This window comes from Juglans regia, chromosome 3 (assembly GCF_001411555.2).
Source record: "Juglans regia cultivar Chandler chromosome 3, Walnut 2.0, whole genome shotgun sequence".
NCBI lineage: Eukaryota > Viridiplantae > Streptophyta > Magnoliopsida > Fagales > Juglandaceae > Juglans > Juglans regia.
Window position 1 is genome coordinate 6253206 of NC_049903.1, and position 69257 is coordinate 6322462.

Here is a 69257-nt window from a genome sequence, read left to right on the forward strand (position 1 = left end):
ATGTTGCGGCTATAGGCTTAAGTAAATAATTTTACTGTATATATATATCTCTGAATTCTTAAATTTTATTGTGATTCTTAAATTGCTTTGGTCGGAATTTCTGATCAAAACAAATTGGTCATTCATTTGAGCTTTGACTTGTATCAAATAGCTAGCTAGGCACGTGTTCGCTCATGAAGCTTGTAGCTAAGGCAAAACAGTTATAACTAAGCCGACCGTTGTAAACTGACCGTTTTTAATATACCGAGTGGTCGGGAAGATCGAGCTAGTATCTGTTGATCTACTTACTCCCAAGCGTCTAGTGTTTGTTTCAATTGCGTAACTCTCCCCTAATGAGATCGTAACTGTGTTTAATTTCTTCTTTGTTTAAGAACTTGCATTGTTCAAACCGGATCCGAGAAAAGAAGACCGTTCCTCGTTATCAGTGCATTTTGCCTTTTTGCCTTTTTTTTTTTTTTTTTCCCCCTCTCTTGCATTATAAAAGTTCTAAAAAAACCCTGATAATATATATTCTCTCTCTCTATCTCACGAGCTTCAATTTCAAACTCTTATCCCCTGTGGACAGACACTCAGCTCAGACAACGATGTCTCTGTACGTAGGCTTCACTCTATTCCAGTGAATCGAAAACAAGAGAGGACTGAAAAAAAAAACAGAGCCCCAAAAACTTACCTACTCGGAAAGATTTAAAGCATCTGCTTTTATAGAGACAGAGAGAGAGGTAGAGTTGCGGTAGCAATGGTGGCCGGGAAGGTGAGAGTGGCCATGGGGCTGCAGAAGTCGCCAGCGCGTTCGAAGCAAGAAATGCCTCCGAAACCGCCATTGCCGTCACCGAGCTCGGGGAAGGTGCCTCAGAAGGCGTCAATCTCGCGCTCCTTTGGGGTGTACTTCCCACGCTCCTCGGCTCAGGTCCAGCCTCGACCACCTGACGTCACGGAGCTTCTTCGCCTGGTTGAGGAACTCCGGGAGAGAGAGTCTCTGTTGAAGACTGAGCTCCTCGAGCACAAGCTTTTGAAGGAGTCCGTCGCCATTGTTCCTGTCCTCGAGAACGAGATCTCCGTCAAGGATGCAGAGCTCCACAGAGCTTCGAAGCGAGTCGAGTGCTTGGAGATTGAGAACCAGACGTTGAGAATGGAACTGGAGGGTCTGAAGACGAAGATGGATACTGAGAGAAAAGAAGGCGAGGAAAAAGTCAAGGCAATGGAGGCCGAGATTTCGGAACTGAAGAGAACAGCTTCGGATCGCTACAGAGCGGAGCTCATCTTAGACAGTGACGAGCTTTCATCTTCCCAAAGGTTTCAAGGCCTAATGGAGGTCTCCATTAAATCAAATCTCATCAAGAACTTGAAGAAGGGGACAAAATGTACTGAAAGCAGTTCGATTTTTGAGAACCAGAAGCTTGAAGGACCGGGTTCGAAAAAAGAGGATACGGAAAATGAGAGACCGAGGCACTCGAGGTGTAACTCGGAGGACCTTACCGAGTCGTCCGATCCCACCCTATCCAATCTCCGATCTCGCCCCCCTAGGGTTCCAAAACCACCTCCAAGACCATCATCCTCGACCTTATCAGCTCCCATCTCATCCAATGGTCCCTGTACTTCCTCGGAGAGCAAAGCTCCAACAGAGCAAACGGTCCCTCCGCCGCCTCCCCCACCGAAGAAAATGGCTCCTCCACCGCCTCCGCCTCCGCCAAAGGGGTTGAAGGGGTTGCCTGCGAAGGTGCGGAGAGTGCCAGAGGTGGTGGAGTTCTACCACTCCTTAATGCGGAGGGACTCGCGGAAGGACTCAAGCGCAACAGCTACGGCCTCCGACGCGGCACCGGCCACGGCCAACGCCCGTGACATGATCGGCGAGATCGAGAACCGGTCTACTCACCTAATCGCGGTTAGTTTCGGTAACCGGTGGTGGTTTCTTATTGTGGCCGTATTTACGGATTTAACACTTGAGCTTTTATGTCAGTGACAACTGACAGGTGCTTTTGTGTCTTTACCGGTGTGCCGTTACACGCTTTCTTTATTGGATTTTATCGTTGCTTGGCAGATAAGACAGCGTTTATATTCGTCATCCTCTTTCAAAATCAATAGAATATTTAAAAACAAAAAATCAGAAGGAAAAAGCTGTAATTTTGATGAAGCTTAGTGGCAAATCCAATAAACCCTCGACTAAAAGGCTTATATTTTGCACAGATAAAATCGGACGTAGAAACTCAGGGAGACTTCATAAGATTTCTGATAAAAGAAGTTGAGAATGCAGCTTTCACGGACATTGAGGATGTTGTGCCTTTTGTGAAATGGCTGGACGACGAGCTCTCTTACTTGGTACATTTCCTTCTCTTTATTTATATATATGTTCTTATTGAGAATCTGTTCCTTTTTGCGCAAAATCTCGTACAGATCGAGGTCCTGACTCTTCAATTATTTTTAGGTGGATGAAAGAGCGGTGCTGAAGCACTTTAATTGGCCGGAGCAGAAGGCGGATGCACTGCGCGAGGCTGCATTCGGGTATGCTGATCTCAAGAAGCTTGAATCCGAGGCTTCCTCCTTTCGTGATAATGCTCGCCAGCCAAGCGGGCCTGCCCTCAAGAAAATGCAGGCTTTGCTCGAAAAGTACTTGCAAAATTGTCTTCAACTCTTTCTGTGCAAGATTTTCAAATTATGGTTGTTCTTTTTTCAAATGTTCTCTAACTCGTGTCGTTTGAAATAACTATAACAGGTTAGAGCACGGTGTCTATAATGTCTCCCGAATGCGAGAATCTGCAACAAGGAGATACAAAGTTTTTAATATTCCAACGGATTGGATGCTGGATTCTGGTTATGTGAGTCAGGTAATTTCATTTTCTCTGAAATGTCTGAATTTTCTCTAGAAACAACCACTAGGCCCTTTTGTTAGATTAAGTTATAGATTTCAGGTGGTCAACTTTAGAGCGTCATGCGTATGGATCTTGGGGAGACAACACAAGGGTTTTGACAGAAAGAATCTGCTATATATTGACTCTAACTAGGAGTAGTAGTGGTTGCTAGATTGACAAAATAATGCCTCATGTTGTCTTTGAATGCCTGTATGCGCACATGTGAAGTCCCAGATTCTTAATGTAATATGCTTGTCTACTTCCTCTCCCATTGCAGATTTCTTAGTAAAGGAGAGAATCAAATGCTCTGTGTTAACCGTTTATCCATTCCCAAATTTTTTTAGACCCATTGGGGTTTACTGAGTGTACATACTTATATAGTTTTTAGATAAATGATAATTGCAATCGTGTGAGTGCGTAAATACCGTGTAATCACTTTAAAAAAAGTGCATAAAATACGGGACTTATATGAAAACATAATAATTTTTTAATAGTAAACCCCACTTTTTTTTTTTAAATTGACTGCATGACGCTTGTACACTCCACGACTGTATGTAGCATTACTCGTCACATGATTTTCTTCTTCATGTCCGATCTGGGATGATGAATTTTTGTTTCTTTCTTTTAATGTCCTGGTTGGATGATGAATGCTTGTATTTTGGCTTTCCAAATATTAGCTCGTTTATTATGCCAATAATGATGGAAAATGCTACAGAGCAAGCTGGCATCTGTGAAACTGGCCATGAAGTACATGAAGAGAGTGTCTGCAGAGCTTGAAACAGTTGGCAGTGGTCCCGAAGAAGAAGAGCTGATAGTTCAATGTGTTAGATTTGCATTCCGAGTGCATCAGGTAAATTAGGAGCAATCATCTTATTTAGTAAATTTAGTGCTTTGCTTGATGGGGGGGAATCGTATGTAAGTAACGCTACGTGATTGTTGTTGGTTTTGCCAGTTTGCCGGTGGCTTTGATGTGGAAACAATGAGGGCATTCCAAGAGCTGAGAGATAAAGCCAAATCATGCCATGTACAATGCCAAAACCGGCAACAACAAAAGCTTGTATGCAGCAAGTCCACTACACCTTGCTAATCTGTAGCAAACTCAGCTTCAGAATTATTGCTACCAGTTTTTTGTTGTAAAGATAGGCATATCTTGTTTGTGAATACCATAGCATGGCACTGGCCATCTTTGACATAAGATTTATTTGTTAGTTAATCTATTATTATTATTATTATTATTATTCATATAATTCAAGGAGAAACCAAGATTATTATTCAATATTTCTTCATGTTCATTATTCTTTATAATGAACTAATTACTACACTTGCCATTGGGCTTTGTATACCAGCAGCTCTTTCCCCTTTCTAGTACTCCATTAGAACAATAGCAATCTCCGACTGTATTTTGCCCATTTTTGTGCTTTAGACACACTCTTTCCTACTATCTTTTGGCCGTCAAAAATTTATGGAGACTTCTACTTGAAGTGTAAGAAAAATAAATGCTTTTTTCAGCACTTTATTGGGCTACCTGACTTGTGGTCTGTTCGGTTTAGTTGGAAAAAAAATATAATATAAGAAAGAAGAATGAATGAGAAAGCATAAACGATAAACGAAAGATGTGTGCGTGGTTCATGGGTCCACATTTTTTTAGGTCAGAGTAATAAAATTTCATGATATCATAATATGATAAAGTTAAAGTAAATTCTGGACTGCAAAACTTGATATCACACGAAATGAATTATGGGTGTATATATCCTTTCTATTTTAAAAGAGTAATGATATACACAGAATACATTTTCATAACATATTTTACAATAATGACGGAAGATGAGAATATTTTTATAATATATTTTATAAAAATACCACTCGTTTAAAATATAGTATTGTTTTAATATTGTGAAAAATATAATGTAAATCATTTTCCAAAAAGTTATTCTTGGTTAATATCATGGAATTGGGATTTTTGTAATCTTTTTATCGGTTTTAAATTTCTTAATTTGGCAAATAAAAAACTCCTAGGCCGGGCTTATTGTACTATTATTAATGGTGGGCTAGTTGATGACCGGTCTGATTGATGGCCCGATAATTCTATTATCTACCTGTTAGCCATCATAACATTCAGGACGTTGGTATTGGTCTTTGCATACGTAGATGTAAAGTCATATTTTTATAATATAATTTTAAAATTCTTTATATTAGTTTATATATATCTAAATATTTAGTTACTTATAAAAAATATTTATCTAAATTTAGATAATTACTATTCATCTTATAAGACATATTTTAATTATTATTTCTCTCTCCTCTCACTTTCTCTCTTACAATCTTTTCCGCATTTGTATTATTAATGTTAAATGTATGTAATGAATGCTAATTGTAAAATATATATAAAAAAATTAATTTTAACAAAAAATTAATAATAATAAAATAATTATTATTTTGTCAAAAATATACATAAGTCAATATAAAAATTTTACTTGAATAACAAAGTAAATATATAAAAAAAAGTTATTTTATATATGTATAGACCAATACTAATACTTCCTCCATGTTATTTGGTAAATGTACTTTTTGCTTCCATATTTACTTACTTCTATTGTGTAAATTCCCGGTCCAATTTAAAGCCCTTGATTGTTTTGAACAACCGAACAAAAATTTTAGCAAAACCAGCAGCCAAAATCATGCCCTTTGTTAAGAGTTGTTATATTTTCACGTCGGTATGTAGAGGAAATTATCTATATTATTTAAATTAATAAAATTTAAAATTTAAAATTTATTTTCTAAATTAAAAAAAAAACTTACTTAATGTTTTAACTACACCGACTTATACATATAATTTTTCCTTTGTTAATAGAATTTTACATCCTCTGTCAATTTAATTTTTAAAAAATAAATAAAATATGTGGATTTGATCATATTTACCGTCGAATGATTTTTCATGAATTTAATTAACCTTTGGAGTTGATAAATTAAGACAGTTATTAGGATGTAATTGCTAATTGGGCTGTCCTTACGGCGAAGTAATCAATCGATTTCACCTATTCAGCCGCCGGCAATTGCCAGTTTTGGCAAAAGGAGATGACTCTCTGCTTACTCTTGAATCTCCCGTTTCGTTCCTATACCTCCGAGATTCGGTCTCTCTGCAATAATTGCGTTAGCAACAATTCCCCTCTTCTCTGTCTCACTAATCCGTCTTCTCTCCAACTCCAACCTTCGCGAGTCTCACCTCAAACCAAAGCGACTTCGGCAGCAATGGAGGCTCAGCAAAGTACCACAACAAGCGGCTCATCCCCACCGATGAAGCTTCTGTTTGTGGAGATGGGCGTTGGTTACGATCAACATGGGTGCCTACTCCGTGCCACCTAACTCTCTTTTCCTTACTATGCTACACGCGCGCGCGCACACACGCACGAATACCCACCTGAGAAATTTTCATATTCGATTGCCAGATTGTTGCATTTTAGGAAGAAAAGAGGTAATAAGATTATTTTTGTATGCAACAGGCAAGACATTACGGCTGCGGCTATGCGGGCATGCAGGGATGCCATCTCTTCCAACTCGATTCCGGCCTTCCGAAGAGGTATTCCTTCTTGGGGTTGTGTGCGCGTATTTTATCGATGTGGCGTGGGATTGGGCAGATTTGAGGTTCTCATGTGATGGGAACTAAGCTATTTCTTGATAGATTTGGGTGTTGAATTACCATTAAATGTAGTGGGCATAATGCGCAATTGGGATTCTAATTCTTATGCTCACAATTCTATTGCTGTCAGCCCTTGTTCCATTATTAACTAATTGCTTCTTTATGTATATTGTATCTTGGTGATAACCATTTGTGGGATGGTCTGGCATACTTGGGTGGCTTGAAATGGGAGAGGATTTAGAGTTATGCAAGTAAAAATCATACGGGGAGCGTGCGAATGTGAGAATACATGGGTGGCTGGGTTCCATTCTAGAAGTTGATATATGCCATGCTAATATATTTCTGATTTATATCCCTTAAAAGAAGACCAAGAAAGAACAATTGTTTGGTATTTGTGAGAAAATGGTGTTTTCTGGTTCTGTTGAATATGGGAACTTTTTTTTTAAGTCTTTGTTTATTTAGGTTTAAAATTTTCATTGCGGAAATTGTCTCCTTTTGCTGAGATGAAATTGTTGCAGGGTCCATACCAGGTGTTACATTCGATCAGATGAAACTACAGATCAAGCTGGGAGTCCCTCATTCTCTCCAGGAATCCTTGGATATTGAGAGGGTCAAGTCCGTTTTTCCTTAGTGAGTATCTGCTCCTCTTTCTTTGTGCTTGTATCTCGGGAGAATGTATAGAACTAGGGGTGTCAAATCGTGTTAATGAGTCGGATTCATGTTGTGTCAAGACATATATATTATACTATATGGGTCAACCCGAACACGACCCGTTAAGCTTATCATGTCAAAATCTCAAACCCTAACATGACTCGTTAACATAACTGGTTAACACGACACAATCCTTTTTGACCCATTAGTGAATACTATGAAATAGGTTAATCCGACCCAACCCGATTTTACATGTTTATGTAAATGGATTGAACAAACTCGAAATTAACCCGTTTGACCTGATTAAGTTTAGCATAATTTTATATAATGTTAAAATCACAATATCTATTAAAAATATAAATCTAACTACAAGTTCAAAATTACAATCCAAACAATAAAAATATTGAAATTAAAATCCCAACAATTTTACTTTTAGGTATAAGGGTATAATTATAACTTTAACTTTCTTAATGGGTCATAATGGGTTGACCTGTTATTAACATGTTAAGCAATCGTGTCTTAACGGGTCAGCCCGTTTTGACCTGAACCCTTTAAGACTAAACTCAAACCCACTATTATCGTGTCGTGTTCGTACTGGGTTAACGGGTCATCACATATTGCCACCCCTATAATAGAACTCTTCCTCTCTTTGAAAGTAGGGCCTTTTTGCTTGATTTCTAAGGATGCTTGGAGTATTAGAATGCGAAAGAAAAGCCTGTCTACCATCAATATATTACTTTCAGACGCTGCAAATTTTCTGTTGTTTCCCTTCCTTTTATGCCTACCATCGGTTTATGCCACCTCTCCTTGAAAAATGCTCGTCCTAATCTCAGTTTTAGTATTTACACCTTTTTAGGGTTTTCTTTGTAATTCGTACAAAAGAAATATAATGAAATGCTTCAGTTAAGAGGAACCCAATGGTTTTTACAAAATAGAAGTCCAAACAGTGATGTGTGTGTATATATATATATATATATATATGCGACAGAGTATATGCCAGCAGAAAGATGCTGTCCCGCTCTCGAGCTGAAGTCAATGACTTGTTGTACCACTAATCTGGGTCTCAAAGTCCCACCTCAGTCCAAATCTTTTTGCACACTTTATAATATTTAGCCATTAATGATCACTAGCAAGAGGTAGACAAATTGCATAGGTAGCAATTGTTTGCCTAATATCCACATTCTATAGCAAATGCGAAAGTAGGGTACTAGAGACATTATCATTTCTGCAGCACAATTCCTAGTCTTTGATAAATAACACAGTTTTCTTGTTTACCGTCCAATGACATTGGCATATTATACAAAAGAGCATTTTGAATAAATATTCTCTTTTCCAATTTCTTATTGTATGTATATAAATATTGCAGTGGGAAAATTGTCAAGTTTGAAGTTGTGGATGGTGGACTTATATGCTCAAGTGGCGTTCATGTGGAAGAAATGGGAGACAAGAATGATGACTGCTACATAGTGAATGCTGCAGTATATGTTGGCTACTAGTTTCTTGTTTCCTCTGTTCTGTCCTCCAATTGTTCGAAGGTCAGCTCTCACTTTTCATTACCCACTGTATTGTGCAATATCTTTTTGTTAATCCCAATGAATGGACTTTGTGTCTTTGCGTAATGCACAACAAACAAACGTTCAAATAAAATAAATTGCCATTTTGTCAGTGTCATGAATCCAACAAAATTTATCCTTCTATGTCATAATTATATCCCTCTTTATGTACTCTGATCTTGTTTATTTATCTTTCATATCAAGTATTCCTTTTGTTATTATAATTTATCTCCCAACCTTCTATGCTTGAATGCTTCTATGAGTCTTTGGTGTGGGTATGAGTGCAATGAAGACTACAAATTTGAATTCTAGAAAGATTCAGCGTAGTAGTATCCTCCTATCTAGTTCTGCAATTATGCAGAAAAATTATGCTCCATCCTTTAATCAAATTCAAATGGGATGAAATTCCTAAAAATGGAAGTTATTTCGCCTGTCACTAGATAGGTGCTGACCAAGTAAGAATCTGTGAATAGTAAAATTCGCATGTGATAAATCAACTGCTGCATGTGGAAGTGCCCAGCTCCCCTGCCAACCTGGTTTATGCATGGTTTTTCAGATCGAAGTATTCAAATTCCATGTCACAATAACATTATTGGCCCCGGTGAAGTAATTTGTAACTCTAATTACTTAAGGGTCTTTGCTTGTGAATTCCAATGTTCCATCCTTGTTAGGCTTGGCATCTTGGGGACCGTGAAAAATTACAAGGTTGCTAGAGATTGAATGCTGGAGTAATATGAACTTTGGAGGAGTAGCATGCTAGCTATGTCAGCAAATTCAAAACTTTACAATTCGGATAGCTCTAAACCTGCGTGGATAAAGATTTAAAATACATATGAGGTTACTAAAGTAGAAAATAGAGATATACGTGGTTAAGACAATCAATTACTTTACAATTGATCTTTCCATCTTATTCTGATCCCCCCCCAAACATTTACCAAACAATGATTCGAAAATAACTAAAATTTTTTTGGTATGTTAGCCTTCACATGAGTAGAGCTGTGTATAGGAGCTGGTTCCAAGTATCAGGCAGTCCGGGAAGGCACCAATGGCTGCAGTCCGTGCCTGAATGCCCACCACCATAGGAGGAAGGGTGTGCATCTTTTCTCAGCTGCGACAGCGTTGTTATGTCAAGCAAGTAAACTGGTTTCTTAATCGTACTTAACACGTTGTTGACCACAGCGGTAGCTGGAGGTGTACCTGCCGGATAGGTTGACCCAGATAGAGGTTGACCTTCTCCTCCGCAATTCTTTTTAGGACTATTCCACTCCTTGCCCCTGGTTTAACAACACAACCAAAATCTTAGTTCTTATTGATATGTCTTGCATTGAAATTTGAAGCAAGATAGATTTGTTGCTTTAATGAATTCATTTACACTTCCTTTTTACCCCCTTGGTGATAAGAACCTCACTGATTACAAGAATCCTTGGTTCTTTTGAACCTATTAGCATATCCTAGGCTTTGGAGGAGTTTCACTTACTGATAATGGGTGGGAGAGATGCCCTGAAAGAAGACCTTTGTTTTGGCAGGATCAACATTGAGGTTGACCCAGTTGGCCCATGTGTTGAGCCCCTTATAAAATGCTGTCAGACGGTCCATATCTTTGTACAGCTTTGTCCCCTCACGTATGTAATCCCAACTGTATGTAATGTAAATTGCCAAAACATTAGCAGCAGATGCATTACAAAAATGTGTAATATGAGAGATTAAAATGTGCATACGGTTGTGATTTTCCAGTGTGGGTCCACCAGTGCCACGAGTTGAAGATCAGCATGTCCATCCCTTTCCAGGCATTTCCACCCTGGATCGAGTCTAGCTTCAGCACGCGGCCAACGTTTTCCTTCGCCAAATCTACAAGGTATGGTGTACGGTAGAGAAGCAAAGTAACACCGTAGTCCTGCACGCATATAATATCGCCCTTCATTCATTTTCCACCCTTCATTTTACATACTTTGGGAACATACCTTTTATATATATATATATATATATATATATATATATATACATTGAACATACAAAAAGCAGAAAAATAAAAAGAATATTGATACACAGAACACATTTTCACAATATATTTCGTAATAATATTATAAGATAAAAGTATTTTTATAAAATAATGTTATTTTTATAAAATATTTTATAAAATTACCTCTCATTTAAGTGAAAAATATTGTATTAATTTCCAAATGAAATGAGTGTAATTTTAAGTAGCTATTATGAGTGGTTACGTCTATAATTAATAGATGATGTAACATAGCATTGCCAACCGAGAGAGATCGCGAGCTCACTACGATAAAGACCGATGAAGAGGGCCGCCGGCATACACTCACAGGTTGTCTGGTCCCTCGCCACAGCCTGTCGAGTCGAGTTGTTAATGCCTCGATTCAACATCCTATGACTTCACTAAATAAGACAAAAATTCCCTCCGTGTCTAGATTCGTTGTAATTAATTAATTTATAAAATAACTTATAAAAATAATATTATTTTACATTTTAAAATATAATTTTAAAAATAATTATACTGCTCGAAATGACTACTTTGTAAGATTCTCAACCCTTTATTTCGGAAAATCAAAATAAAATACACTTCTCATGTCACAATTGGAAGAAAAACAACCTCAAAGCAAAACTTTATTCTCTTACTATGTATAAAAACATGCTGAATGAAACCTCATGATACCTGATTTTATCTGATAGTTGTAATTATAATATTGGCTAGCCATTTTGATTTAACAAGCATGCAAAAAACGGCACAAGTTATTGCCGTTTTAATAATATTTTACGAAATTTCAGCTGTAATAATCAGTAGTCTTTTTTAAATTACCCATTATTATCTATATAAACACTTGGGACTTTTACAGCTCTTTTTCTCCCTCTCACTCATATGAATCATCTTCAATTGAATAAGGATGAGGCATCCGATTGGTTCCTTGTGTTTCAATTCATGACATGATCTTCAATTGTCTACACTCTACAAAACAAAAAGAATATTCGACTACCCCTATTAACCTATCCAAATATAGTGCATCCTAGCTATAGTTTAGCCTGGGTTCCCTAATTACACTCCCTGCATCTACTTTTTTTCTTTCTTTTTTCTTTTTTTAAACGGAATGAAGAAGCTAGATTTTTTAAGTTTCTTTAACGAAAATTTAAATATTACTGTCAAATAAAAAATGAAAAAGGATTTTAATTAAATGGGGGGTAAAATATAAAAAAAAAAAATTATTCTCATCAACTACTATTTATTATCCCATATCTCATACCTTATAATAATAAAAAAAAAAATATAGGTGTAGGGTGTAAGTATGAATAGTAGTTGATGATTAAAATTCTCCAAAGTTCAAAATATCATATTTCCAGAAGCAGATAGACACCACAAACTCTTTAGGACTAATTTAGATTTAGAGATGAGATGAGATAATTTTAAATAAAAAATAAAAGTTGAATAAAATATTATTAAAATATTATTATTATTTTAGGATTTGAAAATGCTAAATTGAGATATGAAAAGATTGAATTATTTAATATATTTTGTGTGAGAATTTAGAAAAGTTGTAACAATGAGGTGAGATAAGAGACTTTTTTAATCCAAACGGGACAAAATATCGTTTGAATACGCAGTTCAGATAAGATGAGATGAGATGTTTTATTGAGAATTGAATAAAATATTATTAGAATATAATTTTTTAATATAATTTTTATTTTAATATTAAAAAAAATATAATAATAGAACGAAATGAAATGATTTTATACCCAAACTGTGCCTGTCCGATTAAAAAAGAATTTTGAGTCCCGAAACAAGCCATTTTGTAAAGGAAAAGGGCAAGGAGAACGGAAGAAATAAATAAATATAGTAAAAAAGCAGACAAACATGCAATCATTCAACGACCAAGAATTGTTTTTGTTTTTTTAAAGCAATGAACAGCAGTGACTTGATTTTGAAACAATCAAACAAATAAAACAAAACATAACAAAACAAGCTGAAATTGATCTTACCTGAAAGCTCGCAGAAGACACTGTGCCTTCCCTCACAAAGCTGGTTTTGGTGTTAGGCACCGACGCGTGAATCATACATGACAACGATTCCCACATGTTCAGACTCAGCGAGTCGCCCACAAACATTATCTTCTTCCCTCTCCACGTCCTTAGAAATTCCATTCCATCAAACCTACAGACAAAATAAGAATACAGAATCAAAATGCTTTGGAAATAGAGGGAAAGAACCTGCTCGTATGTCCAGGAAAAGCTCCCAAAACAAATACACACTAAAAATAATAGTACAATATGATTTGAAGGCTGGGCGTCAAGCATAAACATGGCAATGGAATTAAGATTCGCAGGCAGAAATTTCCAGAATATGTTCCCAACAACTTTTCTGCAAGTAAATGGATTTGTGGTATTTGCAGCGCTCAAAAAATTTGAATTTTGAAAACAAAAGGCTGCTTTTTGGAGCACTAAAATAAACAGTCTTTGAACCTGAAATGGGCAGACTAGGTAGCGAGTTGGGAGATCACCTGGGAAGGTTACAGGAGTCAGGCTTCCAAGCGTACTTGAGGTACTGCTTATCAGGTCTGCCATGCTTTTGGCAATCGAACTCTTCGTCTATGAAGGGGCAGCTCGAAGAATCATAAAGAGGATAAGAAGCATCGAACACCCATTTTCCCTGGAACAGATTGCACCCACTCACTTGCTTTAGCCCCCTAAAACTGCTCACATTGTAGAATTGCCCTGCTGCTCTTGCCTGCTCCAGGAGCAGGAGTAGAACTTTAAGAAGAAACACAAAGCACAAGGCCCGGAAACGAAATCCCATCTTTGGTGATGGGTTTTCAAAGTAGATGTCAAAAGGCAAGCTCTGAACAAAAAGTGATTCGCGGCATGTGGTTTATATAGGGAAAGAAGCCATGGGTTTGAACTGAGGACAAAGCTCTGATGGAGTTCTGCTCAACTTGCCATCTGTGGGCTCTTTTTCGGTTTTACAAAATCATTGCAATTATCTAAAGACAGACCATTCACAGACATGAAATTTTTTGCAAACGAGCCTATATTCACCGCCCTGAAAAATATCTCTATATCTTATAAAAAATATCTTTATATTCTATAAAAAAATTATAAGTATAAAATATAAAAATAAATAATAACTAATACATAACATTAATTTTTCAAATATTTTACTTAGTTAAAAGATCTATTTTTTTACTCTCTTTTAGAATTTTTAACCTTGCTTACTCAATATATACACACAACTCTTTTTTAATGACGATATTTTTCACTAATCATATTTCATTTTCTACAAATGAGAGATAAAACCAATCTTTTGCATGCTTAGAAGAAAAGTCTCAAGTACTGTATAAAGTGACTCTTCGTCAGTCCAATCTGTGAAAGTAGTTAACTGGCAGATAAAACCAACGGATTCGTAGACAGGGAGGGAAGGAGGGAGGGAAGGAGAGGGTTCACATGATCCGTGGTAGGGGCAGTACTGCCATTGATTTTTTATGTGTCACATGAGCCTGTGAATCTTGGATGGATTCGTCATGTTCAAACCTATGTTCCGTGGGACAAAGTTTGTTTTATCGGTAACATCAAATTAATGTATTGATAATAGATGGGGGGCCTTCGGAAATTCTTTAGATGCATTCAATTGGTGTGCATGTCACACGGTCTATTAAAATTGTATTATGATGTTTTACGTGGGCGGTACGTATATATATATATATATATATTTAATAAATCTTTACAATTTCTTCACACTCCACATTCTATATTTTTTTTAATTTTTAATTTTTTTATCAAATATTTATTATATAAATAATGAATAGAAAATTTGAAATAATTTTAAAAAAATAAACTCAAATAAAATTAAAAAAATTAACAAATTTAAAAAAGTATGGAGTGTGATGGAGTGTGTGTAGCAAAATTCTATATATTTATATATAATTTGTACTGTGGCTAAGTTTATACTAGGAAGTTTGTTTTGCATGTCATGCACGATACATTTAAAAAAGTGAGGCGATGCTATGCTATTGATCATAGTAGCTTTGCGGCTCTTCTTTAATTGACTTGGTCTTAGTCTTGCATGCAGCATTTAATATTCGTTCCCTTTCTTATTACTTCAAGTCCATGGATTTCATGGTACGTTTTGATCTCGGGATTAATAAAACTCTCCATCTGACATATATAATATGATGAGGCATGTCACATGATTAAAAGATTATTAAAAACTTAAAAATCATATAATCTTAAAAACTTAAAGATTATTCTTCTTCTTTTTTATCTTCTTATTTTAACATTTTACTTTTTTTTTTTTTTTTTAATTTGTAAGAATTTGCATCATGTTATATGCATGATTTTTTAAACACGTGACATCATATGTCAAATTTTCAAAAGAAAATCTAAGAAAATTATGATGGGATTTTTATTGAAAATACTACGAACGATTATCATCAAAATGATAGTTTAAAAAAAAAACAGAAAAAATAATGGTATAAATATATATTCACGAATTGATTATATGAAGATTAGAGAATCAGAGTGTATATCTTTTTCTATTTCAACTAATTTTTCAGAAATTAGAATGAACATGAAGAATTCAATGCACCGAATGTGATTTTCATGCAATGAATACGTTCAACATGACAAGTTGTTTTCAGTTATACACGTCCCATTTGGAATTTGGATTAATCTAATTTTAAACTGAATTTAACAATCAGACACCAAACTCTCAAATCATTAAATTCATCTCAACTCAAAGTCTATTTACATGTCAGGCTCACAATTTTTTTTAACTCAACACATTTTTTAATAATGCTAGGGAGTCCGTTTTGAGCTCCCTTTTTTTTCCCGATTGTATTTTTTATTTTTGACTTATTGATTAAGAAAATATCGTTTAATAATATTGTGATTTTTTTTTCTTTTTTAAAAAATATTTAAAAGTATTAAAAAAAATGATGTAAAAAAAAATCTTTAAACATTTTTTTAACATCATTTTTATTTTTTTAACACTTTTAAATATTTTTAAAAAAAGATAAAAATTCACAATATTATTAAATAATATTTTCTTAATCACTAAGTCAAAAAAAAATAAAAAAATAAAAAATGCAATCGGGGAAAAAAAAGAGAGCAAAAAACAGGCTCCCTAGCATTTTTCCACATTTTTATACACGAGACTCACAATTTTTTTCAAATACATATAAACTCATTTTAATATTTAAACATATTTAAACTCATCTTAGGTAGACTCTACAAAATAAATGGCTAAAGTGCTATGGGATGATGTGTTTGGAAGGGTTGGGCTGTGCTGGGTTATGCCAGAAGCAGTGGTCGATTTCCTAACATGCTGGACCAACTTTCAAATGCATACTTGTTCCCAAGTGGCAGCTGCATGGAAAATGATACTTTTGTGTATTGTGTGGTGTATTTGGTTGGAGAGAAATGAGAGATGCTTTAATGATAGGAAACGCAATAGAGATGCATTTTGGAAGCTTTTTATAAGCAATCTACTTAGCTGGTTCTCTGTTATTGTACTCAAAGATGGGGTTGTAAACGAGTTCTTATCTTCGTTTTTCTAAGTTTAAAATGTAACTAGGTGTGTTTTGTGTATACTTTCTATGTAGTCGAGCTTTGCCTATTACATTGTGCTTAATAAAGTTTTAACTCATCAAAAAAAAAAAAAGACTATAAAATTCACTTATTTCACTATCTCAATTCATTATTATTTATAAAAAATTCATATCAATTCATCTCAATATTCAAATGGAATCTAAAATAAACGATCCACGTTTTTTTGGTAAAAAAATTATTTCTAAATGCAGAGTTCCGGAACAAGTAGGTAAAGGCAAAACATCGGCGATGGATATAAAACAGGAGTGCATGGGTCCGAAGAGAGGCTTTGGCAGCAGCCACCAGACAACTTAGGTTGGGTACAACAGTACTACAGCTGAGTGCTAAATGACATTCTGTTAAACCTCATCAATAACTGCAGGTTGAGTGCGCCACCTTACATTACATTATAATTGGTCCCATCTCTTTGGCCGGTAGGTGAACCGTCTATTATTCTTATAAGTCATGTCCATTTTCTGAAGGGCTATATAATTAATTAATTAAATAAATAAATATTAATAATGCAACTTTTGTGGCATGCATGCATGGGGCCGTCCGGGGTGCTAATTGCAAGTTCCAACCACACGCATTTTGCGTAGTGTTCACCCTATGTTTTGAAAATGGCCAATTGTGAATCGTAGCTAGCTAGCTATCTTCATTAATGGGGAAACCTTTCCTCAAGCAAACAATCTCAGTTGTTGTTGAGCATCATTGACATTACTCAAATAACTTCCATTTTTAAGCTTGGCCCACGAAAATTGAGTTTCCTTTTTACCGAACATGCATGCAAGATCATTTGTTCAGCTAACTTATCCAAGACTTGCTGTACGCCCGTCCTGAAAATAACTTTTCAAGACCCAAGAAGTTCTTCTTCAAAAGAAAAAAATTCAAGATTTATATGTTAGTTTATTTACTTGACAAGAAAAAAATTTCGAGAAACCTACGACCAAGTACATGTTTTCAGTCTTTGTTTGTCTCTCATTGCTCTCTAGTTATTTGCGTCTTTTTATTCTTGTGTACTTGATTTTTTGCAGGTTTCCCTCTTTAGCTTGCTCGAATGTAGGTTATGTTTCTTTCCTATGGCCATGTACTCTATATCGTTATACTGGTTTTGATATCTGGGTTTTTCTTTTCTAAATTTAGCTTTTTGTAACTCCCAGGTATCGTGTTTGTAACCACGATTTTCCTCCGTCACAATTGAGGACAATCAATAAAATTGAGGTTCCGTCCTCTTAAAAAAAAAAAACATGTTTTCAATCAAAGTAATGTTACATGTACTTACAATTTTACTTATAATATTCATTTTGTTAGTTTTTTTTTTTTAAAATTCAGATTTTAAATTTTATAATTTTTAATGTATCATGTGGAAGAAGATGAATGAATACAAGCAATCATTTCATTAATATTCTGATAATTTTTATTACAGAACTGCTACGTACAGTCGTTAGTGGGAGTCGCCGTGCAATCGGCATCTGACGTGGCATGTTAGTGAAAAAAAAAAGGGCAGCGTTTTATTACTATTTTGTTTCGCTGAATCATTGCAGAAAAGATTTCAATATCTGAGCAACTCTCCCAAAACAATCTGCAGTGAAACCAAGTATATCTCCTCTCTCCTCCCGCAGTTTGCAAACCAATCTGCAGTGAACCAAGGATATCTCCTCTCTCTTTCCCTCAGTTTGCAAACCCATATGCAGTGACTCAAGTTTATTTTCATTTCCATCAAATTTACTTGTTCAAAACTCTTGGAAGTTGTTCCAAAAACAGAGATCGGGAATGGGAAGGGGAGCAAATTAAGTGCGTTGTTAATGTGATTATCTCATTTTGATTTCTTTTGCTGCCACATCGTCATTTCCCTAGTTCCTTATTCCTCTTTAGATGTGTAGTCACTGAAGAACCCAGCTGCCGCATAGCGAGCACAGCTCTGTTTTCCTCGGCTGCCGTCGCACCTCAGCTCGTCTTCATCCCCAACGCCCTGGAATACTCTATTTTCCTGCACCCAAAACAGAGCACGACTCTTCTCTTCGCAAGCTGCCCAGTCTTGAACCATCGCCACCCCCAAAGCACCCGTAGCCAACCACCATCGTGCATGACCCGCGCCACTGCCCCTCCACCCCACCCGACAAAGAACCACATCATCGAAATATCTCTGTTTTGACTCCCGAAAGCAGAGCCCAGCTCTTCCGTTTGGCACGACTCCTCCACAAACAACCAGCTCCTCCAGGCCACTACCACCTGCATAGAGATCATCGCCGAACAGCCCAAGCCACCCCAGCCCGTCGCTACTCCTCTCGGTGAGTCTCTCTCTCGACTTACTCCGCTCACTCTCTCGCTCATCACCCTCTCTTCCTCTCTCAATCAGTGTCCAACCGCATGCCCTCAGCCAATTTCAGCCGCACCACTAGGGTTTCATCCAGCCCAGCCTCGTCGCGCCTTGCCCCCACCATGGGAAGGGTCTTGTCGTCTTGTAGCGTGGGTCTGAAGAGAGAGAGAGGGAAAGTCTTGCAGAGTGATTTGGGATGGAGGAGAGGGAGGGTCTTGTAGCGGGACAAACAAAAAGTTGGCAAAAATAAAACGCAGCGTTTTATTTTTTTGCCAACTCAGCACCGTTTACATGGCGCTTGAGGCAGGCGACTGTCTTAAGCAATTTTCTTTTTATTAATGTGATGACGTAGTGTCTCACATCATCTTTAAGGTGTTCTTCTCAGCCACAACAAGAGGTAGGGTATCTCTGCTTGGTTGCATCACTTTCTTTCCATTTTAAAAGAGGGGAAAAAAAAAAAAGGGATTCCTTTGCAGGAGGATCAGTACAATTTGCTCCCGTGACGTTTTATGAGTAGAGGCACTGTGCGATTCTCTCTCTGGTGGAAGTCTGAATGAGACTTTGAAAAAAATAAAATGATTGACAGACATGGATTTTCCAGCACTTGCTGCACCCTTCGATCTCACAGTGACAGTACCGCTAGCTATACAGCCCTCCACTACATGTCAAAACAATAGTGCAATGTAGTGCTGTTTTCCTTTACTAGTCTTAATTTGTTTTGTTCACTACTATATATTTGATTTGATACCATAATCATCCTGTACGTGCAGATTTGCAGTCGGCTTCCACAACCATAACAGCATTCTTTGAGGACTAATCAACCCGTTTGCAAATTGCAAATTAAGAGCAGGCTTTTAGAAATCATATATATTTACACCTTTCCCCTGTCCAAAACCCTAACTAGCTAGTAGCTAGTGCCAGTCACGAGAATGCATGCTCCTTTCAAAATTGTCGTGCCGACACATGGGACACCCGATCGAATAAATTAGTAAAAGTCTTAGATAACAAGGGGGTACATAACTACTACTACTACTACTACATGGTCTGCTCAGTTCAAAATTGCTACACCAAAGAGTATGTATGCCTTTCTCTGGCTAAATAAACTTTATTTTATTATGATGGCCTTTCCTGTTAGCTTTAAAATTAGTTCGAGCTTCGAGCTAGGGATAAGGTTATGATTGTCATATTATCTTCTGTGGCAAACTCACTCCAAAAATAATTGTCCAGTGAGATTCAAAAACCAGCTGCAGGCCAGCCGCCGGGGTTGATTTTTGAGAATTGCAGGTTTTGGAAATGAGTACTGTAGAAAAAGGGGTTTCTGAAGAGTCAAAGCATATCCAATATAGCAATGATTGGGGGTGCAATACAGTGTGGCATACAATGGCCTACATGCATGGCTTTCTCAGTCACCAAACTGGTTATTGCTAGGTTTACGTACTAATCCTTTTATCCCTTCTTTTACGCGCAGAATTCTGGCGTGTAATCGATCGTCCAAACTCAATATTTATAATAACAAACTTCGATTCCTTTTTGGACAAAAGAAATAAGGACAAGCACACACATTTATTGGCTGCATTTGCTTGACTTCAACTTCACGAGAATGCGAAATTATACCGACCCCAGATGTATCTGTCATGGATTAATTAGAGCTAAAAAGCAAATTGTGTAACGTATGGCATTGATTCAACGATATCCTAATGGACTTGGAGTTTCAATTCCCATTGGTTGTGCTGAGATTTCATGCCGACAACAATCTAATTAAACCAGTGAACTAGAATCTGTAGCTAAACTAAAAACTATACTACTGCTGCTATTCTTGGATAAAAATATCAGTTTTCAGGTAGCTCGATCGGCTCATGGGACCCAAAGAAAAAGAAAAAGGGTTGTGTTACAAATTGTTCAGCCTGGTTATGGTCAACTGGAACCCATCTTAGATGGCTTAAATCTAACTAAAACAATCTTTCAAGTTTTTAACAGAAGAATCAATTCAGGGAAGATTAAAAGCAAGGACGGAGTGAGCTGACCGAACTTAAGTGCTTGCAAAAGAAAATGGAGATGCAGGGGATCGAACCCTGTACCTCTCGCATGCAAAGCGAGCGCTCTACCATTTGAGCTACATCCCCAGCTCCCTCAGTTGGATCAGTTTGAAATATTTCTACTTTAATAAGAGCTTTTTCGTGGCCATTTATAGGGTTAATAGCGGGCTTTCTGCGCCCAAATATTAGAGTTAGGTAATGGTTTGTGGGCTGAGGCCCGGTTTATAAAATAAAGCCCGCAGGGAAAGCTAAAACGGGTTTACGGATACGCGATAAGGCAATCAAATAGCAACCTCATCTCCAAAGTCCGAACGCTGAGATTGATAATTTGATAGATTCAGAGACTGAGAGCCAATTGTGAAAGAATGGCTTCGCTGACAGTGTTATCATCGTCGTCACCTTGGCTTTCGTGCGGAGGAGGTAGACAGGCTTGCATTCCTTCAGCTTCCCTCACATTCCTTGCGGGTTCAACAAGGAGAAGCTCGGTGTCGTTGAATGCTGGGAGCAACCCCATCCCTCGTTCCGGGCTGCTTCATTGCTCCTTCATTCCCTCCTCTTCCTCTTCTTTTTCGTCCTCTTTCTCTTTCCCTTCTTCCTTTTCAGGTAATTTCACCCCCGCTTTTGAGTAAGTAAGTATCAAAATTTGTGCTTTATTTCATGGTATTTGGTCATTCTAGCATATGGGCGAGGGTTATTTAAATCTAAAATGATAAAAGATTCATAAGATTTTAATTGCAATAATAATTTAGTTGTCTGATTCCCTTGTCCTCGCTGCTTTTAGTCATAATTGACAGCGAGGAATGTTGAAATGGGAATTTGAATGAATTATGCGCAAAATTAATGTTTTTTTCCTTTAATTTTTAGGTTTATCTTTGGGTTTGAATTTGAGTTATGGTATTGGGGTCGGAAGAGAAAAAGGCCGCAGCTTAGTTGTGAGGGCTGGGAAGTTCGCTCTTTGTCAGACAAAGAGAAACAGGTCGCGAAAGTCTCTGGCTCGAACTCATGGCTTCCGCAGACGGATGAGAACCACCAGTGGCAGAGCAATATTGAAGCGCCGACGTGCGAAGGGACGGAAGGTCCTCTGCACAAAGTCCAACCCCAACAGCGGGAAGCGTGCTTAATTGTCACTCTGCACGATTCAGTCTCAGCGGGTAAGTGCATTGATATGCAATGTTGTCCAGTAGTTCACAGAGGTGGACTTAGTTGGGTTTCCATCTTATGTGCAATGATAACGATTGTAATCCATCATTAGCAGGTATTTTGTCTATTGCAATTCACTTTTTCTGTCATTGTCTTCTCTTGTTCTTGATATATGATTGATATTTGAGAATTCCTGTGCCCCATTGCTTAGCCTGTTAGTCCCGAGCTCTCCAACTATTCGTGGTAATGATATTGTTAATTGTTAAAGTACTGGTGGTTTTATTTCTGCTATATATCCGTTCTTCCCTAAAAGATACGTGACGGTATATGGTTGTTTATTTTTTGCGGTATTCCAATTGGTGGATTGAACTATTAGAATGCCTTCTATATGAAAGCTGGCATTTTGCTTTCCCTTTGATTTGCAATTGATTTGTTCATGAATTCTAGTAGTTAAGAAAAACTCGTGCTAGAACAAACTGTTACATTGTCAGGCAATAGACCTAAGACTTCAATGCAATCAACATACTTGATGCAGCAAAAGAGTCACACTTATGGATGAAGATAAATAAGACGCATGTACACAAGGCAGTAGTGCCACTAAGTCCTTTGGTGATATTACCTTGTTCTATCAATTTCCATGTAATTTTCTAAAAATGTTTAATAGTGAGGGCTTAGGGTGTAGCTTTGCTCCATTCTGATAGACTGCAATTTTGCTTTAACACTCGAGACAAATAAAACACCATACAGAAAATAATGCAAAGAAAAAAAGAAGAAGAAGAAGAAAGAAAGAGAGAGGCTTCCAGAATGTGCCGGGATTTTTGTACAATTAGTTTCGTTGTTATCTAGGTACATACTTTCATAGATATGCTTGATTATGTTTACTGGATACATAAATAGACTAGCGCATTGAATTTCAGGTCAATTCTCAAGAACTGTACTGTTCTTCTTTGCCACAAATTTTCTCTAGAATCTAATTAGTCTAGGTTTGTGACTATGCTGGAAAAGATAGTTAGCAGCTTCACCATTGGAAAAAGAAGAAAACAAAGCAAATGTTATTGATGCCCCTAAAATGTTTTGTTCATTAGGTTGTTTGGAATCTCACTCGTCTCATTCCCATCTCAAGTTGGGCAATCTTGTCAATAGTACTTTAGTCTCGAGTGTAGGCGCACGGCTACTGTACAGTGCTAAATTCTATGGGTTTTGTCAGATTTCATTACGTTACTTCATACTAGGTATCGTTGGAAATGTAGACTTTGTTACTGCGTTCAGATTTTGAGATACAAACAGCAATACGGGCATTTTCACAGCCAGAACATTTAAAACACATGGGAAAACTGAGAACAATGCATATAAATTTATAATAGGTGATTGAATCTGTCAACCTTTGGGCTGCGTAAGCAACTGGATAGGAAGCTTCCGTGGCAATGCCACAGAGACCTTGGGGATAGGATCATAGGTATCTCTTTGAATCCTCATGCAGCCACTCCCACCCAAACTCTCACCCCCATTAAATTCTTGACTAACCAGTACTTAGTACCATCTTCTTCTGTTCCATACCCAATTAGAGTAACATCATGGTTTGTTTTCGTGTCACATTCTCAAGAGGAAACCCCGCTTGAATAGAACTTTAAAGTCATATCGAGCACGAGCGGCGGAACTAGGATTTGGTGGGGGGCATTGTATGGTATGTGTCAATATAATTAATATGTATTTATTGCATCATACGTCATAAGATTGTTTAAAAAAATGTCTATAAATTATCTTATAAGGTAATTTTCCTTTTTTTTTTTAAAAAAAAAAAAAAAAAGGAAATCCTTACAAAAAGAAAAGAAAATGAAATATCAACTTAAAATTTTCCTTTCAAATTAAGCTGATGATCTTTCATAGAATAAAATTTGCCTATTATCATTTAGAAGTGTAATTCTTGACAATTTCTTTCTAAATATAAATTAGCAAATGATTTGTAAGAAACTTGTCTTCTATTTGAATACAAAATCAATTTTTATAACTTAGAAAATGATCGCTCAGTAGAACTGGAAGAGTTAAAACGAATTATGTTGGTGACTGCTTTAACTTTGCGAGGGAGACGGAGAAAACCAACTTTGCTTTTTGATGGGTTATGTTCCAAACAGAGACATCAGAGAGAGATTGTTCTGGAAGTCAGAAGCCAATTCAGATTGTTCTGGATTCGCAAGTCATCTCAGTTCATCTCAACTTATCTCAACTCATCTCACTACTATTTATTACTATTCAGCAACTTTAACTCACAAATCTTACTACTATTTACAATTCATCACATTACTATTCACAATTTATCTCAACTCATCTCAGCTCATTTCAAGTCATTTTAAGTCATCTTTAAATTCAAACGTCTCCAAGTCAAACAGATGAGGAACAAATACAGGCTTTGGGAAAAAAACAAGTAAAGTTGGTTTGGGAAAAAGCACAACTCTATTGAAGTTTCTAGCTAGTTAATCGACTTAATATATGGTTACAAACATCTCAAAAGCTGTAAAAGGAAGATTACGTATAGGTTATAGGCTATTATAAAATAAACTTAAAAAAAAGTTTATTTTTTCCGAATATTGGATATTGCTTTCTGTCAAAAGAAAAATGATAGACATTTTGTACAGAATTCATTTTTAATTTTTAATTTTTATTTAATAATTAAAGAAGTATTTTTAATGAGTTTCTAATTTTTTTTTATTTTTAAACAAATTTAAATAGGTTTTAAAAATGTTTGAAATAAATAGAAACAAAAATTTAAAAAAAAAAAATGTGAAGAAGTTTCTTGTCCCTAGCACCACTCTTGTAAAAAATGCTTGCTTTACGTAAATGATAGTGAAGGAGAAAAATTTTCAGATAGGCAACGCAGTAAAGCTATAAACTTGATCACCGAGTCACCACCGACTATACGGAAGAATGAAGATGCAAATGCAAATTGAAACTCAAGTATGTCGAGAATGACCCAGATGAGAAAAAAGAAAAAATCATGTTAAGTCCAGAAAGGAATCGAAAGAAAAACTTGTATGATAAGAAACGAAACAAACCGTACACCAAAAACAAATAAAGAGAGAGAGAGATCAAATATTTTACCTTTTCTCCTTTCGTGTCTATGGCGTTGGGGGTAGACTTCCATGGATTTCTTTACTTGCTTTTACTTTTCTCTCTCTCTCTCTGTCTCTCTCGTCCATACTTGTTGGGATGTCGGGCAGGTTTTCATACCTAAACGTTGTTGTTGTGGGTGACCTTGACTTGGTTGACATCTTGTATCCCCATATGAGAGGCAAGGAATTCTTCATGTGCCAGGTCTTCAAATTTGTTGACACATAACTTATATATGCGTGATTCCCTTGATTGTTGACTCTGTTTACTTCTCTGCATTGTCCTTATAAGTGTGTCCATGCAGAGCTACCCATTGCTCGTGCTATCGGTGGCCATAGAAACTTCAGAGAATGTAAGAGACATGGCGTGAGATGTCCAAGTCCCCAAAATTACCAACTTGACAATGAGAATTTTTTTTGGGATTGTTAAGTGCATTTTTTACAAATAGAAGATGGTTCTTTCACAAAAATGTCCATTTAAAAGATAGTTATATAAAAGATTGTAAAAAGAGTTGTATCTCCATAATTTTTATTTTTCCTGTATAAATTTACAACCGGTTGACAACTTTTCTACAATTTATTAATAAAATATTAATTCTTTTTTGTTTTTCTAACTTTTTTTTTTATTAAATTTCCTGTGTTTATGTTTTGAAAAAAATATTATTTTATTATAAAATATTAAAATAGTTGTAATGTGGTTGTCATTATATTATTGCTCTTGTTGGCACATTTCACTCAATTTGTGCTTTGCAAGCGCACAAAAAATGGTGATCTAATTGCACAAGTTATATTGAATCATTTACAAAGAACTCCAAACATAATTAAAAGACAAGAACGAATTAGAAAAATAAAGAAAAGAGCAAGCAAGCATGCAATTCTATTTCTAAATTTTAAAGTGTTCTCCATACAACCTGATAACGATGAAAGCATTTGTATTGTCTAAAATTAGTAGGACGTCACGCTTTTAAGAATTGGAGAAATAGCTAACACCATATGAAAATGTTAGGATAACTCTTACGATAATTACTACAGACACGAATAGATTATACAAAAGTAAACTTACAAACTGATTTGGTTTTATGTGATGCGTTAGATCTATTTTACATAAAAAATAACTTTACAATCTGATGTACTGCATCAAGCTACGTCAGTTTGTGGATTTCTTTTTGTATAATTCTTCTGTGGCTAAAGTATTTCTCAAGACTTATTCACCCCTGGCTATAATTCAAATATTGGGATAGGAAGCCTCCATGGCTATGCCGCATAGACCTTCCCTATCATCAATACCCCTCTCCATCCTTATGTATCCATCTTCACCCCAATCAGTGCCCCATGAATTCTTTACTAACCAATATTTAGTCCTATCTTTTGCAGTTCCATAACCAACTGCGGTAACACCATGGTCTAATTCTATTCCGCATTCTCCTTTGAAGACCCCGCTCGAGTAAAATTGAATGTCAAAACTGCTAGCGTCAATGGCAACAGAAACTGGTTGATTGGCCACTGCCTTGAGCAATGCCTTCTCGTTGTTGGCAGGAACATGTTCATACCCTGTGATCTTGGCTGCATGTGATGCTATTTTGTTCTTGTTGCAAATTCCATCATCTGCCTTGTAGGGATATTTTCCTTCAGTTGTAAGGCCTCTGTTGTGGATGATAAATTTAAAGGCATCATCCATTAGACCACCTTCACAACCTTCGTTATCACCTTTAGTGTCACAATCAACTAGTTCTTGCTCTGAAAGAGAGACTGACTTTCCAGTTTTGATGTAGGTGATCCCCTCCATGGCTGCAACCGCAGAAAATGCCCAGCAACATCCTAGAATCATGTTATGGCACAAGAAACTAGTTACATGATTTATACATTATGCATACAATAAATGAAGACCAAGTATATTTTCCTTACCACATATTCCTTGGTCCTTTACAGGGGTAACAGCTCCTTTCTTTCTCCAATCAATTCTAGATGGCACAATAGTCACATTGTTATACCTAAATGGTGCCCCATGAGATGATCTAGGCCGATTATTGGAGAGCCTTTTATATCCGTTGTAAGAAGCTTGGAATTCTTCATTACTTTGATCAGCAAATTGATTGACACTTAGCTTATAAGGCCGATTCCCATCACTGTTGGAAGACTCAATTAACTCTACATTGCGCTTGAAAAGCTTGAAACGCATTTTTTTCTCTGCATTGTCCTTATAAGTGCGTCCATGGTGAGCCATCCATCTCTCATGCCTCTCCAACATGGATACTTCATCCAACATGCGGCAAGTGGCTTGGCAAGCCCATATCCCAAGCAATGCCACAAAGATGAATGCCCTTCCACTTCCAGTGTTCAAACTCATTCTTTACTTACCTAAATATGATAGCTAGTGTGTGTTGATAAAAAGTATACGATTTATAAGCTGAAAAGTGATAAATAAGTAGGCATGCACACTCACAATGGTTGAGAAGAATGGGTATAACGTATATATATATAGAAAGATTCCTCATAGTTTATGTTCTTTTGATGTGTCGGGACAAGACACTTCCCGAGTATACCGACCATAAAGGTTGTATTGACTTGGACAACCACCAAGTGTAGCTCTTGAGCTCCGTATTTTAAGTCCATATATTTCATTACGATTGTATTAATTTATATTGTTTGGAACTCATCATATGCCGATTTGGATGTTTATTTAGATTTTTGATGTGTCTGATCCATTTTGAGATTCAAATTATAGCTTAATATGATGAAACCTACAATCATTGAACATATATTTTGGCTGTGAGGTGGTCATGAGCAATCCACGTATCTTTTTCTTCCTATTAACACTTGATTGAAAGGGATCTCATAGTCCGTAAAAAGTTGCAATGTTATTTAGGTTTGTTTTAGCAAATCTTTGACATTGTCTGAAGAGAGATCAGTGACAGTTTGAGGCCAAGCAGAAGAGGGAAATAGTGACCAGACCGAAGCCTACTACGTGGTAAAATGTGTTCCCTAGTCTTAAGGTTGCATTGTTACCGACAAACAAGAAACCCGGTGATATTGGTTCTTAATTTGTCAAATCTACATACGAGTCATTGACAAATATTTCAGTCGACCACGCAAGAGATGGATCATTTAAGAATGTTCATATTATTTATGTTTAATATTACTAAGGCCAACGTGGGTCTGCCACTGCGTTTAATACTTATGTTTTATACATTTTATACGTATAATATTTATGTTTAATACATTTTATATGTATAATACTTATGTTTAATATTTATGTTTAGTACGTTTAATAATTATAATTAAGACTTATGTTTTACACTTATTTTTAATACTTATGATTAATACATTTAAGTATAATACATATAATACTTATGTTTTATAATTATGCTTTATACTTTTATTTAATACATTTTGGGATAATTACACTTTGCCCTTTCGAACTTTCACTCAATTCATAATGTGTCCCCAAAATTAATAATTACATCAAAGTGGACCCGCTTACTTTCAAAACTTACCAATATGCCCATTATGTCTGCCACTTGTGTTAAATCTAATGGAAACTGCCTCCACATGTTACACATATGCATAACATTTACTGTAAAGATATAATTTTCATCTAATTTATTTATTATTGACAATATAAAATATAAAATAATATATGCTATCAATTAATGATAATAAATTAGATGAAAGTTACATTTTTGTTATGAATGTTATGCACATGAGCAAAACGTGGAGGCAGTTTCCATTAGATTTAACATTGTTGGTAGACGGAAGGGGCACATTGGTCAGTTTTGAAAGTAAGTATGTCCACTTTGATGCAATTATTAGTTTGAGAGCACATTGTGAATTGAGTGAAAGTTTGAATAGGTAAAATGTAATTAACCCATACATTATATATATATATATATAATACTTATCTTTTATACTTATTTTTAATACATTTTATACATATAATACTTATATTTAATACATTTAATACATATAATAACTTATCAAAAAACATTTAATACATTTAATACTTATGATTAAGATTTATGTTTAATATTTATGTTTAATACGTTTAATATGTTTAATACTCATGTTTAATATGTTTTATAACTATGTTTAATACATTTAATACATACAATACTTATGTTTAATATGTTTTGTATTTATGTTTAATACTTATAATAAGTATAATAGTTATGTTCAATATATTTTATACATACAATAAACGTTTTATACTTATGTTTTATACGTTTAATACTTATATTTAATACATTTAATACTTAGATTTAATATTAATATTTTATACTTATGTGTAATACGTTTAATACTTAGGTTTAATAGTTATTTTTTATATTTATATTTAATACATATAATACTTATGTTTAATAGATTTTATACGTATAATACACATAATACTTATATTTTATACTTATGTTTAATACGTTTAATGCTTATGTTTAATACATATAATACTTATGTTTAATACGTTTAATACTTAAGTTTTATACATATAATACTTATGTTTAATAGATTTTATAATATGCGTATAATAATTATGTAATACTTTAATACTTATGTTTGATATATTTTATACGTTTAATACTCATGTTTAATACTTATGTTTAATACATTTTAAGAAAATTTCTTCTTTGGAGGCCTTCTAATACTATTTCCTAAATAATTGTAATATCAATATTATTTCTTAGAGGATTTAAGTCTCGTTTGGTTACACAAATCATCTCATATCATCTTATCTAATCACTACAATTTTTTCCACATTAAATATAATAAACAATTCAACTTTTTCAAATTTTACAATAAAAATTATATTAAAAAATTATATTCTAACAATATTTTATTCAATTTTTAACTTTTATCTGATCTCATATGTATAGCTAAACGAGGCCTTAAGGATTTTTATTTCTTAATAAAGGTCATTAATAGTCTTTTTTTTTTTTTTTTTTTTATAAGTAATAGTCTTCTTTTTAAGAGACCTTGAGTGGTGTAGGGAACCCTAGGCACTTGCCTGAGTATTGAGGCGCCCTTGTGCGGTCGACTTCCCAATTCAGCGCAGTTAATAAATACCCAACAACATCTTGCATTTGTGTTGCTCGCATACTATAATCGGTATACATTTCTTGTCATCGACTCCACCTCTCCTTCAAATATATATAAAAAAGAAGAAGAAGAAAATCCACATCTCCTTGCATTCTGTGTAGTTTACATAAGCCCTCCCGCCCGCCCATCCATGACAAAGTCATGCATGACAATCCTCTTAGCGGCTAAATTTAAACTGTATTGACTACTTTCCTTGAAAGTTGAAAGTACTAGACCCATTGCGCAAATAAGACTTTGGTGTATAAACAAATAGGTAAGACCAAGAGGTTTAGCAGGTTCAACAACTAGTCAGAATGTTCAACAATTGATGATTATTCTCTCCCTAATTTTCTGCAAAGACGCATTATGCACTTACGAGACAACGAACTACAATCATAATTACAAAAAAAATAAAAATAAAAAAATAAAGCAAAGTCAAACACTCATACATGAGCGTAATCAAGGAAATATCCCATGCCTTGGATCGAATATCATGTGCCAGCCAACCCAAGAAGTGAGGCAAACTCACCTGTAACCAGAAAATTAATTCAGAGTAATACAGTAAAAATAAGAAAAGCAGCGAATTAATGAGAATATTTTATAAACTAGTTAAATATGCCGTGACAAAAAGATTGAGTTTCTTTAATTTGTACCTCGGGATCAATGGACCCACAAGCAAAGGCTCCAATATCCACATCAAAACCTATTACACTTGCTGCTGAATACCATTTACATAGTCAACCGATTCTAACATTTGTGCTCATGTGTGAGCCTACCACATCAGCAAGAGCTTGTATTAGGGACCTCGGGTCAAATATTACACCCACTTTTGGATCATGTATAGAATCGACAAAGTTCTGCAAAGTTAATATGTTTTAGAATCCAGATCTACAAATAAAGGAGATTGTCATCATCCAATCAAGTAAATTGATTCAAAATTACAAGACTACTATTTTGCTTAGGCTTCTAATACTGAATGATAATAGAGGGCATACTAAGATTGTTCTGAATACAGGCTTTTAAAAATAAGGCCACCATAGTAAATCCTGCCGGTTGCCTTCAAAGTTTGAGCTATTAAATTCCAGCCTCAACAGGCCATTATTGTGGCACCAGCATTTCTGAAACGATCACTTTGATCGGAGGTACCAAATTAGCCTCATTGGAGAGCTTCAGTAATCCAGGAGTAGTTTGAAACGTTATTTTTGGGTATATGCCCTCATCACAGAGATTCTAGATAACACTTCAACGTCTTATCCTTGAGTTTTCAAATTGGTAATGCTCAATTTAAGAATCAAATATGGAACTTTACAAGGGCACATAAGGATGTTTTCTTTAGCAATTTCTGTTTATTATACTACTCGAAACAAATGGTAACAGACATACATACCACATCAAAGATTCCTTGGGCAGCCAAGCGTTGAATGTCTACAGGAATTTCACCATCTTTGGGCACCAAAAGTGTATTGATGTACTTATTTGGCTACACAGAAAAATAATAAACTTCAAAAAATGACATGTTCCCTCTATTTCTCAAGTTTCCTCCTTTCTAGATTAGACAACCAAAGAAGATTTTTCTTTTAACCATAGTCGCATAGTACAACTCTATCTACTCACTAGATTTTTCAGACGATTATGAGGATCTCCATACGTTCGATTTAGGGCATCTGTAATGGCAGTTACAAAGCAAGAGGCCGAGAAGTCACTCGTTTCCCGATCACACGTACCATTCAACAAAAATACCTGTTACCAAAATAGCGAAGCACAATATATAAGTCTACGTGGCTCAACCATGGCACCCTGTAGGTACTCTTTTAATGTCACCACAAACAGAGACTAAAGCAAGTGTTGGATTCAAAGCTGAAACCTTGCACACTATTCAATGTACATGTTGATATCTAAAATCTTGCAATACATTCATATGCATCCAAATGGCCAAAGAAGAGATGGTAATTCAAATGAACTGGCCATTCTGAGAGGTACTGGCATAGTCCATGCATATGAATGGGCAATAAACCATAACAACTTGTACCCAATAAAATAAAATAAAATAATACTGTACTTGATAGAGTGATGGAAAGGTACCTTGCGGCAGAACCTTGAAGAAATACTCTCCCCAATACCTAGTAATACCTAGACATGGTGCATGATCAATGAGAAGATATAAAAAGGCAAGGTTCCAAAGTTTCCAACTAACAAATATCATGAATTGTACTTGTTGGTTTCCATTTTTTTCCTAATTATTAAAAAAATTTCAAAAGAAAAAAATCAACTTTGATCCAAACATCTTTTAAATACCAAAAAAATTATTTCTGTTCATTGAAAGATTTGCATCTAATTATTTACCCAGGTTTCTGCAAAACAAAAAAAAAAAAAAAAAACAAAAACAAGTTAAAAAAAACAGTTCACAAAAATTATATCTAAATAAGTTTTCAAATCTACCTAACTATTTTTATAAAACCCCATAAAAACTCCTCTCAAAATTCTTTTCAAGAATTCCCAAAATTTTTACTGACCAAATATGCCCTTAAGTATATGCTCTCTTCTACTCCTATTCTTCCTCATCCTTTACTATTTTACGTCGACTTAACTATTTCTTCTTCTTTCACCAATTGCCTTTTTTTTTTTCCTGCTCTACTGTGTTCTCCTGACATAGCACGACAAGAACTGGTTTCTTTCATCTTAACCTTTTGGCTTTTACAAATCATCATCCTACCATCACTGCTACACCAATAAATTCCAGCAGCTTCTCAGCCACTGGCACTTAGCATTTTCTAAACCATAATTGAACTACAAGCCATAGACTGCAGTCCAAGCCCTAAAATCATATTTTCCCAAAAGATTGGACCAACAAGTAGGAAATAAAAGGCAACTCAATCCTGTTTCATACTAAAAAAATGCACCAGATAGATGTTTATAATCAAAATGCCAGTTTCTGTATTTAACCAAATAGACCAACTTACAATCAACTCAAATAATTGGAAGAACTTGAGACAAACACTGACATTCACAAGAGATAACACATTACAATAAGACACCGACAGGAATATTGCATAGAAAGATGTAATAATTGAATACGTAGTCATCCATGAAGTGAAGAGGATTCCATAGCTTAAGCAATGCATTTTCCATATGGCAGTCCACATTACTTTTTTATCTCACCATATGCTGGCAACTGGTACTATGTTATTTCTCTGAAATGGACTATTCCAGCCTTGGGGTTTGTCAAGTTGAATATTGATGGTTACAGTATGGGCAACCCAAGCGAGTGTGGTGGGGTAATGGTAGTCTGAGATGAAGAGGGGCATTGATTGTGGGCTTCTCTGCTTACTATGGATGGTGAACAAATACAATAGCTGAAGTTAAAGCTTTGTTAGATGGCCCGAGAGTCTGTAAGAAATTACAACTGAAAAATGTTGAAGCTGAAACAGACTCAGCTGCCAACTTCAATGCAAAACAGGGTGCCAAAGGGTCTACTGAAGAATTTATTTCAGCTCTAAGGACGTCACTAATAATATAAAAATAGTTTTACATGTAAATGACTGGTTTATTTTGCTCACAAGCTTTTGATCCTCACAAGCTTTATTTTGCTCTAGGTTTTTTTTTACACCTTGGTTATAAGCTTTGCTCATAATTGAACTGCAACCCCAAGGTGTTGAACTGCAACCATGGCCTTCCTCCACCATGAGTGAGTGTTTATCAATAAAATTGGGGTATCATTCTCCATTAAAAAAAGGAAGAAGAAGAAGAAGAAGAAGAGAAGAAAAGGATACTATGGAGGTCCAAAGTGTTAAATTGTTATCTACAGCAATTTATATTACCATATGGCCAAAACATGAAAGTAGATTAAAAGAGCAATATGCCAGCAAGAGGTCGAGAATGTTACCAATGATGGACAAATGGAAGTAAAAAGGGATCCCATAGCATAAATGATGCAGTCCACATTACTCAACTGATCCAGGACAGATGGGTTTGCTGTGGGGAAGACCTACTCGATTACAGAAGTGAAATTATCACGCAGTCTACATATCAGAAATTAGTACGCATATCAACAACCAATATTTTACATATATAATAAATTATAAATGATTCACAAACAATGTTAAATACCTCCCATTATTAAAATCTCTACTGTTAAAGGTAATAATTACTGTAAACTTGGAGGAAACAAAATCCAAAACATCATGACTGCAACTCAAATTTGAAAACTATAATTGATATATTATAACCACAATTGCAGAGCAAACTTACCTTTTTTGGGAAAGTAGATGAGATTTTATTAGCAAAAGCAAAAGGCATAACCCAAGTATATAGGAAGTATATACAAGAGAAGCATCTAACTACCAATATAAAATGCTTATCTTTCTCCTGTTACTGATGTAAAGAAGTTATTACTAAGATCAGAAATGTATAGGTTCTTGTAGAAAAACATCAGAAAGGTATAAGCTCTTTCCAGATACTTCCATATTGATCAGGCAAGTAGAATGTTCCTTATCATACTAAATAGCACTAAGTTTCAACTTGCAAGAAACAGAGTTATGCTTGGTGCTGATTATGAACCATTGTATCCCCAGGTCCCCGTACGTATGAAAATTAATGAATGGAAAGGATAAATAGATAAAATCATACAAGATTGATAAAAAGAGTGGTATTAGTTCCATCAGATTCACATATCTAGGGAAACAGAATCCTGGTAACACAACATTCTTTCTTGAGTATCAAAAAAGTAAAAATTGACCAAACATAATGGCCGACCTCCCTATGACAGACATGTTTCAAGCAATTAGCGAAGGGGGAGAATCAAATGATGGCATTGATGCCAAAACATTCTGGTTTTCTCTATTCACTCCTTTTTTGCTCTGTTCCTTTTTTTTAGATGTATGACACATGGTATTTTGTGCTTTTTTGGCAGGCAGATATACACCACATACTGATAGAGGATGCGATTCATGACCGTACCCTCCACTCCCTGTTTATGGGAGGAAGGATATGTCACTTGGTCGAAACACCTTTGGCTCTGTACAGGACTGAATACTGAAATTCATGCATGATTTCTAGTCACAAAATCATCTCTAGTAGTACATAAGAAACAAGAAAGAAACCTAAATCCATTAATTCACCTCATGCAGTAAATTACTGCCCTCACTTGACATGTAGAACACCCGCTTTATTCTTGAAGGAAGTGCTGGAACTGAAGATCCTCCCTGTGTAAGAATCAGGCAGTTGATAAGGAACTTTGTAAAACAACTACCAGAAAACGAAAAACCTTGGTGTAATGCCAAAATTCAATTAACATCATAATTCACTAGATCTCTTAGTCCCAAAACCTTTTCTTTCTTCTTTAGATAAGGCAAAATCGTCAAAACAGCACCAAGAAGACACTGCTTAGGTGTAGAGGTATACAGTAATGCACTAATAACAATTTGTGAGGACAATTTGAATAAAAATGGATTTGAAAATTTTTGTTGGGCAGAATTGAAATTTAGTATGGCATTGTGATCTCGATCAAACTATTTCAACCATGAGTAGCAAATGATGACACAATACCAGCATCACCACCAGTAACACCAGCCTGATCATTACCATTATAAATGGCGCAACCATGAAAACCACACCACCACTAACATCACTCTCCTCACCACGATGCAAGTCTTCCCACCACCGTAAGTTTTTAATTATTGGCCAAATGATTTTTATCATGCTCCTCTTGAAAACTATCTATAGATAAATCGTACTACAAACATAATCTAGCAAATAACCAACAATTAGGGTTCCTCATGAAATTATAGCAAATACCTTATTTATAGGTTCCATAGATCCATAAGTTGGATGAGAAATTTCATTCTGACCTCGTATTATAGTCCCATCCTAAAATTAAATAACAGGAGAGAATTAGGAGAAGAAAGTACAATGCAAAAACTCCCCCCATACTGAACCCAAAACCAGCATCATTTCAGGTATTGATAGCAAAGTTAAGCGTAACAAGGGAAAGAATGAACTGACAGAGTTCAGAAACATGTTAAGCACATCTTCTTTGGAAAAATTAATAATATAACTTTAATCAACAATAAAAACTCAAACCTATCTCTGACAGCATTTTCTCCCTTTTGAACCTATGCCAACACATTTTGTAATGAATCACTTTGGCAGTACAAATCACTTTGTTGAAGCAAATTATATAATTTCATGTAGAACTTAGAGCAAGATGGTGAGAAATTTGGTATGGTGGGAAGGTTTATCAAGAGAGAAAAGGTTGGAAGTTAGATCAACGATCAAGCAGATCAAGGTGGGCGGACCAAAACCTGAAACTTTCCCAATTATATACAGATGGAGGATAATAGAAATCTTATTATCAATACTCAAGCTTGGGATGAAAAAAAAAAACATTTAGATAGGATTTTTCCAGAGTAAAACTCATAAGGACCTATACTGCTACTAACAATCCAAGAGAATTTCAATTAATTTGTTCAAAATAGCCATAGAACTACCACCAAAAGAAACTAGTGAAGCAATACACAATTACAAAATATATGCCCAGATGGAAATCAACAATCATCCTACCCACAATTCACATCCTAATGTAAGCCTGTCGTTGGTCGAAATCACGGGGAGGACCATACTTTCTGAGGGAATATCTGAAACACGTGAAAACAAAAATATTGCAGCATCTAAAGACTGAAAAAATAAACGGGCTCCTGCAAAGAAGAAATTCCCAATGCTGCAAAAATTACGAGAGTCAGTTAAGTAGTTGTAATGTCAGACAAGAAATCAATCAGACATCAGAATTAATCAATTAACTATGACGTGATAATTTTAAAATAATACAGTCCATAAAATTTCTTAAAACTTATTGAGGATAAGCTGATAGCAACTCTGCAGGGAAAAAATCATTCAAATGTTTTGGGCAAGAATGATCACGATCCACAACCATGACTGATACTCTATACACAAAAAAATTTGAGCATCTTTTTTCTATTTGATTCCCAAGGGGAGAGTCGGGTTTGGAATCTGTGGTGGGTGGATAATCTGATGGTTGAAAAGAATAACATTGTTGTCATTCTTACCCATTTCCTTCACTGATATGGACAAAAATTGGGTTAAGTTAAATTAGATTTTCTTCTTTTTTATTGGCACCGGGTGTCTAGAACAACATCCCGACTAATCCCGGGGGTGCACAGACCCTTGGCAAAGAGTTTCCCGCAAGTGTACCTCGGATAATTCAAGAGGAAAATCCCCCAGTCCGATGGCCCCTAGGAATTGTTTGCACCAAAGGAGATTTGAACCTTAGACCTAGGGGGAGCATACCCCCAAGCCCAAGACCTTTACCATTTGAGCCAACCCCTTGGGTAAATCAGATTTACAAGATTCCTTTATGGCCATAGTTACTAAAGCAATTTTTTGAGATCATGACTCTTCTTATAAAAGTGACCAATTCCATGGACATTGGCCACATACCCCTTCGAAGTAGACTACTATAAAAAGCAACATCAGAGTTACTGTAGGAGTGTAATATCCCATATGATAAGTATAAGGGTAAGTGACGCCCTAATGGAAGGCCGAAACCACATGGCCTATACTCTAAAAAGACTAGTCAATGATATAATTAGAACTCCATTGAAACCTTATAAAGAGTAAAAACTTCTCTTACCCAAGCAATGTGAGATCTCATACACCATCTATCCTAATACTTATCATATGAGATATCACAATCTACCTCCCTTAAATTCCCGACGTCCTCATCAGGCCTGCCTGTTGTAGGTGAAACGACTCAAGTCCCACATTTTTTGTTGGGATAGGCTCTGATATCATTTGTAACGCCCCAATGGAAGACTCAAACCACATGGTCTATACTCCAAAAGGACTAGTCAATGATACAATTGGTGCCCATTAGAACCTTATAAAAAGCAAGAACTTCTCCTTCCCAAGCAATGTGGGATCTCATGGACCCATACACCACCTACCCTTATACTTATTATATGGGATATCACAAGGAGTCCTTGACAGGGGCATCTAGGGTTGGGGAACCCTGAAATGTCAATTTCAATCACCCTCATTTTTAAGGCAAATTTATTCCCCACTAAGATTTATTGTTCATCACTTATGACTATAACAAAATAACCAATTAGAATTATGCATTTCAATTCCCAAATCCTTGGATCCAATCCCTTAGAAACTTCTTTGGATAATATAGGAATTAAATCATTTTGATTCACGAATTTCTAAATCACCCCTTAAACTTCTTTGGATAATAGAAGAAAGGATCATTACGTGAAACGAAAAGCTTTAACAGATACCAATAAACCACTTGTAAAGTGCAATAGAAAGCCTGCTATTTATAAGGTTATTCAAATATGATATTTGAATATGGGATATATATATATATATATATATTTTTATAAGTAAGAAGAAAATTTTATTCAAAAGCAAATAGGCATCGCCCAAGTACACATCTGGGATATATGATGTCCCATGTTTGTTTAGTATCCATTTTCCACCATCCTAACTCAAGAAGATAGAAATCAAAAACCAAGAAAGTAATTCTTTATGTAAAAAAACACTTGAAACAATGGTAAGATCTAACTTAAGTAGAAGCAAAGTACCTGCCATTACTAAAACAAAAGGATTCATCTGACCGCTGGAGAATCTGTATTTGAATTTCACAAAATAATAAAAAAGCAGATTAAATTTCATGCAAGAATCACATTGAGAAGTTCAGAAGAGCAATAAAAAATGCAAAATTTTAATAGAACACACCCTGTTCTTAGGCCTATTTTGATCTACCGTCCTATGCATTTTTTTTTTAGCAATAACACCACACGGTACAAGTTTATCAGAAATAGGACCCTTCGTCCATTTTTCCATTCATTACTATTAATAGAAACCACATGAACCAATCATAGCATGCCACATGGCAATTTTTTTCCCAAAATTGTTTTTCAGAAAATAATAAATATATTTTTATAATTAAGAATAATTTTTAAATCAGTTTTTAAATTAAAACAAAAAAAAAAAACTTAAAACAAAAACGTAACAGCCACCTGTGGTGGCTGGTGGTCAGGCCACCACTGGGCGGCCAGAACTGGGCACCCACATGGTGGCTGAGTCCTGGCCACCACAGGGGGGCCAGATTGACCACCCTGTGGTGGCCAGATCGTGCCATCTGCCCACCAAGGTGTATTTTGAGGGTGGATAATGTCATTCCCCCCAAAATGCAAAGAAATAACAATTGACATAATAAAAATATAAAAGCAACAAATAGGGGTTAAAAAAATTATGCAAGCATTATTCAGAAAACTGATAATATGAAATGATCACATGAAGTTAAAAATAAAATAACTTGATCCTTAACATTGGTTATCATGTTTGTACAAGTAATCCACTCCCAAATTGACATATCCTTTCTACCCATGGTAAATAATGTGATATGATAAAAAAATAAGGAAAAAGTACACCGATTAGGCCAGAAAAAGAAACGTACAAGCATGGGAATATGTCCCTCTGACAAAAAGCATATCCAACAGAAGATTGAAGGTGAAAGCTAAAAAAATCTATTAGGCAATCAAGCACGACTCATACTATTCACCTGATTCTGAAAGTAAACCAAGAAAGCTCGAATCGTCTCCCTGTAGGGTTTCGATACACAATTCCATAGAAAATGTTCTCCTTCCACAATACTATACCTGTCAAATTCGTAACTCAGCATACATTTAACTCAACACCCTCACCATAGTTACACCTACCAAGTAAATGAAATATACTCAGGATACTTACCATTAACTTAAATAGCAAAAGTTTCCTTTTGCACTTTCTAATAAGCATTTTTTATGAAGGGGAAAAAAAAACTATATTGCAAAAAGTAAAAAGTAGGCAATGAGCTAATAATAAATTAATTATAACAAAGGAAAAAGGAAACATATCAAAACAGAACTTGTACACCACCAACATATAGATTCACCCCCACTATGAAAAAATAGCTAATAATCGAGTAGTTTCACTAGCTTCAATGCTTTAGTTTTGAGTTAACTTAAAAAATGTGCAATTTAATAAACCATAATTTCTATTATTCTTCGTTCAACGACCTCAGGATTAGTCGGGACTCTTTTTAATCAGACAGCCGGTGCCAATCAAAAACAAATTATTCTTCTTTCAACGATCTGCTCTTTAAAAGTAAATCATTTAAAATCCAGTGCAATTAGATGGACAGTTTCTGTAATGAACCCTCAGCATCAGGGATAAAGAAACATGTGTGCGTGGGTGTGAGAGAGAGATAGAGAGAGAGAGCAATAAGGTGCCATTAAGAGGGATTGATCATGTTATTGTTCCATGATACCCTTAACGTTGCCAATGTCCATTTGACACGAGTGACAACAATCTTTTTTTTCCTGGTAAGTTAAACTTTGTCGATATGAATGCTGACAAATTTCTTATCCGGATATGATCAAACATGGAATACTAGAATGTTTAACGCTTCATTCAAAATGCACATCTAGATAACAAGTTAAACATGCAGAACTTATCCGAAGAAGAAAGATCTGATATACTACCATTCTGATTTGGCTTGTTGCGCATCAACTGGCAAACGATGACCAAGTAATCTTCTAACAGCAAGTGCCTCGGCAGTACTTTGATCAGACAATCTCAAACACCTCGACCGAATGTCTCCAACAGCCGGACCACCTATCAAATCAATGAACTTTCACATTTCCGAAAGAAACATTTGTTTTACACAAACCCCTGTAGATAACTCAATTAATCTCCAAAAACCAATTCGGATGATAAAGAAGCATTTCAAGGTGCTAAAGAATTCAATTAAATAAGTTGGTTTGCAAGTAGTTGGAAGATTTACCGAGGACACGAACAATCTCAGCCGTACTTCCTCCGTCATCGGAAACAGGAAGAACATGAGCAACCCGAGTAGTCAAATTCTTAAGCTCTTCAACCACACCATTAAACGCAGTTCCACCTGCGAATTGTTCACGCGAATGTGTTACTAACTCAATTTGGCCAAACAAGGTCGTCGCCATTGTTTATTATTAGAATTTCTACGTAAAGCTTTAATTGTTGACGTACCTGAAAAGACGAGTAACGAGGGATGGTTAGGGCTTGAGTTTGAGGAGGAACGGCAATAATGCTGGTGATCGAGTGAAGAGCGAGACGCAGCCATGAGAGGAGGAGGGGGAAGGGGAGGACTAGGAGATCTATAAGGGAAATGGGTAAAATGGAGGACCGTTTTGCACAACAGGAAAGAGGGACCCAGAAAACAATCCGCCATATTCCCGCGTCTCTTACAGCCCCTGAATCTTTTCGGCGAAGCTTCCCGTAGTCCACTCACTCTGTTTTCAAAGACCAAAAATAAATCCTAAAAATATATTCATTTAAAATTTTTATTTTTTTAGTCAATTTCCATTTTTATTAACTTTCTAACAAATATATCTTTCTTCGACACATGAATATCCATTGTAGGCTCATTTTTTTTATTGAGTGCTTAACCCAACAAAAACTATGTAAATAAAATATTTTGTCATAATTTTTTTTCCTTTTCTAAGCAAACAAGTATATCATAAATAAACTAAGGGGTTATAAGATATAAATTTCAATAGAGTGAGAGTCCCGAACAATCGTCTCAAGATCAACAAATACAATACAAACGAAATAATAAAAAACGAGGGATCTAGAATCAGAAGTTTGACTCTCACCCATTTCCCACAATGAGAAGCAGCTTGAAGTGGTTTTGCTACAGCTAGAAGCTGCAATGAAATGCAATGAAATGATGTGTGTTGCATTTTACTAGACTGGACTAGTTGAAATAGACTTTCTTTGTCACTTTATTTTGATCATTGATTAGGGAAAGCTTGAACATAAGAAAGTAGCAACCGGAAAATGAGTCGAATCGCTAGCGAAAGACTGCCACTGGTACCCTTGGCAGAGATCAGATCTGAAATAGCTAACCCCATTGGTGCCCCATGTGGCAGCAAAAGACCTCCCCTGACGCAGTGGCATGTGGTCTCACGCGCAATGTGAGCCGTGCATGAGACATACACATCACTCTTTTGGTCAGTTTTCTTCTTTTGTGTAATAGATCAGCGACTAGAGAATCTGATGGTAGGGTGTGGCGATTGTATGAGGCTGATAGATAGCAAATCGGTGCATTTCAATACTATGGCGGGAAACTAAAGGAGAAAAAAAACTTTAGATAGATTCGACAAAAACGATACAAAGGGAGGGAGAATGGAGCTGACTCTCCACCCTCTCTGGTTGGAGAAAATGGGTTATATCGAAAATGATGGTGATAAAATTTATTGCCTAGAGAGACAGAAAGGAGAAGACTAAAAAATTCTCTTGTATTATACTTTTCAACCATTATAATCGAGTTATATTTATCCCAATAATTTATTTCTCTAGATAATAATAATATTATTATGATGAATTATTTTATTATTAAATTAGTGAGTAAAACAAATCATTCCTGTCAAATGATAAGATTTAATTTATAAAATTTAAATTTTAAAATTTACCCTTCGAATGAAATTATTCTATATAAATATTTTATTAGATGTGTTATATATATTAGCTTGAGAATAAATTATTAATATTTTAAACAATAAAAATTAATTCAAGGTCAAGCAGCATAATCGGATAAGAAAATACGAGAATATGGTATATTATTATTAACTTTTTATTGTTATAAATTTTTTTTTTTTTAAATTTGGAAATCTCATTTTAAAATATACAAAGGGGAGATTACGAACTTTTTGTTATATAGTATATAAGGTAAGAGGAATTCTCACTTTCAAATCTCATATTTGTAGTTTTTTTATTATAAAATATTTTTTATAAAGTATAAAGTGAGAGATAATAAATAATAATAATAGAAAAAAAAATTTCATAAAAAATTCTATAGATGAATAACTGTTGCTGATCTCGAGTCCAACACCTGACGTGTGAAGTTTTGAAGTAGGGAAGAAAAGAAAAATAAAAAAAAGGGAAAGAGAAGGAAAAAAAGAACCACGCGTCAACACCTGACGTGTGGGGTGTGGTTGAGAACAGTTGCTGATATATATATAATTTCTCATTTTTCCTAAGGTAAAGGCTGTATTACTTGGCCATCCAAATTCCCAAGTCCATTGTCGCCAACGATTTCTTTCGCCAAGGTCAATCTTGAACCTCATAGTTGGTGATTTATTTCTTCCTTCTGCATCTTCTTTTTTTTTTTTTTTTCCCCTTATTTATTTCTTTAGATTTCCGTCTTATTTTTTGGGTTTATTTTGGATCAACTCATGGATTGTAATCTCTATCTCCGTTTTTTTTCCTATTCGTGTTTGGAAGGCTCCCAGTTTCATTTCTTTTAATTTTATTGCCGATTTTGTAAAAACTAGGGTTCTCATCTCTGTTTTGAATCAGAGTTTTAAAATTAATTTTCTTCGAAGTTTTGCTAGTTTTTGACTTCAAAATCCAATCCCTCGACTTCAATTCATATAGTTTTGTGTGCTCAGGTATTTAATAATTTCCTTATTCTTAGCTCCGATCTCAATCCGGGTGTCTGTATGAGCTATCAATCTCTCTTATGATCCAAGTTAGGCGATTCGGCGAATGAACTCTACTCTCGTCGATTTGCAGCTTCTCTCTTTAGATTTTCTCCTCTAATCCATCCTGGTCTGGTTCAGGTATTTCATTTCGCTCTTTCTTGGAGACCACTTCGATGATATATCATTCTCTACCTTTAAATAGGGTTTACTTATATATGTATGTAAATCGATTCATTTTTAGCTATCAGACACCTGTAGCATCGGACGTTTGTTCTATCATGGTACTTCAAATTTTTTTCGTGGGTAATCGTAATTTTATGTTGATTCTGTAATGGTTTTCACTACCATACCAACGGGACAGTAACAATTACTACATGCAGGATCCAGATCTCTAAGCCTTTTATTGCAGTGACAGTCTCAAGAGATTGTAGTTACAGGAAATGAATGTCCTCGTCTATGATGTGAGTGGTTTTTGAAGGCTATCTGATATCGAGACTATGGCATCTGCTGTTCTGAAAATAGTGAATACTACTTTAGATTGGGTGACTTTGGCTTTAGATGCTCCTTCTGCCCGAGCTGTTGTTTTTGGAGTACATATCGGCGGTAACTTCTGAAGTCTCAAAAGCTAACCATGTCTTTGCCATCTTCTGGATCATAGTAATTTGGCTAACAGATTTTTTTTGTTCTTATGGTTAAAGGGCATCTATTTGTGGAAGTTCTTCTCTTGGTTGTCATCCTTTTCCTGCTTTCCCAGAAAAGTTACAAGCCCCCGAAGAGGCCTTTAACCAAGAAGGTTTGTGGGACAATTTTAATCCATACTTTTGTATTGACCAAGAGGATGCTCTTATTGATTTATCTTGACTTGAACTGTTTTAGTATTTCTATAACATGGTGAAGTTGAGATGGGGAGTGTTGGCAAGATATGATACGAATGGCATATACATATCGAATTCAAATAATATTCCTTTTTTTTGACACCTGGCTGATCGTGCTCTGCAGAACAAAATTTTTTATAATCAGACTGCACACATAATTTTGAATGTTTGAAAATTTAAATGGTTTGAATCCAGGATGATATTTAAATTATGCTGAAATCTGAAATCAAGGTGAAAGTTGAATCTATAGGATATCACGAATTTGTCACCATGTTCTATATGTCTATTTGCACGTCTCTAATTTTTGTGCTTGCTTAAATCTGTTTCATCCAGGGACTGAAGGCCCCAATTTTGGTGATTCAATTTTGCCAAAGTAAAAAATGAGTTGTTCACTGAAAATTATGGATTTGGGTCTCTTAAAGTTCAAGCATATTAAGGCCTAGTTTGGTTTCACAAACTTTTCAAATCATCTCATCTCAACATTCAAACACCATTCAAATAGAAACATTTTTCAATTTCAAATTTTCAACATTTTCATTTAATCATTACCTAATCATTACAACTTTTCCAAATAAAAAAAAAAAAAAAATTCAACTTTTTCAAATCCCAAAACAAAAATTATATTCGAACCCTCTTTTAACTTTATAATTTTTTTATTTAACTTTTTCTCTCTCCTTTCCCAAAACCTCATAAAAATCTCAACTCAAATAATTTCACTACTATTCACAAATTATCTCACTACTATTCCCAAATTATTTCACTACTGTTCATAGATTTCTTATCTCATCTCATATGTGTAACCAAATGAGGCCTAAATGTAAACCCCTTCAATGATAGAGCTTATGAAGTTTGATTGTCCTAACTCCCATACTCTAGCTGCTTTCCTGGTTTCATAAAAGTTGCATCTGGTTATTTTAATTAACTGAATTTGGAACATCATTATTGGACGGTGGTATATCAACCTACAAGAACTTTTATACTTCATTATGGTATTTCACCAAAACTAAAGAAAACTTTGCCTGATGTTTGTAGGAAATAGATGAGCTATGTGATGAATGGGTCCCAGAATCTCTCATTCCTCCTCTTACAGAAGAGATGCAGAGGGAACCACCAATGTTAGAAAGGTGAAATAGTTGTAATATTCATGTAGAGGATTTCATAGATTCCTGTCAGAATGATGCTCTTACCTATGTTTTTTTTCCCCACTTTTAGTTTGTGATGAAAAAAAATCTTCAATTTATTTGTTTCATTCTTGTTTTCTTCTTTAAAGTAAGTTTCTTCCCCAATACTACGTATTTTCTTCTTCTCTTTTTACCTATGTTCCCTAGCTCTTTGCGTACACGGAGTTATTGTTACTGCCTGTGTTTTCCTAATCAATTTATACTTCTAATTTTTGTCTTGTGTATGTCATTACATAAACAAATAATTGTTGTTTATGTAATTTATTATCTTTCATAAGTTGAATATTAGATTTCTGAATAAGAACTGAAAAGTGTTTTGGTAAAAAGCCTCAAGGCATTGCTGCTCCTGAGTTGCGTTTTTTGTTTCTCTGGCAGTGCTGCAGGGCCGCATACAATAATCAATGGCAAAGAAGTTGTCAATTTTGCTTCAGCAAATTATCTTGGATTGATAGGACATGAGAAATTGCTTGTGAGATGCAGTTCATTTATTTATTTGTGCTGTGATAATTTCTCTGTTTTTATGGTGGATTTATGATCATATTCTATCTCAGGAGTCATGTTCCTCTGCATTGGAGAAATACGGTGTTGGTTCTTGTGGTCCTCGTGGATTCTATGGAACAATTGGTAAGATTTAATTTTGGATCTAATTTTCATATGAATTGGATTGGAGGTTCTGCGCCCAGATTTTCACAGGAAAAACATTTTTCTTTTGACGGTTATTTTTTTTTATTCTTCCCTCTTACCAGATGTACACCTTGACTGTGAGGCCAGAATAGCAAGATTTTTGGGAACTCCTGATTCAATTCTCTATTCCTATGGACTTTCCACCGTGTTCAGTGCAATTCCAGCTTTTTGCAAAAGAGGAGATATCATTGTAGTGTGAGTATGCATAATCTCAACTATTTAATTCCTTCTGAATTCATTTCCCTGTGCATATATATTCGTGGTAGAAGAAATTAGTGATACTGTATGTTAAAACCAATTCTAAGAGGTAAATCATGTTTGCTATTTTTTGAGGGGAAAAAAGCACTTACAAATAAAGGGTGGCACCAATGGGGTGATGATAAGATGCTCTTCTTTGTGGCAGCGGTGAGACAAAGGTCCCGATTATATTGGGGTGATTCAAGAGGTGGTGAAGATGCTATTTATGGATTTAGATCCCCTAGAGTTCTTGCGTAAACTCTAGGGCCTAGAGTGCGTAAAGTGGGTTCCTCAACATTAATTGAACATTTAATGCTGCCAGAGAAATTTATTTCCGCAACCATAAATGCTGTAGGATCCACTTTATATGTCTATCTCCCTCCTACTCTAAGCCCAAAAGTTCGGGTAGAAACTCTAGGGGACTTAAATCCCTATTTATGTAATGTGTGTTGTAGACCATAGCAGTGACTAGTAGTGGTACTGGGGTGACAATGGTGTTAATGTGAAGTTGGGGTGTAAATAAAATTAACCAATATGCCCAAGTTTTTCTTCTCATGTGGAAGTGAAAGTTTACTTCAGAACTACAGAGCTTTTAAAACAATTTTTTTTTTTCGTCTGCTCTCTTCTCCCTCCAACCAAATATACTCAAACAGGGGTACTGTTACGTCCCTCACCCCCCACAAAAAAAATCCTTCTCTTCTTTTTTTTTTATCTCCTCTCCTCTCCCTCCATCCAAATAAACCCTGAGCGATGTTTAGCTTCTCTTGTCCCCATCCCTACAACCGGAAATGATAGTTTAGTTAATGATTTTATATTATCATTGTGAGCTCAAAAGAATTTCCACAAAAAGTATTACAAATGTGATGATGGATTGGGCTTGCTTATTTTCTGATAAAAGAACATTATTCTAACCTATAACCTGGCTTAATTGCCCACCTTAGCTGCCAATTTGCAGCACTGCTCACTGCGATTTAGGCGGGCCACTCGCTTGAAACCAAATCAAGATTTAAGAAAAGCAGGGAATTAAAGCGTCTTTATTGGGCAATCAACTACGACGCTAAGGAAGGTAGTTCGAGTCCAGGGAAGACTAAAGGGAGGGCATTATGAAGCTGTCCTCATGGAGGGAGTTTCAGGCTCGGGTTGGGGTTGGGGAGGTGTGTTTTGTTCCCATTTGGGCTTAGTGTATTTTGGATAGATTTCTAATTTTCATGGGCTTATTGGTCATTAGGGCCTCTCTAGTATGGGCTAGGTGTTTCTTCTATACGCCCAGTTTACTTGTTTACTCCTATTGATATTAATATATAATATTTTTACATATAAAAAAAAAAAAATTGCCCACCTTAGCTGTTCGTGACAGTTATCCTGGTGCTTTTCATATTCCGGCATACATTGGGAGTTTTTACAGTTAAAATAGCCTGCATCAGATTTATTTTAAGGTGGTTCTATTTGTTCCTGTTTCAGGGATGAAGGAGTCCACTGGGGGATACAAAATGGTCTTCATCTCTCTAGAAGCACAATTGTGTATTTCAAGCACAATGATATGGAATCTCTAAGGAGTACTCTTGAGAAAATCACTGCAGAGAATAAGCGGGCTAAGAAATTGCGGCGCTACATTGTTGTTGAAGCTGTGTACCAGGTAGATTTTTGTGCACTATTCATATAAATATTTTACGTGTGTTGGGATGATTTCACCTTTAATCTTTGGTGAATATTTTACACGTTAACTCTGCTCATGTCCTAGGACTTTGTGAGCAAACATAGAAGACTCCTTGAAGTATTTGCTTTATATGTAGCATGTTGCAGATGTTGGTTTCTCTCTGTATTGCTGGTATAAGTTCTGGCAGTAGAAGGTAGATGGGCAATAAATGGAAGAGTACAGTTTTAAAAGTTGCAATCTTTCTTATTGGAATGTTTGCCTTTTTTCTCCAGTTCTTTTGAGATTTGAAGGAACATAATATTTATGCTAGTAGTATAAATGCTTCTAGTTCATTAATTTATTCCTCAAGGGAGAGGGTTGAACTGTTGGAGTTAATTGTAATTTTAAATGGACTTTTTGTACAGTACTTTTACCTTATATATGGTCATCACTCTCAAAAGTTGCCTTGTCGATGGTATCATTGTTAATGTGTTGCTTGCTATTCTACCTTGCTATATGCCTTGCTTTTTCTTCTCCTTTGGCTGACTTTATATGCTTGATTACAACCTTCGCAGAATTCTGGCCAAATAGCTCCCTTAGATGAGATCATTAGATTGAAGGAGAAATATCGTTTCCGTGTTTTATTGGATGAGAGCAACTCATTTGGTGCACTCGGCAGTTCTGGAAGGGGTCTCACTGAGTACTATGGGGTTCCAGTATGTTCGAAAACTTAACTGGCCCCTGTTCTTTTTTCTTTAAAAATCGACCCATTTCTGTTGGCTTTATGGTGGTGTGATATTGCAGATTGAGAAGATAGATATTATAACTGCTGCCATGGGACATGCATTAGCCACAGAAGGAGGATTTTGCACCGGAAGTGCTAGAGTCATTGATCACCAAGTATGCAAAATAATAATTTATAAGAATGACCATGTAAATTAACTATTTTATTGGTTGGTCGGAAGTCTTAACTAGGCAAAAATAGTATCAATATTTTAGTAGGTGATGATGCCTGTTATGAAGTAAAGATGGTAACACCCATTTTCTAAATGGTGCTGATGATGCCTACCGGTTGATGATGCCTAACATCTCAGTCTATGCTACTTTTTTTTTAATAGTAGTGCTTGTTTTATAGTAAAGATTATGACGCTCATTTGAATGCTAATGTCTCAGTCTATGCTAATTTTTTGCAGCGATTGAGCAGTTCTGGGTATGTTTTTTCTGCTTCTTTGCCCCCATATCTTGCGAGTGCAGCAATAACTGCCATTGATGTCCTGGAGGAAAATCCTGATCTGATAAAGAAACTGAAGGAAAACATTGCCCGTTTATGGAAAGGTTGGTTCTATTTCACTGCTAAGCAAGATTGAATATATTTTTAGAGAATAAATGGTGCTGAAGGACTTTAATGCATGACACCTGTACCTCCAATTATTTTTTATGATAGCATAGGTACATGAAACAACCATTGATAAGGCATTATGCGTAGAGTGAAAGAGCTTTGTGGGACATGATATCATTGTTATACGGGATTTCACTCGGGCTCTATGGCTATTTCTAGGTTGGATGGCTGTAGGTAATTTGTGTGGATGTAGCAATCAATTGGAGCTTTTAAAATGTCTGCTCACTTTAGCAAGGGCATTGTGGGATGAGATTTTTCAAAGGGTTGATTTAGCTTGGGTTATGCCTATGAGAGTGGTGGACTATGAGAGTGGTGGACCTGTTGGGTTGTTGGAGGAAGATGCAAGGTTGTCATCAAGTGGCAATGGTATGGAAGATGATTCCGTCGTGCATCATGTGGTGTATTTGGACTGAAAGGAATGCGCGCTGCTTTGAAGATAAGGAACGCACACTGGCCGAGTTGAAGAAATATTTGTTCCACACATTATTGTCTTGGCTTTCCGCCATTGTATTACAGGGGGGCAATGTTCATGATTTTTTGTCTTTAATCTATCGCACGTAGAATGTAATTAGGTGTTCTTTCGTATACTTTCTGTGTACATGGGCTATACTTATTTCACTCATATATATAATATTGATCTTTTACTTATAAAAAAAAAAAATGTCTGCTCACTTTAGATATACGCCTTAAATACATGCTATTGCATCAACCAGTTGTAATTACCAAATCTATTCAAGGCCCAATTATTGTGCTCATTTTCTCCTAATACTTACCACCCCAAAGTCTACCAATATGTGTGTGTGTATGTGTGTGTGTGAGATACCTTGACACTTTTTAGCTCTAAATGTGGTTGGTGACTGCAGGATTGTCAGATATACCAGGCCTCTCAATAGCAAGTAATGCAGAATCGCCCATTGTTTTTCTCAAGCTAGAGAAGTCAACAGGTTCCATTAAAAATGACCTAACTCTTCTTGAAGAGATTGCCGATCGTGTAAGTTAATTGTTATCTGGTTTATATTCACGATTTGGCCAATTATTATTCTTTTGTTTTCATTGCATAATTGTTGTGTTCACAGGTGCTGAAGGAAGATTCAGTATTTGTGGTGGCTTCCAAAAGATCGACACTTGATAAATGTCGTTTAGCCGTGGGAATCAGATTGTTTGTTTCTGCTGGTCATTCAGAATCCGATCTGCAGAAGGCATCTGGATCATTGAAAAGAGTTGCAGCACAGGTGCTGAAGAGTTAAAATTGCGTGGTGCATGAATCTCTCTTTCTCTGTGCGTGTGTGCGTGTGTGAACCTGCTGGACCTTATCAGGTTTTTTAGACACCTTCATTTGTTAGACAATTTTGTAATGTAGGCTAAGACCTGTGGTCATTGATAATTTATGTTCTAATTCTTGCGTGATTATTTAGAATGGCAGATTTTTTGCACTTTAACCTGCGAGTATGGTAAATATAGACTCCGTTCTTACATCGATTATTCTTGTTGTTAGTGTGTTAAGAATAGGGATGTACTTTTGGATGTCACAAATGTAAAGATTATTATTCATTCTTCCAGATCTCTCATGCATCTTCTCTTAATAAAATGATTACTTGTAATGCTATGCATTTTGAAAAGGTTATATATATATATATATATAGTTGGGACTATATATATTTCCATTATGTGAATGCTTTAACACTTTAATTATGAGCTTAAGTTGGGCTAGATAAATGACAATTGAACTCACTGTTTGGATGGCTTCTAAATTAGTGGGCAAAACTTCCTTGTGTTCTAGATCTTACCACCCCTTTATTAGGCTATAATCAATTATTTCTCAAGTTCCTTTGAATGACCAATCTATATATAGAAAACTCCCCGTATTTGCAAATTTACGTTTTCTTTAACTATTTAAAATCCGTTTCTGGGTGTTTCATATTTATGGGTTTTTTTTTTTGTAAATTTCAGTGGAGAAAATTACTTCTATAGACTCGATACTCGATATATAATATATAAATAATGTTATTTGAAGGTCTTTATATCATATATATTTTTTATATGATATAATTTGATTTATAAGATTTAAATTTTAAATTTTATTTTTTAAATTAAATTATACCAAGCATATAATGTGTAAACTAATAAAATTCTTCACAACATATATAGCTTCACGAACCGTGCTACAGCCCCCGCTCCCTCTCCCGCTCTCAGTCCCGCTCAGTGTAAAATGTAGTGTTTTTTTATTTTATTTTTTTATACATGTATTTTTTCAACACTATAAAATATTTTTTAAAAAAATAAAAAAATTATAATATCATTAAAAAATACTTACTTAATCATTAAGTAAAAAAATATATATATTAAAAAATATATATATATATATAGCGGAACCAGGAGCGGGACCGGGAGTGGTGAGAGTAGCATTATTCATAGCTTCACCAATGGTAATAAAATGTCAGATAGAACTGGATTGGTTTTCTCCGAAAAGGTATTAACTATCATTAAACTCAAGGGAATGATTGATCTGATGTATTTTAACTAAAAAAAACTACTAAAATTACACCGCACGTTATCCAACATTAATACTTGTTCTTTGATAATATTTTAATCGAATATCAAATCAAATTATACTCGAGCAAACGTGTTTTCTTCTTTAGGCCCTGAGAAGATGACCTTAGTTAGCCTCATCGCCCATGGCTGATGGTATACACTATACATGACTACTTTTGGATTCATCAGTACATTTCCCATTTTCTATTCCTAAGCTTCATCTCGGGCATGAGATTCTTTGGGAACGAGCATTTCTGATATATAGCGTATTAATGGAACTACAACTAAACAGATCAAGATAACTAATAAGCCAAGATTTTTGAGATAATTAATATTGTCTGTTAATCTTTCACTTTGATAACACATTCAACCACAATAAATGGATAATCTAACAGGAATAATATAAATTAAATTTACCTATTTCCATCTGTTCAAGTTTCAGCATTCATAACAAGTGATGAAAAAAAATTTAAATAAATGATTGATTCTACAACGTACATCTGTGTATACCTCTTCTTATTCATGTATTCCTAGCTAGGAAAAGGATTATTGTTCTACCATCTTCAGAAAACTTTCACCTTTTGCTGTCCATGGATATACAATTGTTATTATTCATGCTGCACAAGGGATGCATCTCTGTGGCTAGGATTTCATTCACTCCCTGATCTGTGGGGAGAGAGGAGATCGCATCCCTTTTCCCCGTTTCAAAGAATAGCATCTCCAGTAGAATCCTGAAAAATTGAACTATAACTGTCAACCTAATTTTAGTAAGGCAAGCTCTTAGAACTTGTGCTGATCACAAGGGTCTTGAGCTTAAAGGAGTCAGCTGCAGCATTGGCTCGCTGAGTTATCATTTCCAAATTCTTATGCAAACTTTGCTTTACTAAACTCTTCATCATTTTCTTCCCTTCTTGAGCCTCTCTCTGATTTATGGGCGAACCAATTGCAATCCTTCCTGTTTGTGGTCCGGAATGTGGCCTCATATTCGCCTGCCGCTCATCTTTGAACCATTGCAATAGCTTTATTGCCCTCTTCTGGGCGAGAGGGCTACCCAACAATGATACTTCAAGAAGCATCTGGACAATTCCTGACTTGGCCATTTTCTCGCGTAGGGCTGAGCTCTGATGACCTAAAATCATTAAAATGTAAGCTGATAATTCTTGGCACTTGGGTTTATCTTCCCAAGTCAAAATCTCTATCAAACTCTCCGGCACCATTGGACTATTTTCCATTGCCTTCTTTCCCATTAAAGTCACCACCAAGTGCCCTAGTGTTGCAAGGGCTTTCTCTGAAAGTTCTTTTGTAGTGGAGAGCATCAACAGATTGTGTAATAATCCACACGAGACCAGAGGTCCTGCATGGTCCAAGACGGTGGAGAGGTTGAATAAAGTACCCAAACATGACTTTTTGGTTTCAAAACTCGAACCCGACTGGAGAATGCTCGAGATAAATGGGAGGATTTCGGACGAGGCAAGAGGGAATTGGGTATTGGCAAGAGAAGATAATGATAAGAGCAGTTCTGCAAATTCGCGTCTCGTTAATTCATCTACAGTATCAATGTTCATTGGCAGTTTGGATAGGATTCCTGCTTCAACGATAAGCGCCTTGTTCCTGAGGGATGAAGAAAGAACAGTACTTCAGAAACAAAGATAAAAATAATAGAAAGCACAACATGTTACAACTCTGGTCAAAAAACCAAGGTTGAAAACAATAACAAACAGTACTCATTATATATGACTTTGAAACTTTTATTGTTTAATTATACTAATTAATGAAGCAAAAATAATAAAATAAATTGAATCCATTATTGCATTAATAACTTAATTGAATACTCCAGTGCTCCCCAAACTAATAAAATCAAATAGAGAACTTCAAGCTGCTGAAGTCAATAAGATTCCGGTGGCCGCCTAGATCTGTGTGAAAATTGAAGCATAAGCTGTGATTTTCTATGTCTAAAAAGACAAAGATGTCTGTCGTTCAGGAACACTGTTGCCTCTCCAACTCTTCCAACTCTTCCAACCACCTTTGAACTAATTAGTGGGGGCAGTTGACGCACCTTAGTGGCGGCCTTCTGATTCAAGGGGACATTTTGCTCAGTTTATTATGGAGGGAAAGGGCTCATGTACGTATGTATTTGCATGCGATCTCTAATACCTACCTTCCTTCTAATTAACTTTTGTAAAGAAAAGTGAAAGGGATCATTCTGAAAAAACAGGAAATCCGCAATAAAGCACATAAGCTCTGGTCATTAATGGCCATGGCGGTACTTGTCCCACCCTTATATTTTGCCATTGACATGCATGCCAAAGGATTCAAGAAAATAAGCACTGAGCAATTACCAAAAGAAAAAGAAAAGAAAAGAAACAAACATGATATATATATATATATATATATATATATAACTAATGCATGAGCTCCACTATTGCTGCATCAGGACCCACCCATCATTAATTAACCTTTTCTAAAACATTTATGTCCATAATTATCCTGAAAAATCTTTTTAAAAATAGCTGGTTGTGGGAATATGGGTCGAAAAGTCTCGATCCATATCCGGCAAGACCAACTACCATGTGAATAGTGAAGCATATTCTGGATCCATCCCCTGATCTAAGTGTCAGAGAGCTAGTGCCCCAAGGGTTCACTTTTGTCACAAAGCTCGATTTTTTCTTTTTCTTAATATGGTCATTTTATATGATTTCTACCATCTACACTCATGATCTAATACAAAATGAAAACTGACATAATTAACTTGAAGTAAATTACCAAACCCTTTAAGATAACTTGCACGTGTTTCATTAATCCATTTTTCCCAAAAGAAGTAAAAACAATAATATGTGCGTAAGATCGCAATTTTCTTGTAAAGTAATTATAAGGACAAATATGCTTGTAATTTCACAGAGGAAGGCCCATGATGCACTCATTTTTTTTTTAAGTTTCTCGACAAGGATCAAATCAATTGAACAGCATCATAATATCACAAATATATAACACCATAACATTTAGATATTTGAGCAAAACTAGAATGATAGGAATTTGATCATGTTGAAACAAAAAGAAAAAAAACATTGAAACTTACGTATAAGTTCCATTAGCGAGCTCAATCAAAGCCGTCAGCGCCGCACGCCGCCGGCCCGGCACCTCCGAAGCCACCATGGCCACCAACGCCGGTATTACCCCTAGCTGCGCCATCAACTTCCTTGTCTTCCCTTCTTCTCTGACAAGTCTCGCAATCTCCTTGGCTGCCTTCTCTTTCTCTTCCCAACTCCCAAAGTGAAGCTTCTTCACCGACCTCTGTAGCACGGTCGAGTCATTTTCACCCTCCCTCACTAAAACCTGTGCTACTTCGTTTTCAACACCTCTGATGCTCGCCATATCGAATCCCCCCGACGACGACGCGCATCGCTTGCGAGCAGCTTTCGATCGGATGAACCGCCGGATTCTAGCAAAGAAGTGAAGCTTTATGTAGGATAGTAACCAAAGAGGAGAAGAAGATGAAGAAGGAGGAGGAGAAGCAGGAAAAGAAGAAGAAGAAGAATCAGACATGGTTGGAGGTTGTGAGGAACGCATAATACTGAAACAGAAGGAGAGAGAGAGTTTTTGAGAAAATAGTTTTTGGGTTTGTTTCTTTATAGTATAAAGTTCTGTCTGAATCTCTGACTTTTTTTTTTATAGAGAATACGGATCAGTGGGACAAGGAGAAGGGAGACTTCTGAGCAAAAACACAGAGTGCACAAAGCACATGCAGAAGAACAGTGCTGTCACATTTGGATTTCGCACACTGGCAGATATTTAAGGCAAGAGCCAAGAGGGATGCTCCATATAGTGCGCATGGCTTTGATCATGTTAATCAAATTGCAAATTGATAACTGAGATTAATAATGCAGAGATATTGAATTACTGGTTAATTTTATCATTTTAATCATCTGTTTAATTAAGGGCCACGGCTTTGGGGGTGCCTAATGCCTTTGTGTCTAGTCTAGGTGCTTGGTGGGGCCTATTAATCACCCAAACCCAATTTCATTTGGTGGTTAATTTTTAGGATGTTTCATAGTAATCAGGGCCTGTACTTGGACCCTTCAGCGCCCATATCTCTGTTCCGAATAAGCCTTATTTTTTATTTTTATGGCATTGCACTGCGTTTCCTGCAATAAATATATATTTATCATAGAAAAATTTCAAACATAAGCCTCACACTTTACACACCCATATGAAATATGAAATATGAGGATAAAAAAGTAAAATTACATATTTTTAAGTGGATGTGCAGAGTGTGAGGCTTCTGTGTAGCACAACTCATTTATCATAACAAGATGAATTAAACTTTTGGGGGGGGGGGATGGGATAGGACTTATTAAACTTGGTTTAAATGTAAGCCATACAATATGGCATGTGAGAAACAGAGTTCATGGCGCAACACCAGCATCAATTTCCCCGCCAAGGATCATATATATATATATAGATGCCAGTCATTATATATATATATATGTTACACGTGCCATGCAGAACCATGAAACAGATGTTGAATAATCTTTTTTTCTCATCAGCCGATAATCCATACCGAGAGTGAGATCTTTTCACATGCATCATGTATGCATTGCTTGTACGTCCAGATTTCTCGGCACCAAGGGCGAAAACTCTCTCCTTCATTATTTCCATCTTATATTCAGCTGTATGGTATGGCAAGAGGGAATATGAATATAGGGGGAACAAATTAGTAGTAAAAAATCAAATTGAGGTGCCTTTCATGCACTTTTATTTTTCACATTGTGTTTAGGCATTCAGTTAATTAAGAGAAATGCAAGAAATTCTATAAAATAAGTTCATAAATTGACATGACTTAATGTAGTACGTTAAATTGTAAAGTTAGTGTACTTTATTTTATAAAATCATGTCAGTTAATAAATTTATTTTTGTGAGATACCTTTATAACTATAACACTTCTCTTCACATAAAAAAGGAAATTATATATATACACTTTGGTTAAATATTGTTTCTATTGATTAGTTACTTATATATATATATTTCTTTTGGCTTGAAAAATTTAACGGTTGCCCCCATTTTCTTTTTGGGGAGGAGGGGATTACACTTAGTGTGGATTTTAAAATAAAAATACCCGTGCAAGCTTGACATTCTATTAGCTAGCACATTGATAAAAAATCACGAGTGATGAGTAGAGGAAGAATTTTGATCCACAACTAGTACTGAAAATTCTGTCCTTGCCGACCATTTTAGTCAAGAATCTACTCGGTACATTTGGTCTTAATTAGTGCACCACTTTGATAAGTACTGATCTCCATTAAGTACTGATCTCCATTATTGACCTGCCACCTTAACAAAAGAAAAATTAAATACAATAATTCGGTATAGTTTTTGGTGGAATTGCATTACGAGAGGCCTTCCATTGCGTGTCATTTCCGCGTCACATTCCACTCACTTATACAATCTGTTGATATCATGTTTTGCAGCTCGATCAATTCCGCATTAGGGTCGATCTATTCCTGCAAATATAAAGAAATGAGAACTAAAAATGGTGAGAAACACCTCTGATGCGTCAGCTTTAACTATTGGTCTAAAATTTTAGGAAGCTCAAATGAAAGTACTTAGAGAGTTTTCTGCCCCGCGAGGGGGGTATATATACCTGGTGGGGGTGGTCCAATAGCGAGCCGATCGTGGTGACCGTTGACAGTCCAGGGTTAGTGTCGTGGCGTGTCTGTCTCTGTCTTTCATTAAATGCGGCGTGACCTCAGTCTGACGCACCCACCTTCCAGGTCTGTCCAGCTGTACGTATGGGTTGTCGGCCAATAGATGTGGCAGGCCTTTTGACTCATGTCCACGTCTTGTGTGTGCTACTTTGATGCTTCTTTTTGGGCTTCTTGGGCCGACCTTGCCTTTCTCAGCCTGACCCGACTCATCATGTCCTTCTCATATAGATTTCCTTCTGTCGGGCTATCCTTAGACCCATCAATGCCTTATGAGCTGGGCTCGTGTGGTTCGACCCGACACTGGGAAAGCCTTCCTCACAGCAGTACCTCGAGAATTCCCACCAAAACGTTTCCTTCTGCCTTTTTGGGGTCAATTTTCTTTAGCGCACGTCCGGCGCCCCACAAATGTTCATTTGCATCATTAATGTCTTATGGTGCCTCGTGTTCTTCCCACCCCTTCGTCATACAACAATTCTAGGCAGCGTGAAGCCCACCCACGCATTGGCCCAAGTATTGGATCGTGCGTCTCACGCGCCTGTTGGTTGCTCTTTATGCTTTAATGGGTTCGTGTCGGTTGGGTTCCACGATGCCACTCTGCGCATTTCTCGAGACTTAGCACATCCCTTGGGTTTCTGGCTCGAGGCTGCTTCATTGTCTGTAGAGTGCCAACCATCGTGTCCTCCTCTATATAAAGCCCCCATTTCTCTCATTTTTTACAATTTATGCTTCTCATCCTTCTTCATTTTTCTTCGGGCCTACTTTCTTAGTTCTTCCCCTTTCACTCTCTTGATTCGTTCCTTCTTTCTTCCAGTCTCTAATAGCTCCCAAAGATCTTTTGACGCTCATTACTTGTACTTTGTTGGGCAGAGCTGGGAGTCGTCAATCTCTACTGACGACCCCCATGAGGAGGACGTATAACATTCCAGAATCGGTGGTTCTGGAGATCCCTGGGCGACGCATAGCCGTGGTGGACTCTAATGGGATGGCATCTCGGGTTGCGTTCTAACATCTAATGTTTGGGAACGGTCTTCGTCTTCCATTCTGCCACCCCATCTGGGACGTTCTCAACTTTCTAGGATTGGTCCCAGCACAGCTCCACCCGAACGCCTGGCGGCTTCTGGTTGCCAACTGCGGGATCTTCTGAAGGGTGCTCAGCTCTGATCCTGAGGAGTATCCTGATTTGAAAGCCTGGGAGTTTCTATCAGTATACTGAGTGTTGCGCCTCAACGAGAGCTTGTGTAGCTTCCAGGTGCGTTCCTCCAAAAAGTGCATTGCTAGTTTGGAGAAGCGGCATTCCCACATTAAAGACTGGTCTCAATGATTCTTCTTTAGCTCTCGCTTGAGATGAGAGTATCCTGAGGGGGAGGAGGTCCACTAGGAGTTCCCAGTCTGGGCCATCTGGTCATACAGGCCCAATGACAAGAGCTTGTCCATCAGGTTGAATAGGAGGGAGGAGGCCAGGTTAGCGGCCGTGCAAGCTTGGGTGGCAACCCACCCCCTCGACACCGATATTGACGTGGTGTTAACCGAAGCCAACATCACAAGATTATTGTCCTCTCCCAACCATTCGTATGTGTTGGGTTGGGATTTCTTGGAGGCTCCCTCTTTGCCCCAAGGTTGGAAACACCAATCCAGCCTTCCCCCGACCGATCTGGTCTTTGAACATTCAGTTGACCAGTTGCTGATAAGGGCGCTAGTGTTTTTTAGGCCAAAGGGCACGACCTTATAGCAGTACAGTCCTCGGTCGATGATGAAGGCCGTTTTTTCTTCTTCTTTTGGGCTCATGCATATTTGATTGTAACTTGAGTTCGCATCCATGAAACTGAGTAGTCAGTGGCCCGCGGTCGAGTCGATGATCAAGTCAATGCGAGGCAGGGGAAGTTGTCTTTTGTGCAAGCCTTGTTTAGGTCCGAGGAGTCGACACACATCATTCATTTCTCGTTCGTCTGCCTTAATTCAGGGGCCATCTTAGTCCCTACCTGTACGTGCGTTCGAGCCTCTTGTCATCCACAATATCTAACTTCCAGGGGTTTGTTATGCTCTTCCTACCGTAAGGTCTGCTCATCCCAAATCTCTTTGTCCCATTCTGTCAAGGTTGGTGGGGGAGGAGGTTTAGTGGTCACCCCTTCTTCTTCGATTATCTTGAGGTCTTGGCCCCCGTGTCGCAATTCTCACACATGATACTCCTGAGCCAACACCTGCTCACCTCGAATTTCACGCACCCCAAATTCTATGGAAAATTTCATCTTGAGGTGGTAGGTGGACGTCACTACCTTTAGACTGTTTAAGGTTGGTCGGCCCAATAGCACATTGTACGAGGAAGTAGCCTTCACCACCAGGAAATCAGCCATTGTGTCTAAAGTTCTGAGGGCCTTCCCGGCCAGGATTGAAAGGGTGATAGTGCCCATCGGCTAGATGACTTCCCCTGTAAAACCCTTAAGCGACATCAGCGCCTGTAGTAGACAGTCAGGGTTGATTCTCATCCCGAAAAATGCTTCCCAGAATAGGATGTCGGTTGAATTTCGGTTATCAATCAAGACCCTTCGTGTTGTGAAGTTGGCGATTTGCACAGTGACCACCAGGGTGTCGTAGTGGGGGTGGAGGATGCCCTCCTCTTCTTTTTCACTAAATGTTATGACGGCCCCTTTTGTGTGCTTCCTCGCCCTGGTGGTTGTCCTCTCAGTCGTGAATACTTCCTCGTACTAGGCCTTGTGGGCGTGGGCTTTTCGTGTCGACGAAGTGGGTCCTCTTCTAGTGTATCCCTTTGCAATGGTGCGGATTTCTCCGATCGGGCTGTCTACCCTAATCTGGCTTTGACGGCGCGGGCTACTATGGTCTACCCTTTTGACCTTTCGTCTCCTCGGGCTTTCACTTTGCCGAGGTCTCAGGCGCTCGTTCGCTCGTCGTGTGGGCCGTTCATCTTCTTGACGTTGTTGGTCCAACAAGCTTCTAAGTTCTTCCATTTTTTGCTTTAGTTATAGTAGTATTCGGTGCGGTGCATATCCATCTTGTGGTAGATGAAGTACTTGTTGTTCTCCCGTCCCTGCTAAGGCCCCTTGCACGAGCTCAGGGCACATTCTTCCTCCACGGTCATACTTGTATGCACTCGGGCTTTGCCATGTGCCCGAGCCGGTGCCTCATTCATTCGTTTGGCTTCTTGGGCACCCTTTTTATTCTTCTCACTTTTCACCTCGTTGCTTAGCCCTACGGCTCTCCTATCCACCTGCTCTAGTACGGTTTTTAGGGGTCGTCAAGGCCCGAAAGGTATCTTTGACATTGATGAAGCCATTGGCACTATCCATGAACTCCCTTAGAGTTGTGGGGGTCTTCCGTGCTATTTCGATCATAAATAAATTTCACGGCCAAATTCGACCCGCAGGGTCGCCAAGGTGATTTTCTCTTCTAGGTTGTATGTGGTCATGCACTCCCAATTAAATTAGGAGAGGTATGCCTTGAGGCTCTCATCGTCGCACTGCTTTATTGTCAGGAGGTAAGTAGTTGGACACTTCCTCTTTCAGTTTGCCATAAACTGTGTTAGGAAGAGGCGAGCCAATTTGTCGAAACTATCAATTGATCCCGGTGGCAGGGATCCAAACCATGCCCTTGCTGCTCCCTTCAACGTCAGTGGGACAGCTTAACACGAGATCTTGCCTGGGAACCCGTGGAGAGTCATGTGGGTTTTGAATGTTTCCAGGTGTGCTAGCGGGTCCTTCCACTTGGGGAACTTTGAATTTAAACGGGAGAGGGACGGCCATGACCTTCGCATTATATGGTAGGTCCATGTTGGTGAGCAGCTGATCGACAGAAGATAACGCGCCCATCCACTTGGCCATTTCGGCGTACTTATCCCCAAGCTCCTGGAGCTCAAGGTGCATATGGCGCCTCTCCTCCTCGGCCGCGTTAGTCTTTGGGGTGCGTCTGACTCGGCATGTTCATTGTGGCTGGGTTCTGCTCCTTTTTCCAACTCTTCTTTAGTTCTTTGCATTGCTGCATTTTCCCTCCAAAGACCTCTCACTTCTTCCATCAGCTTCTTGATCGTGTCTCCATCTCGGTGAGTCTCGCCTCCTGGTCCTTAGCTAGTCTTCTTCTCCTCGCGAGGCCTTGGAACTCATCGTTGCCGGCATACAAAGGACACGCTTCTATAGGAAAAATTCCACAAGTTGATATCGTCTTTTGCAGCCCGAGCAACTCTGTGTTGGGGTTGATCTACTCCTGCGAATATGGAGAAATGAGGGCTCGGGGTTGTGAGAAACACCTTTGATGCCTCTATAATTTTCGGGAGCTCAAATGAAGTACTTAGAGAGTTTTTTGCCCCGCGATGGGGGTATATATAACTAGTGGGGGTGGTCCCCTAGCAAGCTAATCGTGGTGATGTCGCTCTGTACTCAGGTCGTGCCCTCTTCCAACGTTTTGTCATGCAACAGGTCATCCATGCCTGACCGTGGCGACCGTTGACTGTCCAAGGTTCGTGTCATGGCGTGTCTATCTTCGTCTTTCATTAAATGTGGTGTGGCCTTAGTCTGACGTGCCCACCTTCCAGATCTGTTCGTCCAGCTATCTGTGCCTAGGGACCAGAGTTGTCCCTGACCCTATACGTATGGGTTGTCAGCTAGTAGAGGTGTCAGGCCTTCTGACTTAGGTTCACCTCCCGTGTGTGCTACTTTGCTGCTTCTTTTTGAGCTTCTTGAGCTGACCTTGCCCTTCTCAACCTAGCCCAACCTATCATGTCCTTCTCATACCGATTTTCTTATGCCAGGCCGTCCTTAGACCTATCAGTGCCTCAAGGGTTGGGTCCATGTGGCTCGGCCCAACACTGGGAACAGTCTCCCTCACACCATCCCCACACACGCACGCATGCACGCGCACGCGCGCGCGCGCGCACACACATATATATATATATATATATATATATATATATATAACCATATACAATTCTATACAGTGGCTCACACCAGTAATATAGAGGATTGTCATATCAACTAATAAATATTATTTTAACTTTTTTATAAATATAATAAATTTCAAAATAAGCAGTAAGTTACATCATCAGACATGTATATAACATAACTTGTATATATAAATATATGAGAGATGGTTTTGGGGCATCGAAATTAATTGCCACGTGAGAAACAGTTTAGTACAAGAAGGCACGGTTTGTGGCTGGTAAATCAGGAGTTGAGGCCAAAAACGCGAAGCCAGCAATGGTGGTTGAATGATGCGTACCACCAATTACTAGACTTGGGATACACGTAAGCTCGATCTTTTCATTAGCTTTTACTCACGTTTCCAAATGCCATGTGTTGACAATAACACTTGGCTAATATACTTTTCCTGTCGAGGTTTTCTTGGATTTTAGATTTATTTTTACATATATATATTTTTCAAAAGTGCTTTATTAATTGTATTCATGCTCGTCTTCAAGTACAAACGAGCTCTGCCCCCCATTTGCCTGGCCAAGCCTCCAAAAGTAGCATTATTAATTCTCTTTTTTTATCTTTTACTGTGGTAAAGAACACCCATCATTAATAAGCATAATATTATTTATCTTAATTATGGTTTTCACTTTTCATATATAACCTAATGAAAATATAACGGCCTCCACTACTGTTTTCACTCCTTTCTGGAGAGGAAGACAGCGTGTTAATTGAATTGCTTCCAGCGGTAAGGACAAATGATATTGCTATAAAAAAAAAATAAGTATTTATGATTGATTATTTGTGACGATAACGATTATTTACGATAAAAATATATTCATTTTGATAAAAAATAATTATTTTTATTAAAAATAACTGGTCACAAATAAATAATTTTCTTGTAACATGAGTATTTATAATATCAATAATTATTTTTGCAAGTCGATAAGAAAGTGTCATAATAGAATTTTATTGTATATCCTCGCTCATTTAAGGTGGAGATCAAAATGAAGAATACCATTTACAAAAAGAGTTTGGGAGTCACAAAACGCTTGTAACATTTATACAAATTTTCTCTAACGTGACTTAAGATCATAGATAGCTAGATCTATGATATCCATTAATTAGATGTATACAATCTCGAGTAGCCTGGTGAGGTGAATCATGTGATCATCTATTGTCATGGGATGGACTCGGGGTTCAATTTCTCTCTTTATACAATACCTAATTCATTAACTATATATATATACACACACACATATATATATATATATATATATATATAACGAATGAATAAAACCCACCCACAGTACTTTAGTGCATGTGACACGAGGGATAACGAGAAAATGCAACTCCAAAATGGGCACTCCACTAACATGATTAATTAATTGGCCAAGGTGGAAGTAGATTTCAGATAAGGATCAATCAGTTTCCACAACTTACCAACAATTGCATTTCCAGAGGATAGAGCACTTTGTAGCTAGCTAGCGATCGAGGATAATACCACCCACAATGACATCATGTACTTATGCATGATGCTTTTTAGCTTTTGCGTGCGACTCTAACGTCAAAAAGTGCAAAAGCTAGTATACCTCAAATTAACTTCTCGAATTAAGGACTTCGGATTTCCGGGCCCTTTTGTGAAATGGATCTGTTACTTTTTCTGCGCGCTTGTTAGCATGCACAAACTCGCTCGGAGCTTCCCCCACCACGTACGTACTCATGAAAGCATACGTCGACAAAGGCGTGTATTCAAAAATATTTGAAGAAGTAAGCTCTACCGCGTGCTTAAGGGGAACCAAGTAGTGTACGTACGCGCGTGTTGCTATTGATCAAGCTTAATCGTTGACCGACCCATTTCCAAATCTTCGAAGCCATGAAACAATGAAAGCTTGGTTTATATTGATTGCGAATCTCTATCAGTCCGCGGCCAACTTCAGTCTTCAGCCTAATATTAGTTGAAATATAAAAGCATAAAGGTCAACTACGTACCATAATACAAAAAGTGGTACTTTTGTGCTTTGTTTGGCAAATCTTGCTTCTCTTTTTGAAAACTTGACCTTATCATCTTGCCTTCATGTGGTCATACGTTCGTTTTCAGGCTACATTTTTTCAATCAAGGGCCAGCGATCATGTTGTTAATGTTGCTATCTATATATGATCGAAGGCAAGAAATTTGAAAAGGCATAAGCTTAATTTTAGCTGTCGTATTGTGTTTCAATCGTAGACATGATTATCAGCTACGTACACTAGTCAGCTTACAGATCAGTACTTGCTATTTGATATATAGTTACAGAAATAAAGATAAAAAGCACGTGAATGCTATCTGAATTTGAGTACTGTGGCTGAAGAAAGAAGACAGCCAATCCTCAAGCGTACAAACTAGTCCTGAGGTATTTTCCATTGCAATTGAACAGCAGAACCGAGCGAATATGGTTATAATTGACTCTGCTTTTAATTCAAACAACTATTTGCAGCTTCAAAAGAGGGACCTCTGGTAATTATGAGTCTTTCAGGTCGTCACGACCAAATTAAAAAGCAAAAGCTAAGTACGTGCAAGTCTTGCTATAAGTTTCAACATTCTAAGGTCTATGGGACCCATGAAAGAAAGGTATATATATTATAAACTATGTACAGATCTGAGGTCGTCTGGGACCAAAAATATTACAAACAATATTGCACCAGCCGGGAATCGAACCCGGGTCTGTACCGTGGCAGGGTACTATTCTACCACTAGACCACTGGTGCTTTGCTGACTTTTTGTCCCTACAAGCACTTATATAAATAAGGTAACATGTAAATCACTTGTAGTCGAGAAGTAGCCAGCAATAATATCAATTTAGTGCAAAATACGTAGTGTTCAGATCATTCTAATTATCAATATGATTCTTCTTAAAAGCTTAATTAATAATCAAAATATTAACATTTTAAAATAAATAGGGTAATAATAAATTCAGTTATTTAGTATGTAAGTCTCATGCAATTTTTTTAAAAGAATTGATCAAGTCAACTATTGAAAATATAGATTTTTTTTCATGTGGATCTAAAGTGTGCCTTACTTTTTTTGAAAATGACTGCGAAAATTTTCAATTAGTAGTTAGTAACTTAGTACTATCAATTCATTAATAAAAATAAAGATAATTTTATTTCTAGCCGAGTGCGGCACATTAGGCATAGAGGATTGAAGTGGGTATTAACGAGGGGATTGACTCGTAACTCTGAGTTTATAGATGTCATTACGAGTAGTGATCTCTAGTGAAACTCTGAAAGGAAAAATGATGCATAATATCAATATTGGATTCAAAAATTTAAATGTAATGAAATTAGTCTCAATAGTATAATATCATGCTAAAGAAATATTACATTATATTGGATCTGTTATATCATGCAAGACATAAATATTCAGGAGATTCAACCTTTCCACACTCCTGCCTGTGATTACTAACACATGAAGTAGTACTAGATGGTGCAGCTTCATTCTTGGCAAAATATTTGAAGTACTACTTTAAGATACACACACACACACGCGATGTGTGATGCATGTACATATATACGTAGTTATCAGTGACACTACAAGAAAATAGGCTTTTAATGACGATTTGTGACCTATTGCGACAGTTATTGTCGTCGCAATAACCATGTTAAATTTGCGTTAATCGTTTTCCTCGACAATCTATGCTTTTTTACGGTAGGTGTTCTTAACGGGGCGCCAAAACACATAAACTATTTTATTTCTCACCCGTGTGGTTTCGCGCGAGTCTAGTCTCTTCCAATATTCCTAGCTTCGTCTTCTCCATCCAGCCCTACCTTAGATTCAATTTTCCCTACCAACACAAAAGACAACTCTAGCAAATCGGCAAGAAAATACTCGATTTCTTTCCTTTGGCAGTCAAAGCAGCACACGTGGCTCTCTCCCTTAGACCCCACTCTCCATTCCCTATTTTCAATCCATGCTTACTCTTCTTTTCCAACACCAGACACAGAGTGATTGGAAAAGTTGTCTAGTGTTGGAGCAAGAGATCGTCGATCGATGTCTTGTGGAACAAATTGGCGTTGCACCGAAGGTAACTTTGGTTCCCCCACTTCAAATCCCTCGTGAAATTATTCAAAACATGGATCTCTCCGATCCCATCTCCATGGCCGCGTGCTTAGGTGGTCGCATGCTGTTACTGCGGCCTCCCCCCTCCCACACCGACACACACCATCTATCGAAAACATAGACCAAATAGTATCCAAACACAGACCACCGATATCAAAGCTCTCTATCTCTGTCTCCCCTTCATCCCGATTGCTTTCCAATAATTCTTAGGAACCTCTATCACTTCCCACAATCAAAAAATCTGAATTTATTTATTAAATGATCTATTTAATTATATCTCGTATGTGCTTGTTCTAATCTGAAAAGGGGTCAAATGCAGCTATTCGATTATGTGAATGATCCCCTTCGACGATGCATCCCAAAGCTTCTAATCAGTCTTTAAAAGGTCGATTTGGCGCTCAATTGACGACAAAGAAGATTAAACTCACCATGAGTGAAGGTATTATTTTCCCTCTATAAATTCATTGGGCAACTTGTACAATTATGTATTTTTCATAGAAGCTCCATCTGATGGTTGTGGATTGTTGTAAAAAGTGGCTATTAGATCCTGGGAACTTAGTTTAATTTTATTCACACACTACAATTTTTGCCCATGTGTTGTTGTAAAACTCAGACCCACGCCTTCCATCCCACTTGTGCATGTAGATTTGACGTGCTCATGCACACTAATTTTGATATGAAAATCAAGTCTGCAAATATTTAATAAATCCATTTTTACCACACGGGCATGGAGGATACATGGTATTATTCACATGAATTATAAATGTAAATCCACCATGTTTTTACTGCAGGCACCTTAATTAATGAATAAGTCCTAATAGATTTCAGTAAGGTTCACATCAGATCTTGAACAACTTTTAAGTGAATTTGTTGATGAAGAATGAACAACTATATGAATGCACTTGGTCGAAACATTGGTAGATTGAATGTTACGTACAAACTTTAATATGGATCTCATTTCAACATCTATGTGGTTTGATGTTAATGACGAATTGGAAGAAGGGCCTTTAATTTATAGCATACAAAAAAAATTTGTACTTTTTTCTCTGATGGCTTAAATATGGATTTTAAGTTAACATCTATGTGGTTTTTTGGTGGAGGATTGTCCATTTGGTAGTGTTGTCTTTATCTTCACATATGAGAGGATTTCCTAAATCTTATGAGAGAATATGTACTAAGTATGTGTGGTTGTATACCTCACTTGGGTTCAAGACAAGTGGATGTGATGTACAGTTCATGGACTAATTCACCTAGGAGTGTTTTAGGTTTTTGGGAAACCATTTATATGATTAATAAGTTGTCTCAATGAAGCCCATGCTTATTGATCAGTATTCCCTCGCTCCCTTCTGAAAGTTTAAGGTGGTGCTTAATCATTGACATTTTGCTACACATATTGAAACATCTTTATTACAAATAGTTTGATACTTTTGACTATTTTGTGGTGTCAACCACCCCACCAAACAATTGGTCATTCAACCATGGTCAAATTTAACTTTATCCAAGAACTGCCATCAAGAACTGTAGCTATTCAGCTCCTTATGTGCCATACATAATATATGTTGTGATTACATTTATAAGATGTGATCACGCTTTTAGGAATCATGAAAATTGACATTTCTTTTTACCTTGAAAGTAGCATTGAAAACGCTAGGCAATGCTACTTTCAGAAGAAGGTGCACACATGTTTGGATGTGGGATGCTGTCAGGTGCTAACACATTCCCTCGAAAGTACTTTTGGGGTTAAGATAATAGGTTAAAATCATGCATGCTTATAAGGAAATGATTGTCCTCATGTTAATGGCGATATCTACCTAGTTTGTGTTTCATGCTTATACAAGAGAATTGTACAGTTCAATATATTCTAATGATTTTGTTTAATTTGTCCCATGGATCTGATAACCTTGATGCCTTCCTATTTCTGCAAGTTTGATAAGGAGCAGAACAAAGAAGTGATGATTATGCTAATTGAGGGAATAAGAGTCGTAAGTAGATAGCTTCCCACACTCTTGTTCTTATTTTTACTTTCATACGAACTTTCATGAACATCTGCTTTCCTTCAATTTATTCAGTTAAGGTTTTTATTCTATTATTATTTTTTCTTTCTCTTCTTTTGGCAACTGTTTCTTATTTTGATATTCACTTTTATACCATTCCTTATGTTAATCAACAGATTTTTCAAATATAGTAGGCAAAACTTGGTGGGTTGAAAACCGGCCTATTTCGTGTATATTACATAAAAATGTAGGCATTTTTTCCTTTTCTTTTTTTTTTTCATGGGCCCTGATTAATAAACACTAATTTGTAGACTAAAATCTGCTTGTTAAAACCCCACTTACTGTGTGTGTAAGTTTTCATTACATAACTTTTTCATACATTTAGCTTCTGTATGAAAAAGGTAGGCCTTTTTTATTAATCAAGAAATACTTATATCACTCAATTATTAAGGCCACTGTGACACGTTGGTGAATGCAAGCAGTTGAGATGAACTTTGGAACTACAACTTTAGCTCTAATGGATGTACTGTTATTGTGT

The 69257-nt window shown here is 36.7% G+C and overlaps 8 protein-coding genes, 1 long non-coding RNA gene and 2 other non-coding genes across 22 annotated transcripts in view; 5 read left to right on the forward strand and 6 right to left on the reverse strand.

Annotated features, from left to right (window-relative positions):
• The first annotated feature begins 508 nt into the window (after positions 1–508).
• Positions 509–4162, forward strand: LOC109004428 (protein CHUP1, chloroplastic-like). Its single transcript, XM_018982967.2, has 6 exons — positions 509–1882; positions 2185–2316; positions 2423–2604; positions 2711–2822; positions 3562–3696; positions 3799–4162. Exons 1-6 carry the CDS (start codon positions 737–739, stop codon positions 3931–3933), a joined length of 1842 nt encoding a protein of 613 aa, XP_018838512.2. The 5' UTR covers positions 509–736; the 3' UTR covers positions 3934–4162.
• A 1657-nt stretch (positions 4163–5819) lies between these two features.
• LOC109004430 lies at positions 5820–10529 on the forward strand. 2 transcript variants are annotated; one of them, XM_035688517.1, is made up of 5 exons: positions 5821–6187; positions 6347–6423; positions 7002–7113; positions 8501–8669; positions 10422–10529. In XM_035688517.1, exons 1-4 carry the CDS (start codon positions 5922–5924, stop codon positions 8628–8630), a joined length of 585 nt encoding a protein of 194 aa, XP_035544410.1. In that variant the 5' UTR covers positions 5821–5921; the 3' UTR covers positions 8631–8669; positions 10422–10529. The 2 variants fall into 2 exon arrangements, with proteins under 2 accessions (XP_018838514.1, XP_035544410.1); XM_018982969.2 differs by lacking the exon at positions 10422–10529 and having other exon boundaries at positions 5820–6187; positions 8501–8893.
• On the reverse strand, positions 9417–13687 carry LOC109004429 (protein trichome birefringence-like 38). The gene is made up of 5 exons (XM_018982968.2): positions 13196–13687; positions 12678–12849; positions 10406–10581; positions 10165–10323; positions 9417–9961 (listed from the first exon to the last, which is right to left on the reverse strand). Exons 1-5 carry the CDS (start codon positions 13489–13491, stop codon positions 9670–9672), a joined length of 1095 nt encoding a protein of 364 aa, XP_018838513.2. The 5' UTR covers positions 13492–13687; the 3' UTR covers positions 9417–9669.
• A 6960-nt stretch (positions 13688–20647) lies between these two features.
• Positions 20648–20720, reverse strand: TRNAA-UGC. The gene has a single exon. It is a non-coding gene; the product is annotated as a tRNA-Ala (tRNA).
• A 191-nt stretch (positions 20721–20911) lies between these two features.
• LOC109004431 (50S ribosomal protein L34, chloroplastic) lies at positions 20912–22041 on the forward strand. Its single transcript, XM_018982970.2, has 2 exons — positions 20912–21236; positions 21498–22041. The coding sequence occupies exons 1-2, from the start codon at positions 20999–21001 to the stop codon at positions 21752–21754; spliced, it is 495 nt and encodes a 164-aa protein (XP_018838515.1). The 5' UTR covers positions 20912–20998; the 3' UTR covers positions 21755–22041.
• A 4061-nt stretch (positions 22042–26102) lies between these two features.
• LOC109004436 (senescence-specific cysteine protease SAG39-like) lies at positions 26103–27537 on the reverse strand. The gene is made up of 3 exons (XM_035688868.1): positions 27503–27537; positions 26783–27198; positions 26103–26695 (listed from the first exon to the last, which is right to left on the reverse strand). The coding sequence occupies exons 1-3, from the start codon at positions 27535–27537 to the stop codon at positions 26103–26105; spliced, it is 1044 nt and encodes a 347-aa protein (XP_035544761.1).
• A 2646-nt stretch (positions 27538–30183) lies between these two features.
• LOC109004434 (uncharacterized protein YNL011C) lies at positions 30184–41270 on the reverse strand. 2 transcript variants are annotated; one of them, XM_018982979.2, is made up of 14 exons: positions 41012–41270; positions 40788–40904; positions 40486–40618; positions 39525–39621; positions 38542–38585; positions 36503–36659; positions 35738–35809; positions 35062–35145; positions 33828–33929; positions 32027–32074; positions 31559–31684; positions 31332–31424; positions 30598–30801; positions 30184–30473 (listed from the first exon to the last, which is right to left on the reverse strand). In XM_018982979.2, exons 1-13 carry the CDS (start codon positions 41211–41213, stop codon positions 30682–30684), a joined length of 1395 nt encoding a protein of 464 aa, XP_018838524.1. In that variant the 5' UTR covers positions 41214–41270; the 3' UTR covers positions 30184–30473; positions 30598–30681. The 2 variants fall into 2 exon arrangements, with proteins under 2 accessions (XP_018838524.1, XP_035544748.1); XM_035688855.1 differs by lacking the exon at positions 30184–30473 and having other exon boundaries at positions 30602–30716; positions 41012–41255.
• A 1725-nt stretch (positions 41271–42995) lies between these two features.
• On the forward strand, positions 42996–51038 carry LOC109004432 (long chain base biosynthesis protein 1). Of its 8 annotated transcripts, XM_018982977.2 has the most exons (15): positions 42996–43092; positions 43435–43605; positions 43709–43748; positions 43848–44070; positions 44166–44260; positions 45375–45466; positions 45899–45992; positions 46075–46147; positions 46270–46402; positions 47906–48080; positions 48656–48796; positions 48885–48980; positions 49274–49415; positions 50343–50470; positions 50556–51038. In XM_018982977.2, the coding sequence occupies exons 4-15, from the start codon at positions 43965–43967 to the stop codon at positions 50724–50726; spliced, it is 1446 nt and encodes a 481-aa protein (XP_018838522.1). In that variant the 5' UTR covers positions 42996–43092; positions 43435–43605; positions 43709–43748; positions 43848–43964; the 3' UTR covers positions 50727–51038. The 8 variants fall into 8 exon arrangements, with proteins under 8 accessions (XP_018838522.1, XP_018838516.1, XP_035544285.1 ...); XM_018982971.2 differs by lacking the exon at positions 43709–43748; XM_018982975.2 differs by lacking the exon at positions 43709–43748 and having other exon boundaries at positions 43045–43115; positions 43461–43605.
• A 1435-nt stretch (positions 51039–52473) lies between these two features.
• LOC109004435 (U-box domain-containing protein 7-like) lies at positions 52474–55589 on the reverse strand. The gene is made up of 2 exons (XM_018982981.2): positions 55088–55589; positions 52474–53622 (listed from the first exon to the last, which is right to left on the reverse strand). Exons 1-2 carry the CDS (start codon positions 55576–55578, stop codon positions 52776–52778), a joined length of 1338 nt encoding a protein of 445 aa, XP_018838526.1. The 5' UTR covers positions 55579–55589; the 3' UTR covers positions 52474–52775.
• Positions 55590–65303: 9714 nt separating this feature from the next.
• On the reverse strand, positions 65304–65374 carry TRNAG-GCC. Its single transcript has one exon. It is a non-coding gene; the product is annotated as a tRNA-Gly (tRNA).
• Positions 65375–66365: 991 nt separating this feature from the next.
• Positions 66366–69257, forward strand: part of LOC109004439 — a 4134-nt gene continuing 1242 nt past the window's right edge. For 2 of the 3 annotated variants that reach the window (XR_001998279.2, XR_001998278.2), the window contains exons 1-3: positions 66366–66690; positions 67045–67164; positions 68651–68707. This is a non-coding gene — a long non-coding RNA (uncharacterized LOC109004439). Of the gene's footprint in view, positions 66691–67044; positions 67165–68650; positions 68815–69257 lie in introns of those variants that run through there. The other variant, XR_001998277.2, reaches the window with a different exon arrangement.

Coding starts and splice junctions, on each gene's coding strand:
- LOC109004431 (XM_018982970.2), top strand. CDS start 20,999: ATGGCTTCGCTGACAGTGTTATCATCGTCGTCACCTTGGCTTTCGTGC. Junction 21,237..21,497: donor TTTCCCTTCTTCCTTTTCAG/GTAATTTCACCC, acceptor TTTAATTTTTAG/GTTTATCTTTGGGTTTGAAT.
- LOC109004428 (XM_018982967.2), top strand. CDS start 737: ATGGTGGCCGGGAAGGTGAGAGTGGCCATGGGGCTGCAGAAGTCGCCA. Junction 1,883..2,184: donor GGTCTACTCACCTAATCGCG/GTTAGTTTCGGT, acceptor TATTTTGCACAG/ATAAAATCGGACGTAGAAAC. Junction 3,697..3,798: donor TTGCATTCCGAGTGCATCAG/GTAAATTAGGAG, acceptor TGGTTTTGCCAG/TTTGCCGGTGGCTTTGATGT.
- LOC109004432 (XM_018982977.2), top strand. CDS start 43,965: ATGGCATCTGCTGTTCTGAAAATAGTGAATACTACTTTAGATTGGGTG. Junction 46,403..47,905: donor AGAGGAGATATCATTGTAGT/GTGAGTATGCAT, acceptor TTCCTGTTTCAG/GGATGAAGGAGTCCACTGGG. Junction 48,797..48,884: donor CTGAGTACTATGGGGTTCCA/GTATGTTCGAAA, acceptor GTGATATTGCAG/ATTGAGAAGATAGATATTAT.
- LOC109004435 (XM_018982981.2), bottom strand. CDS start 55,578: ATGCGTTCCTCACAACCTCCAACCATGTCTGATTCTTCTTCTTCTTCT. Junction 53,623..55,087: donor CTCGCTAATGGAACTTATAC/GTAAGTTTCAAT, acceptor TTCATCCCTCAG/GAACAAGGCGCTTATCGTTG.
- LOC109004429 (XM_018982968.2), bottom strand. CDS start 13,491: ATGGGATTTCGTTTCCGGGCCTTGTGCTTTGTGTTTCTTCTTAAAGTT. Junction 12,850..13,195: donor GACTCCTGTAACCTTCCCAG/GTGATCTCCCAA, acceptor TTTTGTCTGTAG/GTTTGATGGAATGGAATTTC. Junction 10,582..12,677: donor TGTCTTCTGCGAGCTTTCAG/GTAAGATCAATT, acceptor ATATGCGTGCAG/GACTACGGTGTTACTTTGCT.
- LOC109004436 (XM_035688868.1), bottom strand. CDS start 27,537: ATGATGAGTTCCAAACAATATAAATTAATACAATC. Junction 27,199..27,502: donor CAATATAAATTAATACAATC/GTAATGAAATAT, acceptor TGGAAGTGGAAG/GGCATTCATCTTTGTGGCAT. Junction 26,696..26,782: donor AAAGGACCAAGGAATATGTG/GTAAGGAAAATA, acceptor ACATGATTCTAG/GATGTTGCTGGGCATTTTCT.
- LOC109004430 (XM_018982969.2), top strand. CDS start 5,922: ATGACTCTCTGCTTACTCTTGAATCTCCCGTTTCGTTCCTATACCTCC. Junction 6,188..6,346: donor GTTGGTTACGATCAACATGG/GTGCCTACTCCG, acceptor TGTATGCAACAG/GCAAGACATTACGGCTGCGG. Junction 6,424..7,001: donor GATTCCGGCCTTCCGAAGAG/GTATTCCTTCTT, acceptor AAATTGTTGCAG/GGTCCATACCAGGTGTTACA.
- LOC109004434 (XM_018982979.2), bottom strand. CDS start 41,213: ATGGCGGATTGTTTTCTGGGTCCCTCTTTCCTGTTGTGCAAAACGGTC. Junction 36,660..38,541: donor TTTTGTTTTAGTAATGGCAG/GTACTTTGCTTC, acceptor TAATTTTTGCAG/CATTGGGAATTTCTTCTTTG. Junction 33,930..35,061: donor GCAGTAATTTACTGCATGAG/GTGAATTAATGG, acceptor GTAATCGAGTAG/GTCTTCCCCACAGCAAACCC.